Here is a 58,016-nt window from a genome sequence, read left to right on the forward strand (position 1 = left end):
TCTTTTCTTTTGCTAATTGGCCATGTGTATGTCTTCTTTGAAGACTTTCTATTCAGCCATTGCCCATTTTTAAATTGCATTATCTTTTTTTATTATTGAGTTGTAAGAGTCCTTTAAGTACTTTACATATTCTAGTTTAAATCCCTTTCAGATATATTATTTGTAGATACTTCTGTTCTGTGGATCTTTTTTTTTTTTCATTTTTTTAATGGTATAACTTATAGCATAAAGTTTTCAATTTTTATGAAGTACAATTTTTCTATTTTTTTCTCTTCTATTTTTATTGTTATACCTAAGAAAGCAATGCCTAACCCAAGATCATAGAGACTGACTCAGATGTTTCTTCTAAGAATTTTACAATTTTATCATTTACGTCTAGGTCTATAACAGATTTTAATAATTTTGTGTATGGTGTGAGGAATCAAACATTTTAATCTTAATTTCACCTAAAATTTTTCTTATGGATTATTTATGTACTCTTATTGCTCATATTTCTGTCCTCATCTGTATTCATATCTAATGCTCACACTCCATCTTCACAGTGTTATATCTATTTCATTCATTGTTTTGACTCAATCTGTGGTTCTCTTTCTCTTCCTAATTTTATCTCTGCCTCTCTAATTTAAATATAATATTAAGATCATAAATTAGTATGGAAGTTATAGGGTTCACCTGAGAATAAGGTAATTTAAATGATTTTGTTGGAGGTCACACAACTTCTAATGTTCTTGTTATAATAAAATAGAGTTAAAATGAATATATGGATTTTACAATAATAAATTAACCTCAAGATTTATTTATATATACATATATGTGTATACATATGTTAACATGTGTATATATACACCTATGTGTTACACACACACACACACACACACACACACACACACACACACATATATATACATTTACTGAGTCCCAAACTAGAAGGTAGTTTATATCTGAAACCTATAGCAAACAAATAATTCAAACATAAAAAATTAATCTATGTATTTACATTTTGACTTAATAATTGATATTCTACCTTTTGATTTAATAATTGATATTCTATCTTTTTTTCTAATCAATGTATGCTTCCTGAAATCTTTCCTAGTATCCTATCAATCAATAATTTTTGTTGGCCCCTGGGGCTCATCCCTAGCCTGATTTTAATGTCATTAAATGGGCATTTTCAGGAAACCTGGTTTCCTCTAAGTATAGTCTTCAAGAGGTGCCATCAAGATACTTGTCATCTGGTGAAGAGACCAGACACGTGGACAGAGAAGTGCAGTAATTTTAAATCTTATGAAAGAAGACTTTGGGGAGCCCCAGTGGCCCACTCTCCTTGGAAAGGTGTTGAAAGCACAGCCATGTAAGACTTATGGAGACATCAACGGCTGAGTTAAATATGAAGTAAATACTGGTGGGCATCTGGCACAGGGAAGGGTTGCGGGTGTGGAGAAAGGCATGCGAGAATGCTCCCAGGAAAGAAGTCTGAGCGAAGGCAGTGAATGAAGCACCGGTCTGCTGGGAGTGACTTTGATGCAAGTTGGACATAGTCAAAGGTTTTCCAGGAAGGCTGGTGGGCACTTGCTACACCTTTGCAAGTGAGTTTCCTTTGCTGCTTTCTAAATCATCGTATGACACCTCAATGATGAACTTGTAACATTCATTTCTGTTTTATTTGAGGATCTGATTAAGCATGATTTACCAACTGTGAAGATTGTCTGAAAGTTTACTCTGGTTTAAAAAGTAGTTGACTTAACTCTACATTAGGCCTAAAATAGTATGGTTTCAATGAAATGACTATTGCAAGAAGCCCAAATTTTCTGTGTACGTAGAGGTACAACTTGCCTAGGTGAGTTTTCATGCTGCTGATAAAACATGCATACATTTCCAGTTAACTGAGGCAACTATATTAGATTCTAAAATGTGGAAAAGAGTTCAAATGGCATTTTGTTCTACTTTCCTCATTGGGTCTGTACCCTTGTCTTTATACAGTCTCTGATAATGGACGCCAGCTTCTCTATCCCTCTGCATGTCTCCCTGCATAACCATTTGACCTTCTCTACCATTACCCTTTCTGTGCTTTCTTTCAATGCCTCTGTTAGTGATATCTGCAAACAGAAGGAAGTTCTGTTTAATACTCACTTTTCTTTGACTCCCTGGATACAACTCTTGGGTATGTTTGTTTTTTTCCAGGTATTTAGCATTATGGTGAAAATTTGCGGTACTTTTTTTTTTTTTTTTTTTTACACTTACCTTTAGTGTAGCTGACACATAGGTACCATGTCCTTTACGTTTGTATCAGATCTATTCAAGCTGGGCTGAGGGAGGAAAACGCCATGGTACCTTAGTGCCAAGATAAAACCCTGATTTCTTCAATGCTCAAAAGTAGAGCTCACAAGACTCTAGAATTTATATGGCAAGACTGAAAGACACCTTAGGTGACAAATATAACCTCCATGTCAGGGATGAGTCTCACTACCTCTGGCTATTATAATGATGAAAGGGAGCATAAAATGAAACAGCATGAAATGATACAAAAGGAAAAGAGTCTTTTTGAATCTGTTGGAAACACATCTTTGCAGCAAAGGGCAAGTATTTATGTCTAGGTCTCATAATCCAGACATCACAAATTTCTTTTAAGATTGGACAAGCTGTAGTCTCAAAGGATCATAACTGTTGGAAAGAGTCTCTAATAAACATAGCCCATCTCTGTGTATCCTTAACTCAAGGTAACTTTCCTCTTCTTCAAGGTAACTTTCAATCATGATTTATCTACTTCCAAAAGCCTCTCTTGCTGGATTACTTGGCAATGAATCCTGGTTCTGTCATTTCCAAGCTTATAATCTACAACAAATTACTTTCTTTTTGAAACTCTGTTCTCTCAATTATAGCATTAAGATAATGAAATGTACCACACAGGGCTATTTTAAAGATTAAGACAGTTAGCAGCTAGGTGTGGTGACACACACCTATAATCCCAGCCGCTCAACAGGTCAAGGTAGAGGATCCCAAATTTAAAGCCAGCCTTAGCAGCTTAGAGAGGTCCTAAGAAACTTTGCTAGACCCTGTATCAAAGTTTAAAACATAAAATGAAATAAAAATTAAAATAACAATAAAAGGACTGGGAATGTGGCTCTCTGGTTAAGTGCCCCTGGGTTCAATCCCTGGTAACAAAAAGAAAACAAAAAAAGTTAACCAATTAGAGAAAGTGTGTGTAATCTTTCAGTTCTCTTTGCCTATTGTACTAAGAAAAACTTTAAATCATAAGCTTTGTAATTTTTGAAATTCCATAGAGTAAAATTCAAGTAGAATATCAAATTGCCTCAAAGGAAGGATTAAAAGATTCTGTTAAAAAAATGAACAGTTAATATATGCCAGATTTTCTAGTGATATAGCAAATTATCACCGAATTACCCTTAGATTTATGTGTGCTTTTCAAGTTGCTTCCATCCTTTTAGCATTAAGGCATCCATATGTACTGCTCTCCTGTGCCTCTAAAGCTCTTTCTCTTCAGTGATTCCAGTTCCAATTTGTACCATTTAAACTTCCATGTTTTTAAAAGACCTGTAACTTCATCTCTATCTTATGCTGTATATTTCATCATATCTATTTCTATTTTTATAATTCTATAGATACAGAATTTATAAATTAAATATCTCAAATTTCTAGTTATGTATATTTCAACCTACTTTATTAGTATTTCCAAATAGCTCCTTTTATGCAAATAGCCTCTGTATCATTCCCTAAATCAATGACCTCTCTCTGGAGATAGCCTCTACTTATCTATCTATCTATCTGTCTACCTATCATCTATCATTTATCATCTCATCCTCTTTCTCTGATACTGTTGTGGATTTGAATATGGCTTTAATATATTATTAAAGATATCCATTTATTATATTTCAATATGTAATGAAATAATCTATAAACTGCAATATAAGATAAACATAGACTAGGCTTAGATGTGTGAATCTGTGTATATTTGTATAAATGAAAATTAAATAATGAAATCAGAAAGGTAAAATAAACCCTGTGCACTAGCACAGTGTCTGTTTCTGGGATATAGTTTTTTACAACACAACTTGTTTTCCTTGAGGAACTCCCAGTTAGTGTGGAAACCAGGAATGTAAATAATCAGAACACGTGATAACCTCAAAGACAGGTGTGTCTACAGTGCTGTGAGAGCAGAGTGAATCATGGCTTTGGGAGTCAGGAACACTGCCAAGGATGTGACTTTGGACTAGTCTCAGATGATGAGCAACAATTTATAAGTGGAGAAGAGATGAAAGGACATCACAGGAAGGGAAGACAACATTTGCAAAAGGCTGCCATCATGAAATATCAAGGCATGTTTAGAGGATGAAAACCACTTTGCATGGCTTCATTTGATGTTATGTGAGGTGGTAGGTAGGTGAGGAGGCAGTGATAATGAGGGACATGAGCCTGGAAGGCTAGAAGGAAGCCAGTTTATAAAGGGATTTGTATACTTTGTTTAGGATTTTGACTATTTTCCCAGTAGACAACAAGAAACAAAAGGAAAAATTTTAACAATGATCACTCTAATGGCTACTAGGAAGTTAAGTGGAAGAAAGACTAAATGCAGAGGAACAGTGGGGTGGTTGTACCATGTGGTTGTCTGAACACCTGAGATCCAGCAGGGGCAATGGGGATGGACATTAGGAAGAATATTTGAGAGAAATATGTAGTAGAATGAAGCTATGTGGGGGTTGTTTGGGGGTAAGTTAGAAGATCAAGAGTGACTCAGTTGTGTAATAACAGACCCAAAGGAGGATCTGGTTGAATCAAAAACAAACAAACAAATCTAAAAACACATTTAAGCTCACAGAGACTAGAAGACCACACCAGAGCCATCTAAAGAGACAGTTTAGTTTGAAGTAACTGCCACATAAGAAATGCCCTTTGGAAGAAGGATTCTAGACCTTATCGAAGATTAAAGAATATGCTACATTTATCCCTGCTTTTAAACAACTTCAGTACTAATTCTAGTTCTTGAACCAATGAGAACATTTTGGCTCTAGAATATTACACCTCAGAGAAGGAAGAATGTTGGAAGTTAAATATGTTTGCTTTTAGTCTAATGACAAGTTTCTAAAAATCATATTATTGAAAACTCTTTATCTCGCAACCCCATTTTCCTCTGTAAGACTTTACCTTCTAGGCCCTTTACACCTCTCCCTTCACCTCCTCTTCTCTTCATAAGAAGAAGCATCAAGGGTTGCAGTGCTGCTCTGGCCTATCAACTCATCCTCCAGTGATTTAAGATATGTGCACCAAGCCCAGTTTCATGCCCATCTTTCCAATCATCCATCTTTCATCCATCAACAGACTCATGTTATGCCAGGATATAGAGATGCAAAGGTCTTTTCCCCTCAAGAACTACACATCCCATCAAAAGATGAGTAGGAGACACACAAAGCTATTAGGACTCAAGAATTCACAACAGCTGGTTTATGTTCTCAGTTTTCTTTTTTCACTGATTTCCAGAATATCTTTTTACTGAATGTCAAAGCCCAATGCTATCCAAGTTCAGAACTCCTAGACCAAAGTGTGTGATCAGAGAAATAACTTGAAGTTATCCCAGACCCCTTATCTGGGATTAGGGTTACTTGGGATTTAGTCCACTAGAGAAAACCATCCCATGCACAATCACCTCAAAGAAAAAAAACAAAACAAAACAAAACAACAACAACAACAAAAACTTGTGAATCAATCTAACAAATGAGGGGAAAGAGCTCTAAAATTATAATTACAGAATACTAAAGAAAGAAATTAAGGAAGATCTTAGAAAATAGAAAGACCTCCCATGTTCCTGGATAGGCAGAATTAATATTGTCAAAATGTCTGTACTACCAAAGCACAGATTCTATGCAATTCCAATCCAATCAAAATTTCAATGACGTTTTTCATGGAAGTAGAAAAAGCAGTCATGAAACTCATTTGGAAAAATAAGAAACCCAGAATAGCCAAAAAAAAAAAAAAAAAGAAAATCCTTAGAGAGAAGCAAAGCAGGGGGAATGACAATACTAGACTTTAAATTATACTATAGAGCTATAGTAACAAAAACAGCATGGTCTTGGCACCAAAAGAGGCAAGAAGACCAATGGAACAAAATAGAAGACACAGAGCCATTAGCTTTAAATCCCCAATGAGGTTTCTCTTCCTGGATTTTAAAGTCCTCTTATGTAGAATAGTAGGGTAGAACCAGGTGATTTCTGGGGGTTCTTGTTGCTGTAACATTCTGAAAGTCTGTTACCCTACTCAAGTCTAAAGTGTTATCTGGAGACTCCTTTGGAATGAGTGATGGGATCCAGAGATAAGACTCTGAAGTCTCATTGAACTGGGAAGACATCCTAATGGGAGAGACTTCATCAACATGATTGGCATGTGAACTGTGGGTTACAAATCACTTTCATACCCATTATCTGATTTTATCATCATGAGAACCTGGCAAAAATGTATTATCACTTCCATCTTCATAAGAGGAAACTGGAGCCCAAAGAGCTAAATGTTTAGTTAAGTATCTACCATTCCACCCTTCTTCATCTCTTTTCTATTTTATAGATAATAAATCCAAGGTTTATGATGACTGAGTAACTTTAATTAGTAAGTACTAGAGCTCAAAAGCTGTCTAAATCTAAAATCTCTGCTCATGAGCTTGATCAAAATCTAAATACCTACAAAGACTGGAGAGTGATAAGAACAAGTGAAATAATCCATGCAGAAGGATTTTTTTTACTTTCTTTTCTAACTTCACCAAGGAAATGTAAGAGCACGGGTAAAGTAAAACAAGGAAACTCACACTTCAAAAAAAGGCATAGATAGAGTAAAGGATGTGGGGGTTCTATAGAAGAGTGGTTGTCCTATCCAAAGAGGGTTGCTAGTGATCAGGTGGATGGAAGGTAGGTTTACCTATGCCAGGTCTTTTCATTTCAAAAGAAAAGCTGGATGTCTAAGTGAAATCTCTCTATAAATATAAAATGATTAATTATAATATGATGCAGGAAAAACATGGAAAGACATCCATCTTGCCTGTTTCTGACCTACAGAATGTCAATTATTACTTCCATTCTGCAGTGGGCTGTCTTCAAGAACTATTTCACAGCACCCAGAGCCTCATGCTACCTTCAAGTACTGTCCCATAGCATTAGCTGACCACCTACTATGTGACCATCAATTTTCTCAATTCAAGACTGGGTTGTAGCAGCTGCCCATTGATCCAGCTGTGTTTGTTGCTTATGAAATGTATTTACTCTGAGTGGCTGCTGGATATTTTGAATATTATTGTTGACTGATTTGGCATAAAATAATTGCCTTAATCTTTATGACAATTAGAAAAGGATATATAATTATACCCATTTTGCAAAGGAGTAAATTAATACTCAGTTTGGTAATAAAGGTCACACAGCTGTAAGTAAGCCAACCTGGGTTTAGAATCAGGTCTGACCCTGTGTTCCTCCCATTCTTTAGAGTTGTCTCTGTCTTTGAGGTATTTTGAGTTGCTTTAGTTTAGGCAGTCTTTCCCCTTTCCTCCATTTTGTGAGAGTCTGAGGTGAGGAGGAAGGTGGGGGATAGAATCAGCAAGTGCAGAGCATTCTTTGCCACTCCTCATCAAACCCACTTCCAGCCCTTCTAGGGATGGAGACGAAACTGATAGGGTGAAGAAGGAGGAAGTAAACAAAAATCTGCTCTTCCATAGTCTGGAAGATTTGTCACTGAAGTAAGACACTCCCAGCTCTAGGTGATTGCAAAGACAGGCATACAGGGAGGGAACCAACTGCTGGAACGCCAACCTGGGCAATGAGCCAGGGAGATGCCAACCAGTTGTCTCATGGCCTAAGCCAGACCCAGAGTCCTTTATATAAAGACGGTCCTCTGCTCAGATTCCTCAGCCTGAATGATTGAGTGCCTGCTGAGGAGGGTGAGTCCAGGGAGCTGGGTCCTGGGGTTTGGGTGGGGGTGATGTTCAGTGGGTGCTGACATTTACAGGAGTAAGGCACAGTGAAGGGAGAAGCTGGGAGCAGAGGAAGAGAGGTACATCATCCTGAGCAGCAGTCTGGTGAATTTTAGGAGACATAAGAATATTGGTAGAGTTTATGAAGTCAGTTTATTTTTCTTTAATAATGTTGGCCTCATCCTCAAGCAACTTTTTCCCTCATCAGTACCTGCTCTCTCTGGAAATGATTAAATTAGCTATTTGTATCTTGTGAGCAGAGTCGCCTGAGGGAAGATGTACTTAGATAGTCTCTTCAAGTGGAAAATGTATGACTTTGTTCTTCATTACAAGCATCTGCAACTTCTTGAGGTTTTTTTTTTAGAGGTGTTTTGTTGACTGAATTGATTTTATCAAATCATCCCTCTGCTGTACTTGTCACTGGGGTGCCTGTCCACAAACAGGTAGCTCTGGGAAGAGCAGAGAAGTTCAGCGATCCATGTTTTCTCCCAGGCTAAGTGTGATATTGGAGCGTATACCTGCATGCCTTGGGTTATGTTTGTAAGGCTCTGGCTGGGCTGTGTAGATCTTTAAGTGTGACTGAACACACTTGTGATTAAGAATCTTGTACTTCCTGAGTTACTCCAGCTTAGGTAATTCTATCCTGCCTCTCAGTAGGGCTGAAGAGAAAAGAAAAAGAAAAAAGAAATTAACACTCCTGAAGTCAGCAAACTGTCAGATGCTAGGTGATTAACATCAGTAACCTGTCTAGGCAAGTCACCATGTTGATCCCAAGCCATTCCAAGTCTGGAGCATTTTGAATGTAAATGATTTTGCACGTTTTTATGAGGCTCTATTTAATTGAATTTATCTAAAAAGATCAAATACAGAGAAAAAAACATTTAATGCCAAGTTTGAGTTGACCAGTAAATGACTGGATTCATTACTCTCCAATGGATACTTTAAAATTCAGGTGAGCATAGGTGATACCAGAGTACTTGTTCTGTATGTTCAATTTTTTTTTTTTTTTTTTTTTTTTTGCACCAGGGATTGGACTTAGGGGCACTTGGGTCACATCTCCAACCCTATTTTGTATTTTATTTAGAGACAGGATCTCAATGGGTTGCTTAGTGCCTCACTGCTACTGAGGCTGGCTTTGAACTCATGATCCTCCTGCCTCAGCCTCTGGAGCCACTAGGATTACAGGTGTGTGCCACTGCACCCGACTCCACTGTTCAGTTTTAAATGTGGGCACATACATGTGTGCTGCCAATATGCATGTGTGAGGAAATCCAAGCTCCCACTTTGGGCTACAGCTTTGGGAGCAAAGTATTTATTTCCTTTCCTTTTAAGGCTTGAGGAAGTTTGGCAAAGCCTCTAGTCATTGGCGCCCTCTGGTGATGGACACTGGTATGTCCACTCTCCAAGGAAAGATCCTGACCATTAACCCTGGCTATATTTACAGACCTTTAAGCATATCCAGGGCAGGTCTCCTGAACAATGGTGACAAATTCTGGATCCAGATAAGTCAGTAAGAATTCTTGGGTGCTGGTTGAGGGGAGAGAAAGAAAGTTCAAGGAAGAATAAAAGGTGTTTTCTCTTAGGTCCTGGACCCTCCTCCCCAACTCTCAACCCCCTGACCTTTGTCTCTCTACCCTTAGGTCCCACTCACCTACCTACATCAGGACCATGTGTGACCAGCAGCAGATTCAGTGTTGCCTGCCACTCCCCCAGTGCTGTGTCAAGGGTTCCTCCTTCGGCCCCTCCCAGTTCCCCTATGCCAATAACCAGGTGCTGGTCCAAGCCCCTTATGAGATGCAAATTTTGGAGTGTCCTGCACTATGCCCAGTTCAAATTTCCCAGACTCCATGCCAGTCTAAGACTACCGAGGTGAAGAGCCAAGCTTCAAGCCAGTCTAAGACCACCCAGGTGAAGAGCCAGGCTTCAGGCAAATCTAAAACCACACAGGTGAAGGGCCAGGATCCATGCCAGTCTAAGACCACACAGGTGAAGTGCCAGGCTCCCTCCCAGACACAAATTTCCTGTGTTCAATGCCAGGCTCCAAACCAGTCTGAGGTTTCCTACGTACAATATGAAGTTCCATGCCCTACTCAGACTTGCTATGTACAATGTGCTCCAGTTTGTTATACAGCAACTCGTTATGTGGAATACCCAGTCCAAACCTATGTACCGGCTCCAGCTCCTCAGCCTGTCCATACTTATGTAGAATGTACCCCAGTGAGCCAGACTCAGGGAAGCTTCTCCACCCAGTGCCAGTATCAAGGCTCCTATAGCAACTGTGGTCCCCAAGTTCAGTCTCGGGCTTCCTACGGCAACTGCGCCCCGCAGCGTCAGTCCCAGGCTTCCTACAACAGCTGTGCCCCTCAGTACCAGTCGAGCGCTTCCTACGGTAGCCGCGCTCCCCAGCAACAATCGCGAGCTTCATTTAGCACTTGTGCACCCCAGTGCCAGGCCCAGGGTTCATATGGAAGCTACTCTGGGCAACGTCGGTCTCAAAGCATGGGCCGATGCCTCCCTCCTCGCCGGCTGCAGCCTTCTTACCGCAGCTGTTCCCCGCCACGACCTTCTGAGCCCTGTTACAGCAGCTGCCTGCCATCACGGTGCCCTTCAGGTTCCTACAACTACTGCACCCCACCCCGCCGCTCTGAACCCATCTACAACAGCCACTGTCCTCGAGGCCGCACTTCAAGCTGCTCTCAGAGATGTGGACCCAAGTGCCGAGTAGAGATCTCCTCCCCGTGCTGCCCCAGGCAAGTTCCGCCACAAAGATGTCCTGTTCAGATTCCTCCCATCAGAGGCTGTTCTCAGAGCTGTGCCCCACAATCCTCTTGTGGAGCTTCCTGCCCAGACCTGAGGCCACGTGTAGAGCCACGTCCATTCCCAAGGTCCTGTCCACCACAGCGCATTGACCGATATCCAGAGCCATCTAGGCAGCGATGCCCTCTTCCTGCTCCGCGTCCATGGCCTCGCCCAGAACCATGCACAATTCCAGAACCCCGCCCACGTCCCCCAGTACGGCGATTTTCAGAACCTTGTTTGAGTCCGGAACCACGAGCAGCTCCATGTCCCGCTCCATGCCCAGCTCCACGCCCAGCTCCACGTCCAGCTCCAAGACCTCGCCCTGTGCAGTGTGAGAATCCAGGGCCACGTCCATGCCCACAGCCCTGTGAGCGTTCAGAGCCAATTCCCCTTCCACCACCCTGCTCAAGCTCAGAGCCATGTGGGGAACCTATTAGATGTCCCAGTCCCTGCTCCAGCCCAAATCCAATTCCATTCCCACAAGACCTAGGCTGTCATGAGTCCAATCCATGCCATTTAGACACGGAAGGCCCCAGCTATGGCCCATATAGTTGCAACCACGGGCAAGAGAGTGGTCCTGGCTGTGGACCGGGTGATGTGTTTCCAGAGCCACAGGGTATAGGTGGTTGTGGAGACCAAGGAAATACCTTTGCTGGTGTGAAAGGTGGGGCTTACTCAGGAGCAAAGGGCGCCTATTTTTAAAGGGACTGAGATACCCCTATCTCCTGCTTGGAAAATCTTGCTCTTCTTCTCCCTCTTCCGCAGCAACAATTTCCAATGTGTTCTTATTTGCATCTCTCCAAAAACATGTAAAGGCTCCCTGCTTCAAAGGTGATGTACAAACTCCTTTTCAAATGATCTGAGGTTCCAACCCTTGGTCTTAGACATCTCTCCAGCATCACATTGACTCCTTCCCTATACACACATCTTCAACCCTAGCCAGACCAGCCAAGCCACCAGGGTGCATCTTGGATATTCCTTATAACATTCCTTTGGTGTCCTTGCCTCCAAGCCTCTGCTCACTCCTTCTCCCTCTGCTTGGATCATTTCTCTCCAGTTACCCAGCATCCAAAATCTAGCCCATCTTTCCGTGTCTCTTCCTTGGACCTTTCTGCCTGTCCCCAGCCTTAGGAACCTGTTCTAATTTCCTAGGACTTGTTGCACTGGCCACGCTATCCATCTGACAACTGCTTTGCAACATTTCTTGAACTGTTTTTTACTTTTCAGGTGTGTCTGCTTTATATGCCCAGCTAGATTGTAAACCCCCATCCAAGTAGAGTCAAAATATCCCCAAATTTCTGTGCCTATCTTGGGACAGGCAACTGTTCACCAAGACTTGTGGGTTAGCAGCTTGAGCCATGTTCTATCCTGATGGACAACTGTAGAAACTGAGGCAGTAGGACACCACATAGCAATAAAGATCTTGATAAATTCACCTTCTGAGTCCTGAGTAATGTGTTCTTTTCACTCCTTTCAGATTTGCTGAGATGAGTTTCTATTTTGTAGTTGTGACAAAAGATATGTGACATGAAATTTATCATCTTAACCATTTCTAAGTGTGCAGTTCAGTAGAATTAAATCCTTTCACATCATTGTGTGCCCATCACCACCATTCATCCACAAACCTCTTTTTAGCTTGTAGAACTAAAAATCAGTACTCATTAAATAATAATTTTCCATTCCCCACTTCCCTCTCCTCCTACCAACTACCATTCTATTTTCTATCTCTATTAATTTGACTGTCCTAGGTACCATATATAAGTGGAATCATTAATGTTTGTCTTTTGAACTGGCTTATTTCATTTAGCATAATGTCCTCCAGGTTCCTCTATATTATAGGGTATGCCATATCTTTTAAGGCTGTATAATATTCCAATGTGGATTTACTACATTTTGTTTATTTGTTCTCTGATGGATGGACAAACACTTGGGTTGCTTCCATCTTTTAAACCTGTAATTAACGGTGCTGCAATGAATGTGGGTGTAAAATACCTTTTTGCATCTATAATTTCAATTCTTGTTTGTAGATATCCAGAAGTAGAATTTCTGGATACGATGAAACTATTTTTAATTTTTTTTTTGAGGAACCACCATACCATTTTCCATAGTGGCTGCATCATTTTACACTCTTATCAACAGTGCATAAGTCCTAATTTACCTGCATTCTTGCCAATTTTTATGATTTTTCCATTTTTTATAATGGCCATATTAATGGTTATAAGATAATATGAACTTTCATTTTAATTTACTACTTTTCTTCTTGGATTTACTCTACCTAATTGTCTGAGCTTTCCTTACAACAAGTTGCCTTTTGGGTTTTCTATCTCTCCTCCACGATTCCGGGAGAGTCTTTGCCTCTTGCTACCAAAGATAGAAGTAAAGGCTTTCTGATCTGAGTTTGACAGGTTGCTCAGACCTAGGGCTGTACTTTTGGAACCAGGGGAAATGGATATGGAAGCATCTGGGAGTTTTTTTGTTTGTTTGTTCATTAAGGTTATAGAGAAAGAAGAGCATGAGCAAGGCTCTGCATTCCTCAATTACTCTGAAATTCCATTAGGCATGGTGATCTTGTCAATCTGAAGGGTGGGTATGGGAGGGACAGAAAAGACAGAGGTGCCTCTTTCTCCTATTCCTGGCAGATGAGATGAGTGCTGTGTGCATATGGACCTAAAGGATGAGCATTCTGGAGGACAGGCCCTTCCCCAAAGGAGACAATGCCCTGAGGCCACAGCAGTCTATAGGGGATGAAAGGGTGCCTCTAAGAAGCAGGGCACAGGCCCTGAAAGGTCTGATCCAGTGCCCCTTCCTCCCAGGTCATGCCCCAGAAGATTTAACAATGATAGAGCCAGAGTTGGACTCCACAGTTTCAGGGCCTGGCTCTGAGTATGTCTTTCTCTCGCCTGAGGGACCTAACTCTGCAGTGGTGGTGGTGGAGATCTTAGAGACCACCTAGCAAAATCCTCTGCAATATAAATAAAAAATGGCACTTGTGTGAAATCCATTCACTTATGCATTTACTAACAAACATTCATTGCTTACTTGTTAGGAAAAAGGGACAGACATAACATTTTTGTTCTCATCATACCACCTAGTACAGCGGTTCTCAAAGTGTGTACCAGGAACAGCATCATTGGTATCACCTAGGACCTTGTTAGAAATGCAATTGCATCTTGCTGAACCTATCAAAGCGGAGGCTCTGGGCAAGCAGTGCTCTAACCAGTCCTCCAGGCATTTATGATACCCAGTAGCATTTGTTCATCACAGGTTTAATGAAATTCCTTCTGTAGGCAAAATATGAATATGCACACTCACACATACACCCCACACACATTCTATATGTATAGCATGTATATATGGGTGTATAAAAACAAGTGTGTATTAGTTAGGTTTTCTTCACCACTTCCCCAAAATATGACAAGCACAACTTAGAGGAGGAAAAAAATTATTTTGGCTCACAGTTAAAGTTCAGTCCATAGTCAGCGAACTCCATTGCTCAGGGCCTGAGTTGAGGGAGAAAGACATGGTGGAAGGCATGGCAGAGGAGCACTCCTCTACCCATGGAGGCTGGGAAGCAGAGAAAGGGGAAAGGGATGCAGAGGAGATGAACCCTTCCAGGGCCTGCTAAGAGTGACCCACCTACTTCAGCCACACGCCCCACAGATACAGTTATCACCCAGTGAATCCATTCACACTAGGGTGGACTAAGTAGGATATAGTGCTCATAATCCAATCATTTACCTCTGAATATTCCTGCATGAACACAGGAGCTTTTGGGGGATACCTCACATACAAACCCTGACAAGATGCCTACCTGCCTATCTATCTATACATGTCAGTACGTCAGTCTGCCTGTCTGACTGACTATACTCTAATTCCCACAACAACCCATCAGACAGGCATTATTAGCTTATCATTTTGTAGCTGGAGATCTAAGCACACAGGATCTAAGTGATTTTCTAAAGCCCTTCTGCACTTTTTTTCTACTACACTTGGTGCCTTTGATCTCAGTCACTGTCCCTCTCCCGGAGATCTTTCCTGGATTAACACAATTATTTTTCCAATAGTCTTGGAGTTTGCTCAATTACAGAACAGGTAATTTTTATTTGTTTCACATTTGCCTCCTTTCTTAAAAAGCAGGAAGCTCTCAGACTGTATCTGCTTTGGGGAACATTCCCAGAGGGGCTTGTCAGGGCAACTGTCTCCCCTGTGGGACATCCCTGAGTTTCTATCACCTAGAAGCATGGCATGGGGAAAGGTTTGGAAGCTCTAGATGGGAACTTTTTAAATGTACCCCATTCTCTTAAACGCACTGTTAGACAATGATCCTTCTGTTTTGGAGTAGGTAAGGGCAGATCATCCCCTCAAGATGCAAAATAAACACAGAGCTGACAATGAGAAAAGAGCATTCATCCCTGAGAAGCCCCAACCTCCCTCAGGTTCAGGGGGCAGTTCACTATACAGGAACAGGCAGTGCTCTGTGACCCACACTGTCCTTTGGAGAAAGACTCTGTCCATTATCAGAATATAGGAAGGAGTTGGGTGATGGTGTCTCCCACTGACCAAAGCCGTGCAGGAGCCAACCTCCATATCATCTCCATAGTCAGAGACAAACACCTTGGATCAAAGAGGTACCCAAAAGTGTATGCTCTTTTGAGAAGTTTTCGTGTTTCTTTGTGTGTGCCTGTGTTCCTCTGTCTATGTGCCCTTGAAGGCTGGAAATTTTAAAATGCATTTGGTAATAGTGACTGTGATCTTAGGAGAATGGTTTAGAAAATATCCCACAGCCCTTCAAGAATGGCTTGGAAGACCCTTTCCATCGTCTTTTCTATTCTTCATTCTCTAACATGTCCCTGATGTCTTACCTACCCCATTTACGCTCTTTCTTTCTACAACAAACATTTGAGCAAACCTTACAGTATATCTAGAATCAGGACTGAGGACACAAAAATGTAAAAAAAAAAAAAAAAAATCACAACTTATAGAGCCCTTAACAGTGCTCAAAGACACACAAGAAGGACTCCCCTTTGAATCTCACACTAGTATGAGGCACTTAATGTGTTGCAAAACATTATTTCTGTCTCAGTTTAGTGGACCTTTCTCAGAAATGCATTGACCAACTCACAAGCAGTTTGAAGCAGACATTAGGCCAGGATTCTGCATGCTGCCTAGTTTCCAGAGATGAGGGGTAACTTAATCAAAGTGAATGTAAGAAAGATTGAACATAAAGACCACGATTTCCAACTTAGAATCCTGCTTCCACATCTTTGTAAATCTCTATCCTTTTTCTTTAAATATCCTACTCTAGGAGTTTTCACTGTAGACTGAAGAAATTGTACTGGATGTTATCAGTGATTCCTTCCCTACCAGATGTGTTATAGAAATTCCTTCTATGTGGCTGATACTATACTAGAGTGAAATTGCCTTGGCTATTCACTTAAAAACACAGAATCCCAGACCTACTCAATTTTGATCATCAAAATAAAGGACCTCCATCTGAAATTTATTCTGGCCATCAGAAGGTAGAAAATATTGATATAAAAAATTAGTTTACTAGTACCCAGAGGGAGAGTTGAAATTTGTACATATCTGTCCTCAAAATGAGTAGGATGTGGACATAGTGGCAAAAACAGACCTGTTAACTGTCTTTTATGGGAGGTTTTATGAACTTGCCTATATGTGAAGCCAAATGTTCTATTCCTCAGTCTATAAGTACCTAAGACCAAGAAATCTCTTCATTTCTTTTTGTTAATCTTTAACCTGGTTGCCACCAAAAACATTCAGAATGAGATTCTGTACATGGTTTAATAAGATGGGGACCTGGCATAGGTTAGAAGTATTTCTACTAGGAAATGAGGTTCTAGTTATGACATATCTATTTTTAATCTAGGTATTCCCACAACTGTAAGAGGGAGAAATTCCACATCCCACAGTTTGTTCTACATCCTAAAATACATTGAATGCATAGGCAAATAAGACTGTGATGTGTCAGAGAATAGTTCTGTTTAAATTAGAATACATAGATAGAGAGTAATAGGATCAGATCAATTCAGGAAGTGCAAATATGGATGCTTTGTTGATGACTTGGTCCCTGCCCATAGCATTGTCCTGAATTCTGGCATGGCTAGACATCCCAGAACCTCCACATGGTCATGTATGAGATTAGTCAGGAATACATGGTGATGCTTGATGATCCCTGTGCTTCCCATTGCCCGGGACCATCCCTCCTCTCCTAAGGATGAGGCTTCCTGATCTGGAAGACAAAACAAGTATCTAAAGGACTCGGAACAACCCAGACTGTGCCAAACCTACTCATCATGTTTCTCATCACATCTCGTCATGAGAACACTAAGTTGGCTCAATATCTTTCCTCTATTCTTTAGTGTTATATCCATCAGGTAGAAAAGTATTTATCACTGTGCATCAACACATTCATTCACTTGATAAATTAATTATTGGGACTCAATAGTCTTCCAGGAACTGGGTTTAATCCTGGAGTTCCAATGGTAAGCAGGACAGTTAGAAAATTGATATGGTGAGAGCTTCAACATGAGAGTCATGCAGCTCCACCAGAGGGGCAGCATAGTGAGTCAAGTACCCAGAGGAGGCAACTACAAATCAGAGAGATAAAAGGTGAGTGTGAGTGAGATGATTGATGAAGGGAAGAGGAGTGTTTTCCCAGTGGAGGTGAGAGCAGGATTAGTGTGTGTTATGGCTAATAATGACAGCCCAAGGAGGAAGGAGTGGTTCCTCATTATTAAATATCCTTCCTGGTGCCTAACCCTGTATGGATGTTTTCTGTTCATCTTTGAACCCCATCCTCAGTCAAATAAACTTTTTAAAAATTAACACTTCAGAAAAACTTTGAAAAAAGTATCCAACATTTCAGGTGACTTTGAGTTTTAAGAGGGTATTGAACTATAAACTTCTGATTCAACATAGGTTAGAATCATGGAATTGATGTGACAAAAGAAAATATAATTAAGTTTAATGTGAAGTTATGAATTTAAGATACAGATCAGGTCCTTTTGTACATGAATAGATGGATATATACCTGATATATAAAGCAAACTTGATTGATTAAAATCTTAGTATGAGCCAAGGGTAAGATTATCTGTGCCAAATGGTGATAGACTTTTATTCTTAATAGCTGTGCCTGATAGTGTTCTTTGTGGTACATATGGTGTTCAGCTCAGATCAAATGCAATGGGGCTGGAAGTGGTGACCTACCGTGTGTTGGTATGAGGAAGAATTTCTGACCTTGGATAAATTTCTGACAGATGCACAGGAACTAGCCTCCATGACATCTCCATATCTTTCAGAAATCCACCCAAGGTCAGAAATCCTTCCTCATACTTCCAACGACTTGAAAAATCTGTTAGTATTCTCTCCATTTTACACAGGTTAGAAAAAAGTCTAGAGAGGTTAACTAATTTGTCTGGTCATACATCTAATACTGGATAGTGCTGGAATCCAAGGCTCATCTTGTTCCAAAACTCCATCTCTCTCCCTGTAGAAGGAGAAAAAAGTTATGGTTGAAAGAAGTAACATGGTTCCATCTTCCATTATTTGGAGAACTTTCATTTGGAAAAAGAATCAGCTTTTTCATAAAACTCAAAGAGCTTAAATTCAGTGAATATGAACCTTTAAGGGAAGATTATTGCTAGACATATGGATATAATAGAACTGTTCTGGAAATGGAATGCACTGGTTATTCATGCATGCAAGATATATATTCAAAGATTATTTGAGGTTTTTATTATGTGCCACTCACTCTTCTAGGTGCTTTGGATAAATCAGTGCATAAAACAAAGATCCTGGTTCTGAAGGAGTTTAAATTATGACAGGGGAAAATGGAAAAGTGGATGTAATTTTTAAAATTATGTAACATTAAAATATACAAACTGCTTTGGAACTAAGAACAGGTATAGCAGTGGGATAACATGGGTGGGAAACCCAGACATAAGAAGGAGATAGAGACTGAGCTCAGTGTGTGAGAAGAAGGGACCCACAAGGTGTCAGACTATAAGACAGGGAAAGATAAGTGGCATGAGAGATGCACCATGAGACATGGGTTTGAACCTAGTCCCCACCTCTCACTCACTGAGAGCTCTTGGCTTAGGCAACTTCCCTAATACTGCATTTCCCCATCTATAAAATATGGCATAAAATGTGTTTCTGTCTGAGTCATTTTGATAATTCAATGAGATAATTTATTTTAAAACGTTTTGTATAGTGTAAAATACTAAATATACATGAAACATATTTGCTTTTGGCAGTGCTATATTCACCCCCAAGAGGAGAAGTAGAGAAGAAAGCAGATGATTGGCTTGAGGAGCTGTCTGTCTGATGAGGGAGGTTGGTCACCAAAGCAAGTCACATCCAGGCTCAAGCAGAGGCCAGATGAGCTGGAAGGATGCATATGTAGAAATGTAGAGGGCAAGTCAGGGGAAGTGTTCAGGAGGAGGAATTGGAGGAATGAGGGACATGGAATAGCAGAGGAGAGGGATGGGGTAAGTTGCTGGTGGAAAATGACTGAGGCAAACGCGAAGCCTAGAAGACAAAATATGTGGGGGACAGGAAGCTCAGGTAGCCTAGCAAATGTTGGACTGAAGGACAGTGAGGCAAACAGTCATCACAAATGGTCATCAGCACAGTAATACCACCCAATGCCACTGGCATTGTTCCTTGGGTCAGCCAGAGGGAGAGGAAATACCAGAGAGGGGAAGCTTTGCAATAGATCAGAAATACACTTAGGCTTGAATCAGGTTTGGAATCTTAGTCACTGGAAGATGTCCTGGCTTAAACTTGCCTGGATAAAAAGTATGGATTGAGCAATCCATCACTTAATCAATCTTTCCCACAGTATCTCACCAACATTCTTTAGAGGTTTGTTCTGTTCAATTAGAAATTCAGGAGCTAGTACCACAGTAGAGTCTTAATTTCCCTGTAGGAAAACAGGGTTTATCAACCTTAGCATTTCTGAATATGGGATCAGGTAATTCTTTGTTGTGGGATGACTGTCCTATGCATTGTAGGGTAATTAGCAACATCCCTGGATTCTAGCTACTAGATATGAGAAGCTATGATGACCAAACGTGTCCTCAAATTGTCAAATGTTCTCTTTTGGGATGAGGGTGAGGGATAAGGGTACAGCACTTATTCCTCTCTCTTCCCTCACTGAGATTTGCTAACACAGAGGAAAGAAGTTCAAACCTTGCCCTCAGGGCACTCCATCCAATAGAGAATCCAGCCTTGTCGTTGCCTCTGCCACCCATTAAAAATGAAAAGAACGCTGACTTTCTAAACTTCCTAATTTGTGTACTATGGAATGCCAGTAACAACGTGGAAAAATTGTAAGAAGGACTTTCAACTGTCTTGAAAAATTGTAACACAGGACATTTTGACACAAAGAGAAGGGATTTGTATTGATGGTTGCTTAGTGAGGTTAATAGGTAAAAGGAGAACTGGTCAAAAACACACAGGGGCCCTGGGAGGGCCTTCAGTAAGCAGGTTCCCACTGTTCATTCAGGTCCCCCACGAACATCAAGGAAGAATTGAGGATATGAAACATACCATGTAAGAATTCATTATGAATTAGAGTTAATGGTGTAAACATGAGTTGAGACACTTCTGAGGGGTCAGTTAAAAATGTGGAGAATCTGAAACTTGTTCAAGTCTGAGAATTTGGTCAGACAGAGTGTACAACATGCTCTCCTAACCAAAATAGTAATGATTAGTGAAAATCTGGCATTCCCTGAAAACTGTTACATTTTGTGTTCCTTTAATGACACTTATCTGAAATCCATAGTGATAAGGGTGTTTTGAAATTCAGAATATTTTTACTTCTTTAAGGAGAGCAATACAACAAATAGAATTAGTTACAGGTATACTTCAGAATCAGCCCTATCCAACACAATACTTTGGAATTTGAACCCCAAAATTCTAGAGCCTCTTAGACAGGCATGGTGGACAGTCCAAGAAACCCTATCCCTCGTCATCCCTATGACACCTGGGATCCTACCTCCTTGTGGAGGGCATTAATATTTCTATAACAGAACACAGGAACATTTGCAGTAGGTGACATGGTTTTGCTACCATATGAGTATTGGCAACAATCAAAAAAAGCTCAACTTTTAGTGTTTTATAGATTTGGAAATTGCAAATATGGGAGTGTGAATATGTAGTATCATTTGGGGAATTATTGGTCATCATTTTGTTTCATCTCATTCCCTACTGCTGATGCCCTCAGTTCCCAGATCTTCCCCAAAGTCATCTTCCATGTTAGGGCACAACTCTAAATTAATTATTCTTCCCCCGATAAATAAAACAGCAAACATACAGTGACAACAGTAAAATCAAACTAAAACCTTCAGTGAATATCTGGTGAACATTCAATAAAGCCCAAGTGACTTACCCTAGCAATGGATTCCCCACAGACTGGATCCAGTCTTTCTTTCGACATGACTCTGGACCTCATTCTCTCCTCCCCACTCCATCACACAGGGTCTGTGTTCCAATCAGGCTGGACCACTCATGGCTCACCAAAGACCTCTGCACCCCTTGCCCCATGCATACTGTACCACGCCCACTCTTTCTCAATCCCACTATTTGCACAGATCTAGTCTTTTAAAGTCTATCTGACCAGACGTCTTTAACCAATCTTTTCTCAATACCCTTCCTCACAATCTTTTGCCTAAGACTAATCTGTATGCTCCCTCTTGATATATAGAACCACTTATTGGCTTTCTTGTATGTATGGATCCTGCTTGAAATTCATTAATTTCTTGGTTTTACAAGTTAGATGGTTTTTACTAAATTTGGAAAATTACCATTATTTTGAAACATATTTCTTCACTCATTCTATTTTTTTCTTTCTTTCTGGGACTCTGTGTGTGTGTGTGTGTGTGTGTGTGTGTGTGTGTGTGTGCGCGCATGCATGTTAGACTACATATTATTAATCTTCTGTTCATTTTTTTCAGTATTTTCCTCTCCATTTTATTTTGATAATTTCTTCGAGTTAAAGTACACTAATCAGTTCTCTTATAGTTTACAACCAGCTGAAACCATTCAGTAAATTTTCAATGTTATATTTTGAACATGTTTTTTCAGATATTGTGATTTTAATTTAAAACTTTTCCATTTAGTTATTTTTAGCATGGGAAACTGGGGAAATAAACACAGAACATGTATATTACAATAATTCAAAATTTTCTAATTGAATGTGTTTATGTTTATATATGCCAGTAACATCATTTCATGCCACAGTTCAAAGCCATTCTGGTTACTGATCTCCTCTCATTCCTTCAGACTTTTCCTAGGAAATTTCAAGCTATTCTCATACTATAACTTAGGAACTCATGCCTCTCTTTAATCTTCTTTTCCTATACCCATTCTATATCTGCCTTTGCAAAGTCAAACTCACTGAGGTATGTAGAAGAAAAAAAAAAAAGAGATGACATTTAGTTTAACAAGATCCACCTAGTTTTCAACTGTGGCTTTAAAAATTCCCAAGGCACCCTAAAAATTTGCCTCTATCTATCCATTCATCCATCCATTCATTTCCAGAATGTCAATACATGCCATGTATTATCTTTATTATCATGGCTACTTCTTCTTAACAATTTAATTAATTTGTTAATCCTGCAAAACTCATTTTTATTATTATATCCATCTAAAAGATCAAGAAGATGAAATTCAAGAAGTTTAATACTTTGCTGACCTCTCTAGGGCCTCTTTTCTCAATCACTATGCTGTACACACACACACACACACACACACACTCTCACACCACAACTCAAAGTTGTGGATTTTCACACCAAGCCATCAAGAACCAAAAGTCTAGATGGAAAAGTAGAGGACTCCTAGAGTGGTGCCATCTATTTCTGCCCATCCAAGTCTGCTTAAGCACTTTCTGAGTTGGGAGCATCTGACCTGAGCCCCACGTATGGAGCACCAGTCATTACCTGTCACAAGACAGTGTGGGTGTCAGGAAGCAGGTCCTCCCATGCCTAGGCCCTGTCTCACATCTGGGGTAAAGCCCAAGTCAGTATAAAAAGGCTCAAGGACAGAATATCTCTGTCCACTCACCTCCTAACGTGTCCACATACTCCGTGCTTCAGGTGACCTGGTAAGTGTCCATTGGGAACAGGAGCAGGGGCTTCTTCAAAGGGATCCTCAAAGCAGAACTGGAGGGGAGAGTAGACAGGGACCTGAGAAACCCAGAGTTGTAATTGGCAAGAAAGAGGGAGGGCGAGAAATCAGGGGCAAATGGGAAGATTTGAGGAGCTATATGCTATAGTTTAAGAGAAATAAAATTGTTCTGTTTCTGAGTATGTTTCTTTGACATTAGAGAATAAAAATGCTTGCCACTGGAGTATATGGGAGTGAATTGTACAGTGGGTATATGATTTTGGAAATAGAGCCTTATCCATTTGTAGCAAAAATGTAATGAAGATGTTGGTGTTTAGAAGAAAGGATCAGAGACCCCTGTGACTCTGGTTAGACTCAGTGAGAAGATTGTTTTAAAAGAAATTTGGACTGGGGGTCAGAGAACATGGAAACAAAATGATGATGTTCTGGTGAATAGCACTGGCCAGTGAAGTCACTTCTTTGATTTCAGTTATAGATGGTGCTGATTGGAACACATTGAAAGTTGTTTGCAGTTATAGTTGTCCATATTTCAGCAAAACCAAAATGTTTTGGAAATTCTTCCAAGAAGGAATGCTTTTTCTATTTTCTGAAAGAGTCTTTTATTTCTAAACTGGTCCCTATGTTGGACATTATCATAATTCTCGTTAATGTGATGGAGTGGATATCGGACTGGAGTAAATTTGTTTCCATGTCTTTCTTCCTACACTTTGGAGACTTTAATAATGGGTCACTTTCTTTGCATATTTGGAGATTATATTGCTTGACAACCTCCAAAATAGGTTTGCAATGAAACTCTGAAAGAAAGCATCTAGTAAACATACAAAGTAATAAAAAATCAAGTGATTTTCTTGTGCGTGATCAAAAGATTTGCAGAATAAGTGAACTGGGAAGGAAGTAAAAAACTGGGTCTGACTTGTGTTTGTCTCTCCCTCAGCTCCTGAACACACACCTGCCAAGATGTCCTGCCAGCAGAGCCAGCAGCAATGCCAGCCCCCTCCCAAGTGTACCCCCAAGTGCCCTCAGAAGTGCCCTGCCCCAAAGTGCCCCCCAAAGTGTCCCCCTAAGTGCCCTCCAGCCCCTTCTTGCTGCAGTGTCAGCTCTGGGGACTGCTGTGGCTCTAGCTCTGGGGGCTGCTGTGGCTCCAGCTCTGGGGGCTGCTGTGGCTCCAGCTCTGGGGGTGGTGGCTGCTGCCTGAGCCACCACAGGCCCCGCAGGTCCCACCGCCACAGACAGAGCTCTGGCTGCTGCAGCCAGCCCTCGGGGGGCTCCAGCTGCTGTGGAGGGGGCAGCAGCCAGCAATCTGGAGGCTGCTGCTGAAGTGGACCCTGGTCCTAGATGAGCAGAATTAGGAGCATGAAATGAACAGCTTCATCTTCTTTGAACCTGGGTGTATTGCTGAGAGAGTTTAGTAAAGACTTAAAACTCTGTGCTATAATATTCTGCTGACTTGGAATCCAGAAATTTGTGTCCTCTCACAAAATTCATCTCTGACCTCTGATCCCATCTCTGTAGCTGCTCTGGGGACCCCAAATTGTTCTTATGATATTCCTAGTTTTTATGCCATTCTTATGCAGTCCCCTATCTCAAGAAAACAATAAAACAATCTGCTCACTCTATTGTTCTAGAATACTTTTCTCTTATTGGAGAATGTGCAGAGAAAGATGAGTATGTCTGGTCTTAGCTCTGTCTTCCTTATTGCCTCGTCCCAGCAGCAGCAGTGTCTGGTTTGGAGCCTACCAGAGTCCTATGAACAAAACTCTTTCAACTCCTGGTCCTCATAAGATCTGAAAGCAACTGCTCAGTGCACTGGTCAGGACACAGAAAATCACGATGTTTACTTTAACAGGAAGAACTTTACACACTGTTAATTTGGCATTGGAAAATGGAGCAGGCCAATAAGAAACAAAGAGGGTTCTTGGAGGGAGTGACTTTGACTACTATCACCCAGATGGCAGGGAAAGGGAGCATGCTGGGATTATTTAAACTTAGAAACCTGGAGGAGGGATCTCACGAAGCTGAAGCTTGAGACTCTGAGGAGTGGACCCCTCTCTCTAATGCAGGAGTCCGTGAGCTTGGAAGAGGATTCCCCTGTGGCTGGGACCCAGGCTTCTGGGAAGGGGCTCCTGTTTGGTACTGGTTCTAGGGTCCCTAAGAAGACACAACAAAGGGGCCTCTATGAAAATGGTAACTAAGCAGTGTTGTTACTGGAATAAATGGTCTCTGCTAGGGTCAGGAGGTCAGGGTGGGGTGACATGGAGGCTGCTGTGGCTCCAGCTTTGGGGGTGAAACACCCCAGGTCCAAGGAAGATATAAGGAAGTGAACAGGAAGCAGACAAGAGGGAGTGTGCTTCTGCCTTCAGATAGCTTCTTTCTATGGGTGGACATTGCAGTAACCAGCTGGCAACCCTGACATCATAAGGCAGGGTGTGGAAGGCAGGGTGTAAAGTTGAGCAGCACTAACCTTTGAACCAGCACAAGGCAGGAACAGACAGTATCACACTCTGCTGTAACCAACTTCTTCCTAGTGCCCTCCTCTCTCCACATCTGCTCTCCCAAGGAATTTTAGCAAAAATGACAAAATGACTCCATGTAACCTATTCAGACTGTTATCGTCTGAATAAATTTTTACGATCTCTCCTGCACATGGGCCTCAAAGAGTTTTCTGTTGCCACCACTGCCTATATAAATAGAACCATTAATTACACACACATACACATACCAATCTTCACCTCTTCATCCTGGGTGTCAGGTGCTTGGAAATAATGTCCAGCTCTGGGAAAGGCACTCCCCCTCTGTGCTTCTGTCAGTCCTTCTTATCACCTAACTGGAGGTTTAGAGTCTGGAGGAATGTCAGCCTCAGTGAGCCTCCTCCATGTCCAGGGAGCTTGCCCAATATGTCTTCCACTTTCATATACTTTAACACTTTCATCCTCCAATGATGATTTTCCTATGTTATCCTCTCTTGCTATCATCCTTCTTGTTTTTCCCCTCCTGGGACTGCCCCAGCTGCATTTCCTCTCTGCCCAATGACATGAGGTCCCTGAAGAAAGGGTCTTTCCAATCCATATAAGTTGTGATCTTTGCAATACCTGAATCTCTCAGCACTAGGATCAGAGATACTCAAAGGACGCTGGCAGCATATTAGGCCCTGGGAGAAGGACTTCCAAGTTCAAGGGATAGGTTCTAATGTCACACTGGGTCTTCCTGGAGACAAGAATTGGGCTTCTTCCCTCATCCTGGGGACTCCCTAGGGTAGGGGAAACTGTGCCTGAATTTAAGGGGCTTCTCCAGGGAAGACAGGAAATCTCACAGTACTCTCTCTAGTGGGAACAGCATCATCTCTTCTTTCCTGCTTTTTTTCCAAGTTCCAAGGACCTGAGATACTTAAGTGAGGACTCCAATACCTGGAGACTAAAAAATATGCTATTGAATGATGCATGGATAACATAAGACATTCAGAGAGAGAAAAAGATTCTTAAAGGTAAATGAGAGCACGGATGCAACATATCAAAATCTCTGGGATGTTATGGAAGCAGTACTAAGAGGAAAATTCATTGCATGGAGTGCATTCAATAAAAAAAGGAAAAGTCAACAAATAAATGACCTAACATACAGCTCAAAGCCCTAGAAAAAGAAGAACATATCGACACCAAAGGTAGTAGAAGACAGGAAATAATTAAAATCAGATCTGAAATCAATGAAATTGAAACAAAAGAAACAATTCACAAAATTGACAAAACAAAAATTTGGTTATTTGAAAAAATAAGCAGAATTGATAAACCCTTAGCTACACTAAACAAAGAGAAGTAGAGAGAAGAAACCTCAAATTACTAAAATTTGTGATGAAAAAGGAAATATCATGACAGACGTTATTGAAATACAAAACATAATGAGAAGATAATTTGAAAATCTATACTCCAATGAAATAGAAAATCTCTAAGACATCAACAGATTTCTAGAGGCATATGATCCACACAACTGAATCAAGAGGACATATACAATTTAAACAGATCAATTTCAAGCAATGAAATAGAAGAAGCCACCAAAAGTCTACCAACCAAGAAAATCTGGGACCAGATGGATTCTCAGCTGAGTTCTACAAGACCTTCAAAGAAGAACTCATTCCAATATTTCTCAAAGTATTCCATGAAATAAAAAAGGAGGGAACCCTTCTAAACTTATTCTATGAAGCTAATATCACCTTGTTACCAAAACCAGACAAAGACACATCAAGGAATGAAAACTTCAGACCAATATCCCATACATAGATGCAAAATTCTTAACAAAATTCTAGCAAATTTCATACAAAAACATATTAAAAGATAGTTCACCATGATCAAGTGGGTTTCATCCCAGGGATGCAAGGTTGGTTCAATGTAATTCACAGACTTAAAGTTAAGAATCATGTGATTATTTCAATAGATGCAGAAAAAGCATTCGATAAAATACAGCATCCCTTCATGCTCAAAACACTAGAAAAAATAGGGATAGTAGGAACATAGCTCAACATTGTAAAGGTTATCTATGCTAAGCCCGCAGCCAACATTATTCTAAATGGAGAAAAACTGAAAGCATTTCCACTAAAAACTGGAACAAGGCAGGGATGCCCTCTTTCACCACTTTTATTCAACATCTTCCTTGAAACTCTAGCCAGAGCAATTAGACAGATGAAATAAATTAAAGGGACACGAATAAAAGAAGAACTCAAACTAACACTATCTGCAGATGACATGATTTAGAGGATCCATAAACTTCCACCAGAAAACTTCTAGAACTCATAAATTAATTCAGGAAAGTAGTAGGATGCAAAATCAACTCTCATAAATCTAATGCACTTTTATTCATAAGTGATGAATCCGCTGAAAGAGAAATTAGGAAAACTACCCCATTCACAATAACCTCAAAAAAAAAAAAAACTTGAGACTCAATCTTACAAAACAGGTGAAAGACCTCTACTTTTTTTTTTTTTTTTTTTTTTTTTTTTTTGGTGCTGGGGATTGAACCCAGGGTCTTGTGCATATAAGGCAAGCACTCTACCAAGTGAGCTATATCCCCAGTCCCAAAAGACCTCTACAATGAAACTACAGAATGCTAAAGAAAGAAACTAAAGAAAATCTTAGAAGATAGAAAGATCTCCCAAGTTCTTGGATAGGCAGAATTAATATTGTCAAAATGACCATACTACCAAAAGTGCTATACAGATTCAATGCAATTCCAATCAAAATCCCAATGATGTACCTTACAGAAATAGAGCAAGCAATCATGAAATTCATTTGGAAGAATAAGAGATCCAGAATAGCTAAAGGAATCCTTATCAGGAAGAGTGAAGCAGGTGGCATCACAATACCAGAACTTCAACTATACTCACAGAGCAATAGTAACAAAAACGGCATCGTATTGGCACCAAAATAGACAAGTGGATCAATGGTACAGAATAGAGGACACAGAGACAAATCCACATAAGTAAATTTATCTCATACTAGACAAAAGTGCCAAAAACATACAATGGAGAAAAGATAGACTCTTCGACAAATGATGCTGGGAAAAACTGGAAATCTATATGCAGCAAATTGAAATTAAACCCCTATCTCTCACCCTGCACAAAGCTCAACTCAAAATGGATCAAGAACCTAGAAATTATAACAGAGACCTTGCACCTAATAGAAGAAAAGTAAGTCCAAATCTTCATCATATCAGCTTAGGACCAGACTTCCTTAACATGACTCCAAAACACAAGAATAAAAGCAGGAATCAATAACTGGGACAGATTCAAACTAAACAGATTTTTATCAACAAAGGAAACAATCAACAATGTGAAGAGAGAGCCTACAGAATGGGAGAAAATCTTTGCCATGCACACTCCAAAGAGTACTAATCTCCAGAATTTATAAGAACTCAAAATCTTTACACCAAGAATACAAATAACCCAATCAATAAATGGGCTAAGGAAATGAGCAAACACTGCACAGAAGAAGATCTATAAACAATCAACAGATATATGAAAAAATATTCAACATCTCTAGTAAGAAGAGAAATGCAAGTCAAAACTACCTAAGATTCCATCTCACCCCAATTAGAATGTCTATTATCAACAATACAAGCAACAATAGGTGTTGGTGACGATATGGGGGAAAAGGTACACTCATACATTGCTGGTGGGGTTGAAAATTTGTGCAACCACTCTGGAAAGCAGTATGGAGATTCCTTAGAAAACTTGGAATGGAATCACCATTTGACCCAGCTATCCCACTCCTTGGCTTTACCCAAAGTATTTAAAATCAGCATACTACAGTGATGCAGCTACATAAATGTTTACAGCAGCTCAATTCACAATAGCTTGATGGTGGAATCAACCTAGATGCCCTTCCATAGATGAATGGATAAAGAAACTGTGGTATATATCACAATGGAATATTATTCAGTCATAAAGAAGAATAAAATTATGGAATTTCAGGTAAATGAATGGAATTGGAGAATATCATGCTAAGTGAAATAAGCCAATCCCAAAAAACCAAATGCTGAATGATTTCTCTGATAAGTGGATGATGATATATAACAAAGGAGGGAGTGGGTAAAGGCAAGAATGGTGGAAGGATGGATTATGCAGAGGAAATGAGGGCTGGGGAGGAAGTGGGAGAAGGGAAGATAATAGATTGAGACAAACATCATTACCCTATGTACAAGTACGCAAACAGTGTGACTTTACTTTGTGTACACTGGAGGAACAAAAGTTGTACTCCATTTGTGTACAATGAACCAAAATTTTAGAAAAGGAAAAACAATCAGAATTTTAAATTTAATTATTTAATTCAAAGAAATTTTTAAATTAAAATATTTTGGTTTTTAACAATTTTTACATTAAAATATTTATAATTTATTGAGAAATTATATTTAAAGAGTATAAATATTTATCTAATGTATAATTTCTTTCTGATCACCCAGCTAAGAGGTAAAGAATTTCATACATTTAATACCTACCTTCTTCTGAGTTTGGATCCAAATGTTCCTACTGATTCTTTAAAATATATACTACAGTTTACATTCTCAACTTAAAACATTACATACTTAGTGCGCCCTTATGCAAATTTGCTTCCCTATTACAGAAACATTAATGAGTTATTCATGTAAATCTGTATGGCTTAGTTCAATTATTAATGCTGTATAATATTGCCCCTTACAGTCATTCTGGTATGTATTTAAGCAGTTTCTTTTTAATGAATATTTATGTTCTTTCCAACTGTCTTATAATTGTAGACGCCATTATTAAAAGTTCTTTACATATTGTCCATTGTAGGACAGCATGTCTAGGATATGCTGAGGAATTATACCATGGTATATTGGACATGCTGTGGTTTAACTTTTTCAATGTAGTGTCACATTGATCTTCAACTTGCATTCCCTCCATTAGTGTAAAATAGTTCCTGTTGCTTCCCATTCTGGCAAAATATTGTGATATCAGACGTCTACATAATAGTCAAAAAATGAATGTGAAATACTATCTCACTGTTGCTTTACCATTTTCCTGAATATAGTGGTTCATCTTAAAATATAGTTTTTTTGTGTATATTTCTATTTATTTAAAATAGTATCTTAAAATTTTCATCTTCTGTTATTTTCTGAGTGATGAAAAAATATTGATCTCATAAGGTTTCTTCTAATTGCTACTGGGGACATTCTTTTTTAAATATTTTAATTTTAATTTTTATTTATATATGACAGTAGAATACATTAAGGCAGAATATACTTGCATAAAGTATAACTTATTCTATTTAGGTTCCCACTCTTGTGAGCTTACACGATGTGGAGCTTACCCTGGTCGTGTATACAAATACAAGGCTAGAAAGTTATGTCCAATTGATTCTAGTGTCTTTTCCCATTCTCCTCTCCCTCCCTTCCCTTCATTTTCCTTTGTTTAGTCCAGTGGATTCCTATTATTCCTCCTCCCCAACTTCCTTGTTTGGAGTTGACTCTACAAATCAGAGAGAACATTTGGCCTTTGGATTTTTGGGGTTGGCTTATTTCACTTAGTATATTTTCCAGTTCCATCTATTTACTGGCATTAGACCAGAGACGCTCTACTTACTAGAAGAAAAGTAAACCCAACTCTCCAACATGTTGACTTGGGAACCAAACTCCTTAACAAGACTTCCCTAAGTGCAAGAAGTAAATTAAGATCAATAAATGGATGGTATCAACTGAAAAGCTTCTTCACAGCAAAATAAACAATCAAGAACGTGTACAGAGATCCTGTAGATTGGGAGAAAATTTTCACCACCAATACCTCAGACAAGGCATTAATTTCCAGGATATACAAAGAACTCAAACAAACACCCAGAAAAATAAACAGCCCAGTCAATAAATGGGCAAAGAACTGAACAAACACTTCACAGAAAAAGAAATATGAATGGTCAAAAATAAATGAAAAAATGACAACAGCTCTCACAATTAGAGAAATACAGATTAAAACCACCTGAGACTCTGTCTCGCTTGAGTCAGAATGGCAATTATAAATATACAAGTAACAATAATGTGGGAACATTCTTGTGCATACATTCTTTCCTTAATATTCCCTTAGCTCCTTAGGTTAAATTCCAAGATTTTCAAATAATTTTAAAAAAGCATGTTCATTTTACATTTCTACACCACAAGCTATGAGTTGAATGAATGAATCATCACATTGTTATTCAGAATAATTATTGGGCCAATTTAATTTTCACACTAGGGAAGTACGAGAGTACCCAGTTGCATAATCTTCTTCAACATTGAAGTTGTTTTTCTGGTCTTTTTAAAATTCAAAAGAATGTGACAGGTTATTTGTACACATTTCGGAGACACAATTGGGATGTTTTGATTCATGTATACATAAGTGATGAATACTCAGAGTAATTAGCATGTTCTTCACCTTAAATGTATTCATTTCTTTATGATGAGAAAATTCAAATTTCTCTCTTCTAATTATTTTGAGATATATAATGGATTATTGTTAATTTCACCCTGCTGTGCCATAGAACACCAGAACTTATATCTCTTGTCCACTGAATTGTCTCTAGGCATTTGATCCTTGCCATTCTGATATAAGTAAATAAATTGGATAGACACCATATGCCAGAAAACATTTCTTATGCTTTCTCATCTTTGATAATTAGCAATGTTGATGGCACTTCCAGTTCATTCTTTCAACCATTCATATTTCTTTTTAGTGCGGCCACTGTTGCTTACTGTCACTGACTATTCTTTCCACTGGTGGACTTGAATATTTCCTACTGATATGTAAGAGCTGAATTTTTACCTGCCTACCCGAACATGTTGTGATTTCCACTAGCTGATTATTTGACTTTTTGTCTTATTTATGCTGCTATTGCTCTATAGATTTTTAAGGTTTTAAAAATACACTTACCAATTTTTTCTATTTTATTTCCTTTTCCTTTATTCACTCACAATAATTTCTTTCTCCATGAAATAGAAGTCATGCTGTAGGACTCAGGGAGCAGAGGGGAATCCAGGTAATTTGAACTACTTCCAATGGCTCTCAACCATTTATAATCCAAATATTATAAAAGACATGAGGCACATGCCCTTGATGAACAGGTGACCTTGGAAACAAATCACCTGTCAATATATTTTTTTTTTCTGTTTTAATGTTAATAGACTTTTAACTTAAACCTACTAAACAGGCTTAGAAATGAGTTCTCATGATATCACAACCACGCAGGCTGATTCTCACCTGTGTTCAAGTCAAATTAATTGGCAGTGGGGTGTTGTCATGACTGGAGGCAGAGACATGACTCAATGGCATCTCAGATCCATTATCCCAGGATCAGTGAGCTGGGCTTCTGAGTAGTATTACCTGTGTAGGCCAAGGGATCAATATCCTGGCCTCTCCTTCCATAACTAAGCTCTTTGGAACCATATGAGAAGAAAACATCATCCTTGAGTAATACAGAGGTGGATCGCTATAGGATATGGCACCACCTCTCCCCATGGATGCCTTCGGGTCAGTCTCATACATTATTGCCTTAAGTCACATGGAAAATGGTTTGCAAATCTTCAGGGTGCTAAGAATTCTAGTGAAATGACCTGTATGTATAATCCTGTTCTAAAATTGATGGTGGTTACAAACATTAGACTCCACTCTAAAGAATATTCAATATAGTTTTCAGAGATATGCCACATAAAACACAGGTGAGACAGGGAGTAGTTTATTCAAAGTACAGTTAACAGGCCACATCAACTTAAAAAAAGGGTTTCATCTCTTAAGAAAGTACAGAAAAAGCTACAGAAAGAGAATAAGATCAGAATGCCCAGGTCCTTAATGCAATGGATAGGTGTTATGTTTATCCTGAGCCAGTGAAAGCCTTTGAGAAGACTTCAGTTAATGGGTAGCATGACTATACAAAAATGATCATCCAAAGAGAGAAACATTTGAGATAGAAAATAATATTTATAATAACATTTGCTAGGACAAAGCCATGATCCAAAACTGTCATCCTATTAAATTGTCATAGTAATTATTTCTAGAAGAATGCTAATGAAGTAGAGCTGGAGGGAAAAAACCAGAAGGTGGGAGGCAGAGAAAGTCAATCAAGTATGTACACACACATACACCCACATGCCCACTATAATATATTTAAGTGCATGTGTTTATATAATCACAATTTATCTCTCACTGTATTATTTGCATGCCTCAACACTGAAATTTCTACACTGAAATTTCAAATATGTATAAAAACATGTATATTTTGCAACTACTGTGAACTGGTTTCACTCTTCCCATACGAGCTACGTATTATTAATGCATTATATTGTTTCAGTCTTCAGAGAACTTTAGATTCTCCCTGAGTATTTCTGCCACTGACAGGAGGGAAAGAGTTTTTCCTTGCCTGACAGGGTCCATTGATGTTGATGTTAAACCTAGAAATTGCGGGGTGTGTAAGTGTCTCCCGTTGTCTGGGAAGGAAGATCCCTTAGTAGCATGGGCACATTAAGATAAATTCTGACCCCCAGTGCCCAAATTAATATGGGATTGACTTGTGGATGAAGTCCCCCCTAAATAGGATGGCACACCATGACAGTTCTGGAGAGGATCAACTTAAAGTAAACAATCCCATGAAGTAGTTCAACACCTGATTGGCAAAGAGTACAGAAGGGGGGTCCCAGTTCTGGTAAACATAAAACAGTAATAAAATTGCAGGCAGCATTGTCTCCATTGTTGTTCTCTACTTGGAGACAGCCCACGATCTCCCTTGAGAGTGTTTTTTGCTTAAGCTTCATTTTTATTTTACTTTATTTTCACCTCTCTTTCACTTCTAATGAGTCTCTGCATGACTTTTTGGTGCATAACTTTAAATTTTCTTTAGTCAGAACACAAGAGCTAAGGTTTGGAGTTTCAGTTCCCCACTTTCCTGTGACAACCGTTCAAAAATTAAAACTAAGCGAACTTGAGTCTGGCATCTGCCCAAGAATATGAGGCAGAAGATTATATATAAATTGTCTATGACCAAGACTGTTTGTTTCTAAAAAGGCCAGTTCCTACCAAGAAGTATCTGCCCTGAACCCAGTGGAGGGAGGCAGATGAGAAGCATCTGTCATCATCAGTCACAGAACCCATGCATGTGTCAGTAGGCAGGTCTTCCATGCCCAGGCTCTGTCTCACACACTGGGGCAGAGCCCAAGACCAGGATAAAAGGGCCTCAGGAGCAGAGCACCTCCATACTCATCTCCTGAGGTGCTCACAGACCCTGTACCGCCTGTGACCTTGGTGAGTGTCCACTGGGAAAAGGGATAGAGGCTTCCCAAGAAGGATGCTCAGAAAAGAGCAGGAAGATACCTGGGAAGGGCCTTGAGGGCTGGAGGCCATACTGCCAGGGAAGGAAAGATTAGCATAGACTGACAGATGGGGGGCAACAGGGACCAATACAAGTCATGAGGGACAATTGAATGGCTGTGCCTTGGGCTCTGGAGAGGACAAGCTGCTCCACTTGTGCCAGTGTTAGAAGGAGATCCAACTTCTGGAAATGCAGCCCTGTCTCCCCAAAGAAAGAACTGAAACCAGGACAGGATATCAGTGGCTGCTTTGGCTTAGGAAACACACACATAGCCGTGGGTCTGGTATTTTCTCACTCACTTCCAACTTGATTAGGGGACCACACACCTGAGACTTGCCAGGCCAATCTGTCATCATGAGCAGGTGGTGAGCAGAGGACACCTGAGCTCCAACCTGATGTGAGGGAGTAGAGCTCAGATCTCATGCATGTAGGAAATGATGGGCTTATCATCTCTTCATTAATGGAGTGGCTGAGTGAGTTGATAATTTTTAAGAACCTTTGCAATACTGACCTACAGAGGAAAATCATCTTGCAAGTCATGACGAGAGGGAACGATTGTGTTTCCCTTTTAAAAATTCTTTTCTCTGTAAGGACCCTTAAATGGGGAAATTTCAGGGTTGGAGACATTTGCAATAATTTTCTCCTTTATTATAAATCTTTGACTCATGGACATTTTATAATATCATTTGGTCTTAGTTGACTACACTGGTACATTTTTCTGACTTAAAAGAGTATCCTGAACTTCCATAGAGAGGATGAGGATGAGGATGATGGTGATGGTAGTGATATGAGAGAATGGAGTATGAGAAGTAAAACTGGAGATGCTATTTCTATGATTCTAAACAATGCTAAGAGGGTCAGAGTGGGCAGGTGGCCTCTGTGTCCTGGGTCTGACTTGTGTTTGTCTGTCCTTCAGCTCCTGAACACACACCTGCCAAGATGTCCTGCCAGCAGAGCCAGCAGCAGTGCCAGCCCCCTCCCAAGTGCACCCCCAAGTGCCCTCAGAAGTGCCCTGCCCCAAAGTGCCCCCCCAAAAGTGTCCCCCTAAGTGCCCTCCAGCCCCTTCTTGCTGCAGTGTCAGCTCTGGGGGCTGCTGTGGCTCCAGCTCTGGAGGTGGCTGTGGCTCTAGCTCTGGGGGCTGCTGTGGCTCCAGCTCTGGGAGTGGTGGCTGCTGCCTGAGCCACCACAGGCCCCGCAGGTCCCACCGCCACAGACAGAGCTCTGGCTGCTGCAGCCAGCCCTCAGGGGGCTCCAGCTGTGGAGGGGGCAGCAGCCAGCAATCTGGAGGCTGCTGCTGAAGTGCCCTTGACTTCCTCTCCCTTCTGAGGCTGCAGGAGTGACTGAGAGGTTTATTTGAAAGTTTGAGCTCTGACCTGGAGCATCTTTCTACCCTGGTGTGCAGAAGTCAAAATGTTTCTCCTTAAATGCATCAGAGACCTCCTTCCCTATTTCCATGGCTGCTCTGGCAACCTAATCCACTAATCTAATTCTGGCACAGATTCTGTCATTGTATTCTCTTGCACAAACTTAAATAATAAACTCTGGAATCTGCTCTCCATCTGACTATGAGACTGGTTTTTTTTTCCTGCTTATGTTGCCAGTGTTCATTCCCCTTTGTCTTTTCCTGGTGGCTACTTAGGCCTCTCTGAACAGATGATGAAACAGACTGAAATTAAGAGCCCCTCCAAAATTGAAGACTAGTTCCTCATGGTGAGAGTAAATGCAGTGGGGATGCTGCCCTGGCCTGGGAAGCCAAGAATGGCTGGAGTGGAGATCACCCCCTGCCCACACCTGCCTATCACAGGTTGACTACCTCTGCCCATATATATGAAAAAAGAAAGAAAGGAAGGAAGGAAGGAAGGAAGGGAGGGAGGAAGGGAGAGAGAGAGAGAGAGAGAGAAAGAAAGAAAAAAGAAAGAAAGAAAAAATATATAGGCAGATTAAGTCATATATAATATATATTATATATACAAATGCCCATATGTAGACTATTTTCATATATTATATATAGTTATATATTTTTATATAATTATATAATTATAGTTATATAGTTGTTATATATAAATTATGTACTTATAATTATATATATAATATAGAGAATATAATACTTATATATAAATCTACCCCTGTGTATGTATATTAAAAAGAGGAGAAGTTGCAAAGTGGTACAAAAAGCAGAATAATATATTATGAAATTGCTATTACAAAATTAAATCACAATGCTGTATAATGTATGCACAGTAAAATTCTCAATATCTAAATATATTATAATATATTACCTCATATTTCATCCCATTTTGCCACTTCTTTTTCAGGGGGTGGGTACCGGGGATTGAACTCAGAGCCACTCATCCACTAAGCCACATTCCCAGCCCTATTTTGTATTTTATTTAGAGAAATGGTCTCACTGAGTTGCTTAGCACCTTGCTGTTGCTGAGGCTGTCTTTGAACTTGCTGTCCTCCTGTCTCAGTCTCCTGAGCTGCTGGAATTACAGGTGTGCACCACCACACCTGGCTGCAACTTCTCTTTTAAAAGCTTTTCTCAACCCAAAATCCCCTGAAGATGCAAATTTTAAAACAAAAACTTTCTTCTATCTTTTCTCAAAGCTGACTTTTAATAAAACTTATTTTTTTACCAATTGGACTTCTGACTTGTGGAGTACAGAACAGTATATCCTAACCTCAACCCCAGGGAGCTAATAGTTCAACCCAGTAGGGAAAGGATGACATCGGGAGTCAGAAGCAAAGAGTTTTTTGCCTTTTGCCTTTTCCTCCTAATTCTGTGTTTGGCTTTTAAAGCAAAGCACCACAGTACTAGTAAGATATATTGCTCTTTTAACTTGTAGTTTCCATCAGATCTCACTCTGTCATTTGGGTATAAGCAGAAAATGGACATGTCTGCCCATTTTCCATCACCTGTGCGTCCCATACTCCACTCCTTCCCCTGATCAAACTTAACCTAACTCCTTCACTGAAATCCTATGTACACACATACTCAACGTGAAACCTCTATTACAAAATTAAATCACATTGCTGTGTAATTTATGCACAGTAAAAATCTCAATATCTAAACATAAAATTTAATGAGTTTTGCCAAACATGTACAGTCATGTAACCACAAGTGCTATTGACACACTGTATATGTAGCTGACAATTTAATAGTTATTATTTGAGAAAGTTTTAAAAAAACATCACAAGTCCAAAATACATTAATGAAAATGTGGATATGTTTAACCTCATTATAATTAAATTCTAAGTGGCAGAAAGTATCATTAAAATTACAGAAAGATAAAAATTTAATTTGGAAAAGGGTAAATATAAATAAGAGGATATTGACTTATATTAACAATATAAGTTATATTAACCCTCTCATTTATACTAAGACTCATGTAATTAGTAAACAAGGAAACATTTCTGTAAAACAATGGGCAAAACTCATGAATATTCAATTTTAAAATACAAAATAGAAGAAAAAATTAGTAGCCACATTACACTATAAAACCTAACCTCATTAATAAAAGATAAATGTAACTGATCTTTCAGAGGGACCTATTGGTTTGTAACACATTGGCAAAGATTAAAAAGCTCAGAAAACACTGTTGTATGAGGAATTGATTACTTTTCTTCACAATTAGAAATGTAAATTGTTATAATCATTCATGTAAGAAAGTTGAATAATTCATTTATTATCCAGCAAAAATTATTTGGGATAGATGAATTACAGTTTAAAATGAACTTATTATTTTATATAAATTTGTTCTAGTATTAGTCACATGACATAAAAATATAACAATGAAAGAATAGGTAAGTAAGAATGGTCACTGCAGTAATGACATCAGCAAGAGGGTGGAATGGGGCGCTCCATGCTCCAACTCCACCACAACACTGAATAAACAAGAAGGTGCACACCAAAAAGGCTTAATGAAACTTAAGGAGTGAGTAACGAAGCTGCAGCAAACAAGCGAACCTCTAACCAGGAAAGAAACAACACGGGAACAGAAGATACATCATGGTACTCATCCACTGCACTGCCCCATCAGTGGCATGATATGGTGCAGGCAGGGGACGGCTGTTAATTCCCTGGTCCTCCCTTGGAATAAGAGGAAAAGTCTGGCACTTATATTCGGCACTCTGGTTATTAGGGAACTGCCTAGGCTGCCTTCTTCTTCTTCTTCTTTTTTTTTTTTAACCTGACGTGACTTTAGATCACTAATGGGACAGTGGCATAGTTGCAATATGACATTCAAGGCTGTGGAAAGCCACAGCCCCACTACAGCATGAAAGCCTCAGGAGAGGGCAGACTGTGGATGCCTTAGGGCAAGAGGTTAGGAGCTAAGGAATACAACATGTAAGGAATCTGGCTTCCCCCACCACCTGTCAATCTGCCTTCCGCCCGCCTCTCCCATTACAGGAATTTCCGGCCTCCCCATCACCTGTCAGTCTGCTTTCTTCCCGCCTCTTACATTACAGGAATTTCCGGCTTATGCTGCCTGCCGTAATCTTCCTGCCTCCCACGTTTCGTTCTAATATGTCATTGGTCCATCAGTCAATCTGTAAGAATTCTCCTCCGCGATTGGTTCCTCTCAGCCCACGAAATTCCTATGTCTGAGAGAAACCTTGCATCATGCTCTCTTTCTTTCTTCCCTTTCCCCGAGCAGACGTGAATCATTTGCATAAAATAAAAATTCCTTGTGTGAGACCTGTGTCTGCGGAGCATTTTCTGGGAGCTAGCAACGAACCATAACTGTTCCTAACACAACAGGCCAAGACTCCAAGAAGAGACAGGAACAAAACTCTCAGGGAAATTAAGATATTTTAAAACAGTGGAGAGAACTGGAACAAACACACCCAAGGAAGATGCATCCCCAGAAAAGGTTGGAAAGAACCCAGAGCCTTCAGACATGCTGAAGAGAGAAGGTATCCCCGCTCCACAGAACCAGTTCCCAAAGATTGGAAAGCATTCAAATGTGCATTCTGTTATGAGGCTCAACTTAAGAACAGACCAATCACCACTGAGAAGTTCAAATTTGAGAGTCTTTATTAAGCCAGCCGGCTGACTATCTCACACAATGCCCCAAAAAATGGCTATTGGGAGAACAGCCGTGACTGATACCACCGTTTACTGGTGACGAGGTTCTGTTCCTTCTAATGTTGAAGATTGAACACTAGAGAAGCACGCCAAGGCAAGCATATTAAGCAGGTTTTATTTAAAGGTAATAATACAGACCTCTCCAGGTAGGAAGAAGGGGGCCATGGCTGATGTTCTAAAGTCCCAAGAAGTGAGCACACCCTCCATCTTTTATAGGTTAAATTCTCTTTTGTTCTCCAGTTCTCTCCCCCTTATCTCTCCTTCCTGCCTACATGACTAGGCCCAGTTTTGCATTAAGTGAGAAGCAATGGGCAGGGGGAGGGCCAAGGTGATTCAGGCAGGCAAGGGCCCAGGGGGCATTAATTAGCAGCTCCTTGCTTGCAGTCCTTGATAAAGGCAGGTAAATTTGGTAATCAATGGGCTCTGGAGCTCCTCGACATTCCATTCTTTCAGGGGCAGTCTCCAACTTCCAGAGGCAGATGGCTTCATGGCTTCATTTCCTCGAATTGACCCGATCCCCTATTTCTACACTAATTACCTGTTCTTAATTCTGGCTTCACTAACATCCACACACTGTTCACATGGTACATTGTTTAGGAGCAATAGGGAGCAAAAGAGAGCAATGTTTCTTTACATAGGAATTGTCATTCTGTATTGTTAAACATGTCACACTAAGTAATTGAGGATGGGCACAGAGGCGGGGTGTTCCCATGGGAGAAGATTATTTCCTACATAATATGGAGTCTCAGAGCAAAATGGAGTCTGTTTAGTCATTTCCCTTAGAGTCTGGCCTATACCATTCTCATGAAGCCAGATCTGTCAGCCCATCACACATTCTTCAACAACAACAAAAAAAAAAAACAAATCAAAAGACATATAAAGAGAGAGGACAACTTGGCTCATTCTCAGGAATAAAACAAATCTCTAGAATCTGATTTTACGAAAACACAAGTCAAGAATTCCTTAAAGAAGAATTTTAAAACAATTTAGAAACAACTTTCTTAAATATTCTCAAAGAGCTAAAGGAGAGTATGGACAAATGACTCAATGAAATTAGAAAATGAGGTATGAATAAATTAATATACAGATAAAAATTATAAGAACTACAAAAACTTAATTGAAAAGTTCTCTAAAGGGTACTGAAGGATATGAAAAATAATATCCCCCAAGACATCCCCCAGGAAGAAAGGAGGACAGTGTGACTTGGGAGGAGTGCGGGTGGGAAGAAGGCAAACATTCATCCCTTCCCAGTGACAATAGGTCCTGAAGGGAGAAGGGCGATGAGTGCTGGGCCCTGGACTTTGACCCTTTCCCATTGCCCCTGAGTGATGAGTCCTGGAAGGAAAAAAGCAAATAGTGAAGCTGTGGGTAACAATGGATCCCAGAGGAAGAAGGTGAGCAATGAGCACAGGGCTCTGGGCTTTCATCCTTCCCCAGGAACGCTGAGTCCTGGTGGGGAAGTGGGCTCTGGGCTCTAGATTTTTATCCCAGGGACAATGAGTTTCAAGCTTTTACAATTGTTTCCCTGAGTTAGAATGAGTTTCAAACTTTTACAACTGTTTTCCTGAATTGGATTTTAACCTGCACAACTAGTTCCCTGACTGCCCAGTTGGCACTTCCCAAGTCTCCAATGATTAAGTACACTAAACAGTCTGCTGCTGTTGTGGGAATCAGGCAAGAAGCAGCCAAAGGCACTCCAAGAGTGGTCCACAGGAGATCACCACTCCAGATTCTGAGTGCCCCTTACCAGTTTTTCACAACATTTATAGGCTATCTGATGTCATAAATTTTCAGCCTAAAACGATACATAGTTGTGCACAAGGTTTCAAAAACTGATATATGATGGTATGTAAGAGTTTTCAAGCGGGAAGCTTGTTTACAGAAGCAGAGTGGACTGGCTGCTCTTACAAGCCAAAGGTAAATCTCCAGGATTGGGCCTGGGAGCCTTCACAGGGGTATTTACACTTCAAAGGAAAGTAGTTAGATCCAAGGGAAAGTCCTTTACAATCCAAAAGGAAGGAGTGAATAGTGCTAGTTAAGTTCCCTGAAAACCAGCTGGCAGGAAAGGGGAAGGGAACTCTCTCCCTTTCCCAGGCACTAATTTTTAGTGTCCTTAATTTTGTATCCAGGCCTGGGTCAGTTACCCACTACACTGTGATCAGCTCTCATTAAGACCTATAAAAAGCAGAACCTCTGGTAACCAGTGTCCATTTTCTCCCCTGAAAATGTGCCATGTGTCATGTGCCATCCCACTGATGATAGAGTTTGCTGGCCCATTTGAGTTCTGCTCCGTCTTGGTTTTTCGTGCTTGCACATACAATAACAGATTCACACAGGCACAAGTCATTTGAAATGATTAAGTCTGAGAGGGGGAAAAAAAGAATGGAAAAAGATGAATACAACTAATGGAATGTAGACAAAACAGGTAAAAAGAAGAATATTATATAACGATTATAGACATATATGTGAGGCAAGAATTAAAGACAGGCAGTCAGTGTAGACAGGCAATCAGGCTGGATTGAGAAAAATGGAGACTCGATTGGGCCCAGGAAGTTGGAGACAGCCCCTGGGAGATTGGAATGCCAATGTCTCCAGAGCCCTTTGATTACCAAATATATGGGTGTATAAAAACAAGTGTGTATTAGTTAGGTTTTCTTCACCACTTCCCCAAAATATGACAAGCACAACTTAGAGGAGGAAAAAAATTATTTTGGCTCACAGTTAAAGTTCAGTCCATAGTCAGCGAACTCCATTGCTCAGGGCCTGAGTTGAGGGAGAAAGACATGGTGGAAGGCATGGCAGAGGAGCACTCCTCTACCCATGGAGGCTGGGAAGCAGAGAAAGGGGAAAGGGATGCAGAGGAGATGAACCCTTCCAGGGCCTGCTAAGAGTGACCCACCTACTTCAGCCACACGCCCCACAGATACAGTTATCACCCAGTGAATCCATTCACACTAGGGGGACTAAGTAGGATATAGTGCTCATAATCCAATCATTTACCTCTGAATATTCCTGCATGAACACAGGAGCTTTTGGGGGATACCTCACATACAAACCCTGACAAGATGCCTACCTGCCTATCTATCTATACATGTCAGTACGTCAGTCTGCCTGTCTGACTGACTATACTCTAATTCCCACAACAACCCATCAGACAGGCATTATTAGCTTATCATTTTGTAGCTGGAGATCTAAGCACACAGGATCTAAGTGATTTTCTAAAGCCCTTCTGCACTTTTTTTCTACTACACTTGGTGCCTTTGATCTCAGTCACTGTCCCTCTCCCGGAGATCTTTCCTGGATTAACACAATTATTTTTCCAATAGTCTTGGAGTTTGCTCAATTACAGAACAGGTAATTTTTATTTGTTTCACATTTGCCTCCTTTCTTAAAAAGCAGGAAGCTCTCAGACTGTATCTGCTTTGGGGAACATTCCCAGAGGGGCTTGTCAGGGCAACTGTCTCCCCTGTGGGACATCCCTGAGTTTCTATCACCTAGAAGCATGGCATGGGGAAAGGTTTGGAAGCTCTAGATGGGAACTTTTTAAATGTACCCCATTCTCTTAACGCACTGTTAGACAATGATCCTTCTGTTTTGGAGTAGGTAAGGGCAGATCATCCCCTCAAGATGCAAAATAAACACAGAGCTGACAATGAGAAAAGAGCATTCATCCCTGAGAAGCCCCAACCTCCCTCAGGTTCAGGGGGCAGTTCACTATACAGGAACAGGCAGTGCTCTGTGACCCACACTGTCCTTTGGAGAAAGACTCTGTCCATTATCAGAATATAGGAAGGAGTTGGGTGATGGTGTCTCCCACTGACCAAAGCCGTGCAGGAGCCAACCTCCATATCATCTCCATAGTCAGAGACAAACACCTTGGATCAAAGAGGTACCCAAAAGTGTATGCTCTTTTGAGAAGTTTTCGTGTTTCTTTGTGTGTGCCTGTGTTCCTCTGTCTATGTGCCCTTGAAGGCTGGAAATTTTAAAATGCATTTGGTAATAGTGACTGTGATCTTAGGAGAATGGTTTAGAAAATATCCCACAGCCCTTCAAGAATGGCTTGGAAGACCCTTTCCATCGTCTTTTCTATTCTTCATTCTCTAACATGTCCCTGATGTCTTACCTACCCCATTTACGCTCTTTCTTTCTACAACAAACATTTGAGCAAACCTTACAGTATATCTAGAATCAGGACTGAGGACACAAAAATGTAAAAAAAAAAAAAAAAAAATCACAACTTATAGAGCCCTTAACAGTGCTCAAAGACACACAAGAAGGACTCCCCTTTGAATCTCACACTAGTATGAGGCACTTAATGTGTTGCAAAACATTATTTCTGTCTCAGTTTAGTGACCTTTCTCAGAAATGCATTGACCAACTCACAAGCAGTTTGAAGCAGACATTAGGCCAGGATTCTGCATGCTGCCTAGTTTCCAGAGATGAGGGGTAACTTAATCAAAGTGAATGTAAGAAAGATTGAACATAAAGACCACGATTTCCAACTTAGAATCCTGCTTCCACATCTTTGTAAATCTCTATCCTTTTCTTTAAATATCCTACTCTAGGAGTTTTCACTGTAGACTGAAGAATTGTACTGGATGTTATCAGTGATTCCTTCCCTACCAGATGTGTTATAGAAATTCCTTCTATGTGGCTGATACTATACTAGAGTGAAATTGCCTTGGCTATTCACTTAAAAACACAGAATCCCAGACCTACTCAATTTTGATCATCAAAATAAAGGAACCTCCATCTGAAATTTATTCTGGCCATCAGAAGGTAGAAAATATTGATATAAAAAATTAGTTTACTAGTACCCAGAGGGAGAGTTGAAATTTGTACATATCTGTCCTCAAAATGAGTAGGATGTGGACATAGTGGCAAAAACAGACCTGTTAACTGTCTTTTATGGGAGGTTTTATGAACTTGCCTATATGTGAAGCCAAATGTTCTATCCTCAGTCTATAAGTACCTAAGACCAAGAAATCTCTTCATTTCTTTTTGTTAATCTTTAACCTGGTTGCCACCAAAAACATTCAGAATGAGATTCTGTACATGGTTTAATAAGATGGGGACCTGGCATAGGTTAGAAGTATTTCTACTAGGAAATGAGGTTCTAGTTATGACATATCTATTTTTAATCTAGGTATTCCCACAACTGTAAGAGGGAGAAATTCCACATCCACAGTTTGTTCTACATCCTAAAATACATTGAATGCATAGGCAAATAAGACTGTGATGTGTCAGAGAATAGTTCTGTTTAAATTAGAATACATAGATAGAGAGTAATAGGATCAGATCAATTCAGGAAGTGCAAATATGGATGCTTTGTTGATGACTTGGTCCCTGCCCATAGCATTGTCCTGAATTCTGGCATGGCTAGACATCCCAGAACCTCCACATGGTCATGTATGAGATTAGTCAGGAATACATGGTGATGCTTGATGATCCCTGTGCTTCCCATTGCCCGGGACCATCCTCCTCTCCTAAGGATGAGGCTTCCTGATCTGGAAGACAAAACAAGTATCTAAAGGACTCGGAACAACCCAGACTGTGCCAAACCTACTCATCATGTTTCTCATCACATCTCGTCATGAGAACACTAAGTTGGCTCAATATCTTTCCTCTATTCTTTAGTGTTATATCCATCAGGTAGAAAAGTATTTATCACTGTGCATCAACACATCATTCACTTGATAAATTAATTATTGGGACTCAATAGTCTTCCAGGAACTGGGTTAATCCTGGAGTTCCAATGGTAAGCAGGACAGTTAGAAAATTGATATGGTGAGAGCTTCAACATGAGAGTCATGCAGCTCCACCAGAGGGGCAGCATAGTGAGTCAGTACCCAGAGGAGGCAACTACAAATCAGAGAGATAAAAGGTGAGTGTGAGTGAGATGATTGATGAAGGGAAGAGGAGTGTTTTCCCAGTGGAGGTGAGAGCAGGATTAGTGTGTGTTATGGCTAATAATGACAGCCCAAGGAGGAAGGAGTGGTTCCTCATTATTAAATATCCTTCCTGGTGCCTAACCCTGTATGGATGTTTTCTGTTCATCTTTGAACCCCATCCTCAGTCAAATAAACTTTTTAAAATTAACACTTCAGAAAAACTTTGAAAAAAGTATCCAACATTTCAGGTGACTTTGAGTTTTAAGAGGGTATTGAACTATAACTTCTGATTCAACATAGGTTAGAATCATGGAATTGATGTGACAAAGAAAATATAATTAAGTTTAATGTGAAGTTATGAATTTAAGATACAGATCAGGTCCTTTTGTACATGAATAGATGGATATATACCTGATATATAAAGCAAACTTGATTGATTAAAATCTTAGTATGAGCCAAGGGTAAGATTATCTGTGCCAATGGTGATAGACTTTTATTCTTAATAGCTGTGCCTGATAGTGTTCTTTGTGGTACATATGGTGTTCAGCTCAGATCAAATGCAATGGGGCTGGAAGTGGTGACCTACCGTGTGTGGTATGAGGAAGAATTTCTGACCTTGGATAAATTTCTGACAGATGCACAGGAACTAGCCTCCATGACATCTCCATATCTTTCAGAAATCCACCCAAGGTCAGAATCCTTCCTCATACTTCCAACGACTTGAAAAATCTGTTAGTATTCTCTCCATTTTACACAGGTTAGAAAAAGTCTAGAGAGGTTAACTAATTTGTCTGGTCATACATCTAATACTGGATAGTGCTGGATCCAAGGGCTCATCTTGTTCCAAAACTCCATCTCTCTCCCTGTAGAAGGAGAAAAAAGTTATGGGTTGAAAGAAGTACCATGGTTCCATCTTCCATTATTTGGAGAACTTTCATTTGGAAAAAGAATCAGCTTTTTCATAAACTCAAAGAGCTTAAATTCAGTGAATATGAACCTTTAAGGGAAGATTAGTGCTAGACATATGGATATAATAGAACTGTTCTGGAATGGAATGCACTGGTTATTCATGCATGCAAGATATATATTCAAAGATTATTTGAGGTTTTTATTATGTGCCACTCACTCTTCTAGGTGCTTTGGATAAATCAGTGCATAAAACAAAGATCCTGGTTCTGAAGGAGTTTTAATTATGACAGGGGAAAATGGAAAAAGTGGATGTAATTTTTAAAATTATGTAACATTAAAATATACAAACTGCTTTGGAACTAAGAACAGGTATAGCAGTGGGATAACATGGGTGGGAAACCCAGACATAAGAAGGAGATAGAGACTGAGCTCAGTGTGTGAGAAGAAGGGACCCACAAGGTGTCAGACTATAAGACAGGGAAAGATAAGTGGCATGAGAGATGCACCATGAGACATGGGTTTGAACCTAGTCCCCACCTCTCACTCACTAAGAGCTCTTGGCTTAGGCAACTTCCCTAATACTGCATTTCCCCATCTATAAAATATGGCATAAAACGTGTTTCTGTCTGGGTCATTTTGATAATTCAATGAGATAATTTATTTTAAAATGTTTTGTATAGTGTAAAATACTAAATATACATGAAACACATTTACTTTTGGCAGTGCTATATTCACCCCCAAGAGGAGAAGTAGAGAAGAAAGCAGATGATTGGCTTGAGGAGCTGTCTGTCTGATGAGGGAGGTTGGTCACCAAAGCAAGTCACATCCAGGCTCAAGCAGAGGCCAGATGAGCTGGAAGGATGCATATGTAGAAATGTAGAGGGCAAGTCAGGGGAAGTGTTCAGGAGGAGGAATTGGAGGAATGAGGGACATGGAATAGCAGAGGAGAGGGATGGGGTAAGTTGCTGGTGGAAAATGACTGAGGCAAACGCGAAGCCTAGAAGACAAAATATGTGGGGGACAGGAAGCTCAGGTAGCCTAGCAAATGTTGGACTGAAGGACAGTGAGGCAAACAGTCATCACAAATGGTCATCAGCACAGTAATACCACCCAATGCCACTGGCATTGTTCCTTGGGTCAGCCAGAGGGAGAGGAAATACCAGAGAGGGGAAGCTTTGCAATAGATCAGAAATACACTTAGGCTTGAATCAGGTTTGGAATCTTAGTCACTGGAAGATGTCCTGGCTTAAACTTGCCTGGATAAAAAGTATGGATTGAGCAATCCATCACTTAATCAATCTTTCCCACAGTATCTCACCAACATTCTTTAGAGGTTTGTTCTGTTCAATTAGAAATTCAGGAGCTAGTACCACAGTAGAGTCTTAATTTCCCTGTAGGAAAACAGGGTTTATCAACCTTAGCATTTCTGAATATGGGATCAGGTAATTCTTTGTTGTGGGATGACTGTCCTATGCATTGTAGGGTAATTAGCAACATCCCTGGATTCTAGCTACTAGATATGAGAAGCTATGATGACCAAACGTGTCCTCAAATTGTCAAATGTTCTCTTTTGGGATGAGGGTGAGGGATAAGGGTACAGCACTTATTCCTCTCTCTTCCCTCACTGAGATTTGCTAACACAGAGGAAAGAAGTTCAAACCTTGCCCTCAGGGCACTCCATCCAATAGAGAATCCAGCCTTGTCGTTGCCTCTGCCACCCATTAAAAATGAAAAGAACGCTGACTTTCTAAACTTCCTAATTTGTGTACTATGGAATGCCAGTAACAACGTGGAAAAATTGTAAGAAGGACTTTCAACTGTCTTGAAAATTGTAACACAGGACATTTTGACACAAAGAGAAGGGATTTGTATTGATGGTTGCTTAGTGAGGTTAATAGGTAAAAGGAGAACTGGTCAAAAACACACAGGGGCCCTGGGAGGGCCTTCAGTAAGCAGGTTCCCACTGTTCATTCAGGTCCCCCACGAACATCAAGGAAGAATTGAGGATATGAAACATACCATGTAAGAATTCATTATGAATTAGAGTTAATGGTGTAAACATGAGTTGAGACACTTCTGAGGGGTCAGTTAAAAATGTGGAGAATCTGAAACTTGTTTCAAGTCTGAGAATTTGGTCAGACAGAGTGTACAACATGCTCTCCTAACCAAAATAGTAATGATTAGTGAAAATCTGGCATTCCCTGAAAACTGTTACATTTTGTGTTCCTTTAATGACACTTATCTGAAATCCATAGTGATAAGGGTGTTTTGAAATTCAGAATATTTTTACTTCTTTAAGGAGAGCAATACAACAAATAGAATTAGTTACAGGTATACTTCAGAATCAGCCCTATCCAACACAATACTTTGGAATTTGAACCCCAAAATTCTAGAGCCTCTTAGACAGGCATGGTGGACAGTCCAAGAAACCCTATCCCTCGTCATCCCTATGACACCTGGGATCCTACCTCCTTGTGGAGGGCATTAATATTTCTATAACAGAACACAGGAACATTTGCAGTAGGTGACATGGTTTTGCTACCATATGAGTATTGGCAACAATCAAAAAAAGCTCAACTTTTAGTGTTTTATAGATTTGGAAATTGCAAATATGGGAGTGTGAATATGTAGTATCATTTGGGGAATTATTGGTCATCATTTTGTTTCATCTCATTCCCTACTGCTGATGCCCTCAAGTTCCCAGATCTTCCCCAAAGTCATCTTCCATGTTAGGGCACAACTCTAAATTAATTATTCTTCCCTACCGATAAATAAAACAGCAAACATACAGTGACAACAGTAAATCAAACTAAAACCTTCAGTGAATATCTGGTGAACATTCAATAAAGCCCAAGTGACTTACCCTAGCAATGGATTCCCCACAGACTGGATCCAGTCTTCTTTCGACATGACTCTGGACCTCATTCTCATCCTCCCCACTCCATCACACAGGGTCTGTGTTCCAATCAAGGCTGGACCCTCATGGCTCACCAAAGACCTCTGCACCCCTTGCCCCATGCATACTGTACCACGCCCACTCTTTCTCAATCCCACTATTTGCACAGATCTAGTCTTTTAAAGTCTATCTGACCAGACGTCTTTAACCATCTTTTCTCAATACCCTTCCTCACAATCTTTTGCCTAAGACTAATCTGTATGCTCCCTCTTGATATATAGAACCACTTATTGGCTTTCTTGTATGTATGGATCCTGCTTGAAATTCATTAATTTCTTGGTTTACAAGTTAGATGGTTTTTACTAATTTGGAAAATTACCATTATTTTGAAACATATTTCTTCACTCATTCTATTTTTTTCTTTCTTTCTGGGACTCGGTGTGTGTGTGTGTGTGGGTGTGTGTGTGTGTGTGGTGTGTGCGCGCATGCATGTTAGACTACATATTATTAATCTTCTGTTCATTTTTTTCAGTATTTTCCTCTCCATTTTATTTTGATAATTTCTTCGAGTTAAAGTACACTAATCAGTTCTCTTATAGTTTACAACCAGCTGAAACCATTCAGTAAATTTTCAATGTTATATTTTGAACATGTTTTTTCAGATATTGTGATTTTAATTTAAAACTTTTCCATTAGTTATTTTTAGCATGGGAAACTGGGGAAATAAACACAGAACATGTATATTACAATAATTCAAAATTTTCTAATTGAATGTGTTTATGTTTATATATGCCAGTAACATCATTTCATGCCACAGTTCAAAGCCATTCTGGTTACTGATCTCCTCTCATTCCTTCAGACTTTTCCTAGGAAATTTCAAGCTATTCTCATACTATAACTTAGGAACTCATGCCTCTCTTTAATCTTCTTTTCCTATACCCATTCTATATCTGCCTTTGCAAAGTCAAACTCACTGAGGTATGTAGAAGAAAAAAAAAAAAGAGATGACATTTAGTTTAACAAGATCCACCTAGTTTTCAACTGTGGCTTTAAAAATTCCCAAGGCACCCTAAAAATTTGCCTCTATCTATCCATTCATCCATCCATTCATTTCCAGAATGTCAATACATGCCATGTATTATCTTTATTATCATGGCTACTTCTTCTTAACAATTTAATTAATTTGTTAATCCTGCAAAACTCATTTTTATTATTATATCCATCTAAAAGATCAAGAAGATGAAATTCAAGAAGTTTAATACTTTGCTGACCTCTCTAGGGCCTCTTTTCTCAATCACTATGCTGTACACACACACACACACACACACACACTCTCACACCACAACTCAAAGTTGTGGATTTTCACACCAAGCCATCAAGAACCAAAAGTCTAGATGGAAAAGTAGAGGACTCCTAGAGTGGTGCCATCTATTTCTGCCCATCCAAGTCTGCTTAAGCACTTTCTGAGTTGGGAGCATCTGACCTGAGCCCCACGTATGGAGCACCAGTCATTACCTGTCACAAGACAGTGTGGGTGTCAGGAAGCAGGTCCTCCCATGCCTAGGCCCTGTCTCACATCTGGGGTAAAGCCCAAGTCAGTATAAAAAGGCTCAAGGACAGAATATCTCTGTCCACTCACCTCCTAACGTGTCCACATACTCCGTGCTTCAGGTGACCTGGTAAGTGTCCATTGGGAACAGGAGCAGGGGCTTCTTCAAAGGGATCCTCAAAGCAGAACTGGAGGGGAGAGTAGACAGGGACCTGAGAAACCCAGAGTTGTAATTGGCAAGAAAGAGGGAGGGCGAGAAATCAGGGGCAAATGGGAAGATTTGAGGAGCTATATGCTATAGTTTAAGAGAAATAAAATTGTTCTGTTTCTGAGTATGTTTCTTTGACATTAGAGAATAAAAATGCTTGCCACTGGAGTATATGGGAGTGAATTGTACAGTGGGTATATGATTTTGGAAATAGAGCCTTATCCATTTGTAGCAAAAATGTAATGAAGATGTTGGTGTTTAGAAGAAAGGATCAGAGACCCCTGTGACTCTGGTTAGACTCAGTGAGAAGATTGTTTTAAAAGAAATTTGGACTGGGGGTCAGAGAACATGGAAACAAAATGATGATGTTCTGGTGAATAGCACTGGCCAGTGAAGTCACTTCTTTGATTTCAGTTATAGATGGTGCTGATTGGAACACATTGAAAGTTGTTTGCAGTTATAGTTGTCCATATTTCAGCAAAACCAAAATGTTTTGGAAATTCTTCCAAGAAGGAATGCTTTTTCTATTTTCTGAAAGAGTCTTTTATTTCTAAACTGGTCCCTATGTTGGACATTATCATAATTCTCGTTAATGTGATGGAGTGGATATCGGACTGGAGTAAATTTGTTTCCATGTCTTTCTTCCTACACTTTGGAGACTTTAATAATGGGTCACTTTCTTTGCATATTTGGAGATTATATTGCTTGACAACCTCCAAAATAGGTTTGCAATGAAACTCTGAAAGAAAGCATCTAGTAAACATACAAAGTAATAAAAAATCAAGTGATTTTCTTGTGCGTGATCAAAAGATTTGCAGAATAAGTGAACTGGGAAGGAAGTAAAAAACTGGGTCTGACTTGTGTTTGTCTCTCCCTCAGCTCCTGAACACACACCTGCCAAGATGTCCTGCCAGCAGAGCCAGCAGCAATGCCAGCCCCCTCCCAAGTGTACCCCCAAGTGCCCTCAGAAGTGCCCTGCCCCAAAGTGCCCCCCAAAGTGTCCCCCTAAGTGCCCTCCAGCCCCTTCTTGCTGCAGTGTCAGCTCTGGGGACTGCTGTGGCTCTAGCTCTGGGGGCTGCTGTGGCTCCAGCTCTGGGGGCTGCTGTGGCTCCAGCTCTGGGGGTGGTGGCTGCTGCCTGAGCCACCACAGGCCCCGCAGGTCCCACCGCCACAGACAGAGCTCTGGCTGCTGCAGCCAGCCCTCGGGGGGCTCCAGCTGCTGTGGAGGGGGCAGCAGCCAGCAATCTGGAGGCTGCTGCTGAAGTGGACCCTGGTCCTAGATGAGCAGAATTAGGAGCATGAAATGAACAGCTTCATCTTCTTTGAACCTGGGTGTATTGCTGAGAGAGTTTAGTAAAGACTTAAAACTCTGTGCTATAATATTCTGCTGACTTGGAATCCAGAAATTTGTGTCCTCTCACAAAATTCATCTCTGACCTCTGATCCCATCTCTGTAGCTGCTCTGGGGACCCCAAATTGTTCTTATGATATTCCTAGTTTTTATGCCATTCTTATGCAGTCCCCTATCTCAAGAAAACAATAAAACAATCTGCTCACTCTATTGTTCTAGAATACTTTTCTCTTATTGGAGAATGTGCAGAGAAAGATGAGTATGTCTGGTCTTAGCTCTGTCTTCCTTATTGCCTCGTCCCAGCAGCAGCAGTGTCTGGTTTGGAGCCTACCAGAGTCCTATGAACAAAACTCTTTCAATTCCTGGTCCTCATAAGATCTGAAAGCAACTGCTCAGTGCACTGGTCAGGACACAGAAAATCACGATGTTTACTTTAACAGGAAGAACTTTACACACTGTTAATTTGGCATTGGAAAATGGAGCAGGCCAATAAGAAACAAAGAGGGTTCTTGGAGGGAGTGACTTTGACTACTATCACCCAGATGGCAGGGAAAGGGAGCATGCTGGGATTATTTAAACTTAGAAACCTGGAGGAGGGATCTCACGAAGCTGAAGCTTGAGACTCTGAGGAGTGGACCCCTCTCTCTAATGCAGGAGTCCGTGAGCTTGGAAGAGGATTCCCCTGTGGCTGGGACCCAGGCTTCTGGGAAGGGGCTCCTGTTTGGTACTGGTTCTAGGGTCCCTAAGAAGACACAACAAAGGGGCCTCTATGAAAATGGTAACTAAGCAGTGTTGTTACTGGAATAAATGGTCTCTGCTAGGGTCAGGAGGTCAGGGTGGGGTGACATGGAGGCTGCTGTGGCTCCAGCTTTGGGGGTGAAACACCCCAGGTCCAAGGAAGATATAAGGAAGTGAACAGGAAGCAGACAAGAGGGAGTGTGCTTCTGCCTTCAGATAGCTTCTTTCTATGGGTGGACATTTGCAGTAACCAGCTGGCAACCCTGACATCATAAGGCAGGGTGTGGAAGGCAGGGTGTAAAGTTGAGCAGCACTAACCTTTGAACCAGCACAAGGCAGGAACAGACAGTATCACACTCTGCTGTAACCAACTTCTTCCTAGTGCCCTCCTCTCTCCACATCTGCTCTCCCAAGGAATTTTAGCAAAAATGACAAAATGACTCCATGTAACCTATTCAGACTGTTATCGTCTGAATAAATTTTTACGATCTCTCCTGCACATGGGCCTCAAAGAGTTTCTGTTGCCACCACTGCCTATATAAATAGAACCATTAATTACACACACATACACATACCAATCTTCACCTCTTCATCCTGGGTGTCAGGTGCTTGGAAATAATGTCCAGCTCTGGGAAAGGCACTCCCCCTCTGTGCTTCTGTCAGTCCTTCTTATCACCTAACTGGAGGTTTAGAGTCTGGAGGAATGTCAGCCTCAGTGAGCCTCCTCCATGTCCAGGGAGCTTGCCCAATATGTCTTCCACTTTCATATACTTTAACACTTTCATCCTCCAATGATGATTTTCCTATGTTATCCTCTCTTGCTATCATCCTTCTTGTTTTTCCCCTCCTGGGACTGCCCCAGCTGCATTTCCTCTCTGCCCAATGACATGAGGTCCCTGAAGAAAGGGTCTTTCCAATCCATATAAGTTGTGATCTTTGCAATACCTGAATCTCTCAGCACTAGGATCAGAGATACTCAAAGGACGCTGGCAGCATATTAGGCCCTGGGAGAAGGACTTCCAAGTTCAAGGGATAGGTTCTAATGTCACACTGGGTCTTCCTGGAGACAAGAATTGGGCTTCTTCCCTCATCCTGGGGACTCCCTAGGGTAGGGGAAACTGTGCCTGAATTTAAGGGGCTTCTCCAGGGAAGACAGGAAATCTCACAGTACTCTCTCTAGTGGGAACAGCATCATCTCTTCTTTCCTGCTTTTTTTCCAAGTTCCAAGGACCTGAGATACTTAAGTGAGGACTCCAATACCTGGAGACTAAAAAATATGCTATTGAATGATGCATGGATAACAGAAGACATTCAGAGAGAGAAAAAGATTCTTAAAGGTAAATGAGAGCACGGATGCAACATATCAAAATCTCTGGGATGTTATGGAAGCAGTACTAAGAGGAAAATTCATTGCATGGAGTGCATTCAATAAAAAAAGGAAAAGTCAACAAATAAATGACCTAACATACAGCTCAAAGCCCTAGAAAAAGAAGAACATATCGACACCAAAGGTAGTAGAAGACAGGAAATAATTAAAATCAGATCTGAAATCAATGAAATTGAAACAAAAGAAACAATTCACAAAATTGACAAAACAAAAATTTGGTTATTTGAAAAAATAAGCAGAATTGATAAACCCTTAGCTACACTAAACAAAGAGAAGTAGAGAGAAGAAACCTCAAATTACTAAAATTTGTGATGAAAAAGGAAATATCATGACAGACGTTATTGAAATACAAAACATAATGAGAAGATAATTTGAAAATCTATACTCCAATGAAATAGAAAATCTCTAAGACATCAACAGATTTCTAGAGGCATATGATCCACACAACTGAATCAAGAGGACATATACAATTTAAACAGATCAATTTCAAGCAATGAAATAGAAGAAGCCACCAAAAGTCTACCAACCAAGAAAATCTGGGACCAGATGGATTCTCAGCTGAGTTCTACAAGACCTTCAAAGAAGAACTCATTCCAATATTTCTCAAAGTATTCCATGAAATAAAAAAGGAGGGAACCCTTCTAAACTTATTCTATGAAGCTAATATCACCTTGTTACCAAAACCAGACAAAGACACATCAAGGAATGAAAACTTCAGACCAATATCCCATACATAGATGCAAAAATTCTTAACAAAATTCTAGCAAATTTCATACAAAAACATATTAAAAAGATAGTTCACCATGATCAAGTGGGTTTCATCCCAGGGATGCAAGGTTGGTTCAATGTAATTCACAGACTTAAAGTTAAGAATCATGTGATTATTTCAATAGATGCAGAAAAAGCATTCGATAAAATACAGCATCCCTTCATGCTCAAAACACTAGAAAAAATAGGGATAGTAGGAACATAGCTCAACATTGTAAAGGTTATCTATGCTAAGCCCGCAGCCAACATTATTCTAAATGGAGAAAAACTGAAAGCATTTCCACTAAAAACTGGAACAAGGCAGGGATGCCCTCTTTCACCACTTTTATTCAACATCTTCCTTGAAACTCTAGCCAGAGCAATTAGACAGATGAAATAAATTAAAGGGACACGAATAAAAGAAGAACTCAAACTAACACTATCTGCAGATGACATGATTTAGAGGATCCATAAACTTCCACCAGAAAACTTCTAGAACTCATAAATTAATTCAGGAAAGTAGTAGGATGCAAAATCAACTCTCATAAATCTAATGCACTTTTATTCATAAGTGATGAATCCGCTGAAAGAGAAATTAGGAAAACTACCCCATTCACAATAACCTCAAAAAAAAAAAAAAACTTGAGACTCAATCTTACAAAACAGGTGAAAGACCTCTACATTTTTTTTTTTTTTTTTTTTTTTTTTTGGTGCTGGGGATTGAACCCAGGGTCTTGTGCATATAAGGCAAGCACTCTACCAAGTGAGCTATATCCCCAGTCCCAAAAGACCTCTACAATGAAACTACAGAATGCTAAAGAAAGAAACTAAAGAAAATCTTAGAAGATAGAAAGATCTCCCAAGTTCTTGGATAGGCAGAATTAATATTGTCAAAATGACCATACTACCAAAAGTGCTATACAGATTCAATGCAATTCCAATCAAAATCCCAATGATGTACCTTACAGAAATAGAGCAAGCAATCATGAAATTCATTTGGAAGAATAAGAGATCCAGAATAGCTAAAGGAATCCTTATCAGGAAGAGTGAAGCAGGTGGCATCACAATACCAGAACTTCAACTATACTCACAGAGCAATAGTAACAAAAACGGCATCGTATTGGCACCAAAATAGACAAGTGGATCAATGGTACAGAATAGAGGACACAGAGACAAATCCACATAAGTAAATTTATCTCATACTAGACAAAAGTGCCAAAAACATACAATGGAGAAAAGATAGACTCTTCGACAAATGATGCTGGGAAAACTGGAAATCTATATGCAGCAAATTGAAATTAAACCCCTATCTCTCACCCTGCACAAAGCTCAACTCAAAATGGATCAAGAACCTAGAAATTATAACAGAGACCTTGCACCTAATAGAAGAAAAAGTAAGTCCAAATCTTCATCATATCAGCTTAGGACCAGACTTCCTTAACATGACTCCAAAACACAAGAAATAAAAGCAGGAATCAATAACTGGGACAGATTCAAACTAAACAGATTTTTATCAACAAAGGAAACAATCAACAATGTGAAGAGAGAGCCTACAGAATGGGAGAAAATCTTTGCCATGCACACTCCAAAGAGTACTAATCTCCAGAATTTATAAAGAACTCAAAATCTTTACACCAAGAATACAAATAACCCAATCAATAAATGGGCTAAGGAAATGAGCAAACACTGCACAGAAGAAGATCTATAAACAATCAACAGATATATGAAAAAATATTCAACATCTCTAGTAAGAAGAGAAATGCAAGTCAAAACTACCTAAGATTCCATCTCACCCCAATTAGAATGTCTATTATCAACAATACAAGCAACAATAGGTGTTGGTGACGATATGGGGGAAAAGGTACACTCATACATTGCTGGTGGGGTTGAAAATTTGTGCAACCACTCTGGAAAGCAGTATGGAGATTCCTTAGAAAACTTGGAATGGAATCACCATTTGACCCAGCTATCCCACTCCTTGGCTTTACCCAAAGTATTTAAAATCAGCATACTACAGTGATGCAGCTACATAAATGTTTACAGCAGCTCAATTCACAATAGCTTGATTGTGGAATCAACCTAGATGCCCTTCCATAGATGAATGGATAAAGAAACTGTGGTATATATCACAATGGAATATTATTCAGTCATAAAGAAGAATAAAATTATGGAATTTCAGGTAAATGAATGGAATTGGAGAATATCATGCTAAGTGAAATAAGCCAATCCCAAAAAACCAAATGCTGAATGATTTCTCTGATAAGTGGATGATGATATATAACAAAGGAGGGAGTGGGTAAGGCAAGAATGGTGGAAGGATGGATTATGCAGAGGAAAATGAGGGCTGGGGAGGAAGTGGGAGAAGGGAAGATAATAGATTGAGACAAACATCATTACCCTATGTACAAGTACGCAAACAGTGTGACTTTACTTTGTGTACAACTGGAGGAACAAAAGTTGTACTCCATTTGTGTACAATGAACCAAAATTTTAGAAAAGGAAAAACAATCAGAATTT

At 40.0% G+C, this 58,016-nt stretch overlaps 3 protein-coding genes and 1 pseudogene across 4 annotated transcripts; all 4 read left to right on the forward strand.

The window, feature by feature from the left end:
• The first annotated feature begins 7,867 nt into the window (after nucleotides 1-7,867).
• Nucleotides 7,868-12,194, forward strand: KPRP (keratinocyte proline rich protein). Its single transcript, XM_079155250.1, has 2 exons — nucleotides 7,868-7,927; nucleotides 9,601-12,194. The coding sequence occupies exon 2, from the start codon at nucleotides 9,629-9,631 to the stop codon at nucleotides 11,459-11,461; it is 1,833 nt and encodes a 610-aa protein (XP_079011376.1). The 5' UTR covers nucleotides 7,868-7,927; nucleotides 9,601-9,628; the 3' UTR covers nucleotides 11,462-12,194.
• A 10,627-nt stretch (nucleotides 12,195-22,821) lies between these two features.
• LOC306670809 (uncharacterized protein) lies at nucleotides 22,822-24,523 on the forward strand. The gene is made up of 2 exons (XM_079155794.1): nucleotides 22,822-22,886; nucleotides 23,844-24,523. The coding sequence occupies exon 2, from the start codon at nucleotides 23,867-23,869 to the stop codon at nucleotides 24,224-24,226; it is 360 nt and encodes a 119-aa protein (XP_079011920.1). The 5' UTR covers nucleotides 22,822-22,886; nucleotides 23,844-23,866; the 3' UTR covers nucleotides 24,227-24,523.
• An 11,130-nt stretch (nucleotides 24,524-35,653) lies between these two features.
• Nucleotides 35,654-36,292, forward strand: LOC306670830 (late cornified envelope protein 1E-like; annotated as a pseudogene). The gene has a single exon. The product of its transcript is annotated as a late cornified envelope protein 1E-like (transcript).
• Nucleotides 36,293-51,133: 14,841 nt separating this feature from the next.
• On the forward strand, nucleotides 51,134-52,835 carry LOC306670803 (uncharacterized protein). Its single transcript, XM_079155783.1, has 2 exons — nucleotides 51,134-51,198; nucleotides 52,156-52,835. Exon 2 carries the CDS (start codon nucleotides 52,179-52,181, stop codon nucleotides 52,536-52,538), a length of 360 nt encoding a protein of 119 aa, XP_079011909.1. The 5' UTR covers nucleotides 51,134-51,198; nucleotides 52,156-52,178; the 3' UTR covers nucleotides 52,539-52,835.
• Nucleotides 52,836-58,016: the final 5,181 nt, after the last annotated feature.

The sequence above is a fragment of the Sciurus vulgaris genome (assembly GCF_902686455.1).
Source record: "Sciurus vulgaris genome assembly, chromosome: 1".
Lineage (NCBI taxonomy): Eukaryota > Metazoa > Chordata > Mammalia > Rodentia > Sciuridae > Sciurus > Sciurus vulgaris.

Excerpts from the sequence above, each read along its gene's own strand:
- KPRP (XM_079155250.1), top strand. The coding sequence starts at position 9,629 with ATGTGTGACCAGCAGCAGATTCAGTGTTGCCTGCCACTCCCCCAGTGC.
- LOC306670809 (XM_079155794.1), top strand. The coding sequence starts at position 23,867 with ATGTCCTGCCAGCAGAGCCAGCAGCAATGCCAGCCCCCTCCCAAGTGT.
- LOC306670803 (XM_079155783.1), top strand. The coding sequence starts at position 52,179 with ATGTCCTGCCAGCAGAGCCAGCAGCAATGCCAGCCCCCTCCCAAGTGT.